Source organism: Aulonocara sp. 'chitande type north' Nkhata Bay, linkage group LG12, assembly GCF_057382095.1.
Source record: "Aulonocara sp. 'chitande type north' Nkhata Bay isolate Kocher_YH1m ecotype deep benthic linkage group LG12, A_spYH_male_GT1.1, whole genome shotgun sequence".
NCBI classification, from domain to species: Eukaryota; Metazoa; Chordata; class Actinopteri; order Cichliformes; family Cichlidae; genus Aulonocara; species Aulonocara sp. 'chitande type north' Nkhata Bay.
Window position 1 is genome coordinate 16,191,308 of NC_141355.1, and position 61,894 is coordinate 16,253,201.

Consider the following 61,894-nt stretch of genomic DNA (forward strand, 5'->3'; position numbering starts at 1 on the left):
GCTCATCTGGTATTTTCATTTAGTTTATGGGTAAAGTATGGTGCAGACTTTAACTATGACTTTAGCCCTTAATCCAGTGGATGAATCTACTCTAATCCCAGCATAAACACACAAACACAGCTTATCAAACAGAAACAATCGTCATTATAGACACAAGCCTGCATAGTCAAATACACATTGTTATGCTGAAATAAAATAGTGCAGACCCATCAAAACCCATTTTCCAAGTGGCTCATGCAAACATGTGTATGAATATGAGTGTCAGTGTCCCATACATGGATGCTGGCCTACATAAATGTCTGTCCATTTGTTGTGTTCACGGTCATGTGCGTAATTTGTCCTGTTAATCAGAATGGGGCAGAGGTAAACACGACTTTTGGGACAAGGAGAACAGCGAGTGAATTGCAGTGAGCTCACACCGGTCATTATCCTTTTGCTCCATCCGTGGAACTCCTGTGTTCCCTCGAAGCACCTGGTCCTGCCTCCACCCTTACCCTCTCTCTTACTGCCCCAGCACAGGTCGATGCAGTAAGGCAGTGCAGCCCGAGGGTTCAAGGGTCCCAGCTGTGTAAATGTTTTCAGTTGCTGTGTGACTGGAGCTGGGTCCTTCTTTTTGATCACACGCCAAGACAAGCCCAGCCTTGGTTGTTCTTGGCAGCTGCTGGGGACGAAAGAATGTCAGCATGACTTTAAAAATATGACGGTTTGTAATTTGGACCACAGACTGAAAACTGAGCCGCTGGTACGGTTTGTGATCGTCTAATTATGCCACCCCCTCCCTCCCCTTCTTTGATTCCCTCCCTTCACAAAATCCTAACCCCCCCATCTCCTTTTATTCTTATCCAGGAATGAAGCCGTAAAGCTGCTTTGTCCCCTGTGAATTATTTTCGGGGTAGGCGTAATGGCTTTGTGCCCTGCTGCATTACTTCTCCGATGTTTCTTCTCATCCCTCCTTCATGGTTGTGTAGTTCTGTGCTTAGTTCAAATGCTAACCTGAGGTGCAAGCAACTGATGAGTTTCAATGGGCTCAGTAACTGCAACATTTGGAAGGGAGAAGGGAGAAGGGGGGGGGGGGGGGGGCCTGGGTGGATAATGTAGTTGTACTAGTACTGTAGGTGGGCATCCTTCTGGCTGAGCGTATGGGGCCAGCCCAGCTTTAAAATTCAGCAACTGGACAGCGGTTTGATCATGCATTTTTGCACGATGCCAATCAAAACCTACAATAAAAAGCACCTATAGTAAACAAAGAGTTGTCACCACAGAGACAGCTCAGAGCACATTATAGGGGAATCTGTGCTCATATGCACATGGATGCATTTATCTGTCCTTCTGTAAATGTGCCAAGTTGTCTGTGCCAGCATCAGAGGGGGGCATTTCTCCCACACAAGTTGATATGAAGTACTCTGCAAATCCCTAAGCTCAAAGCTCAAGCATAGATGTGTCAAATATTTAACAAATGAATGAGTTTTTAATCTGGGGCTCAGGGGAATGGAGCGTCATGATAAGGTTCTTTTTTTGTTTTCCCGTCATTAGCATAATTTCTCTGGAGTACATGTGCAGATTTCGTCGGCTTTGTTTGGGATCCCCACTGAGATCTGAAATGGAAGCACAGAATCATAAGAAAAAACCTCTGAGATGTTACAGAACCGCCAGTGCAACAGTAAAGGCAAGCGTTGCCAGCAACACAGCTCCTATTGTGTCTCTGACTGTTCATCCATTTGCCCCTAATTGGGTTAATTGAAAACTTAAATGCAAGATTTGTTTTTTTTCCCCCCTCCGTTCCCTAATTAAACCGTTGTTTTGCCCCTTATCCAATAACACTGTGCATGGACACGGTGCCAATCAGCTAAGAAGTGCAACTTAAGCCATTAAGGGCTGGATGGAGGATTACAAATGTTGGACCACCTCTAATCGGAGTGCTATTGAAAATCCACCTAAGCAGGGAAAGAAATGATTCATTAGCCTTCCACACACACCTACACACTTACTGACGACTTTTATGATTATTTCCCCTCTAAAGAAAAAAATGAGGATAATTGCTGATAGCCTTGAAGATTCAATATATGGAACACATGAAAAATGTTTTATTGCTACAATGCAAGATAAAGTTCTGCCTGCTAAAATGCTGAAATGTTTACTTGTTCTATTTCTAAAAAGCCAAAAGCAAAGCTATTCTTGACAGAGAATAAAGAGGAGAAGCAAGATCTGGTTGAACCACTGCACTGGACCTGCAGGGCCAAGATGACTTATAGTGTCCACGATGTCTCGAGATGACCTCTTTTCCTTTTTTTCATCACAAGTTCCAACAACAAGCATTACAACTCCAGTCCACGATGCAGACTTTGTCTCAAAACAATTCTATTTAAAAACTCTCGTGTCAAACGCTTCTAATATTTCTGAGGTTAAAAGAAGAAAGGCAGTGGGAGAGTGGGTGGAAGAGCGGTGAGAGAGGCTAAGAGGGTGGCAGAGTGAGTGCCCACAGATACAGTAAACAAATTAAGTCAGACTTTATTTTGAGGGCCCGGGTGCACTGAGCATGACCTGGCGTCTGGTCTTGGTGTCAGCTAGAGGACCTTTATGCGAGTACGCAGTCCATCTCGCGCCTTAATGAGGCAATGGAAACACATCCAGGCCAGCACATCAACAGAGAGAAAAAAACACACACAAAAAACAGCACCCAGAAAATACCAAGTTAATAAGGCAATACAAGCAAATGAATGATTTTTTAGAATCATGTTTAAAACAAGTAGTCCTCCCTGAGCATGCAGAGAGGGAAGGGGTGAGAAAAGATCTGCATGTGTAAGTGTGTAAGCGTGGGTGTGTGTGTGTGCATGTGTGTGTGTGTGTGTGTAAATGAATTCTTCTATAAACCTGGCAGAGCGGAGGCTGCCACAGACATCAGCTCTGCATTTGCATATTCATGGCTCAATTTGCACTTGGCTATGCAAATGTATGCAAACATCGTTTCAGAACATTTCAAAAATAGAAACCAGCATTCCAAACGACGTTGCTCCTCTTAATATGCAGCCACACACACACACACACACACACACACACACACACACACACACACACACACACACACACACACACAAAAATTAGTAGGGAAAATCAAACAGGCCAAGTAATGGTTGACTATCTGATTTAAAACCAAGAGCAGCCTTCACCAAGCTGGTTAAAGGGGGATAAGGACTGTGTTAATTTTAGTGCAGTGTAGTGTAGATGTGTAATAATTGTATGTTATTTTCATATTTCAAATATACTCTCCTCGCTATTTCTGTGTGTTGCTGTTAAGAAGCTCTTTTGGTCCGGTCTATGTTTCCCCTTAGGCTTATTTTGTGTGGTAATTAGAACAGGGTGGGTTTTTCAACAGATGATGGTAAAAGGATCATTTCCAAACTCCACCACTGAGACCACATTACATCAAAGTACATCAAAATAATAATACTAATAATAATAAGTATAATTTGACTCAAATTATTCCGGATCAAATGAACACTGAACCGTCTTTCCGTTATGTGTTTCCAAATCTTGGCAGCCAGGTCAGTTGAACTCTTCCAAAACTCAACTGGCCCCCGTCTTCCTATCTGAAACACGGCATTGTGTTCACCGTGGCTCGCCTTCAGAATGAGGAAAGTTTTTCTAGTCTGAAGATGAATGAGAGGGGAAGAGTTCAGCGAAATCTACTTTTGGTTAAATCCTATTCATCTGCTGGGCACAAGGCAGGGTAAGCTGTTCCCCTGGCACGGGGTCTGTCTGAGGGGACGTGTGGACCCCTCCAGAGCTTTATCTCTCCTCCCTGTACTCCTCGGGATAAACGGCTCCACATGGAGTCCTAATCCTCTTTTCCTTTCCTTTCCTTTCCTTTCCTTTCCTTTCCTTTCCTTTCCTTTCCTTTCCTTTCCTTTCCCTCTTCTGTTCTTTCCCCAACTATTCCCTCCTTTCCTTTTCTCCCTGGCACACAAATGGCAGTTAGTGGCCTGTAGGGACTGTCCTCTCTCTCCTCTGCGTGAGACAAACAGTTCACCCAGGAGAGGCTTGTTAAACCCTCAGCACAGTTTGAGCCTGTTTCTGCTGTTTTGCAAAATGTGTTAATTTTATGACACTAAAGCCAGCAGTAAAAGCAAAACCTCAGCTAATTAGCCAGCGGTGTGAGGTGAGTGGCAAAGAGTGGGCATGCCACCGCTTGAGGTGCCTTAATCATTGTTTACGAGTGAGCTCAGCAGGGTTTTGGCTCTTGCTTTCTTCTCTTCATCTTTTTTTTTGGTTTGTTTTTTTGTTTTGTGCTCCTAAATTAGCCCTGCTACATACCTGCAATTCCCACTTAGCAGTATGATGTTCTTCCCATAGAATAACACAGTATTTAGACACAGTCCTGCGAGCAGAGATTCATTTTCATGAGAAATGTGGAGATTTGCGTTTAAAAAAACAACAACATTTCTTTTGTTTGTATTTCACTACAGGGGCATCAAATGCAGCAGAAAATAGCCTTTAACTAACCAATGCAATATCACAAAGCTCTGTGTTTTTTTTCTCTATGACGTTTATTTAAAGAGTGCCCCTTAATGGTGCTGCTTCTCATAAGTGGCTACAAGCCTCATTTGGCTTTGTTAGGCTGGTACAATGAGGGAGTGGGGGGTTACTATTGAGAAGTAAGTGCATTACCATTCATGGAGAAAGAGAAACGGAGGTTGTGGAGCAGAAAGTGGCTGCTGCCTCTTTAAGATGGGTTTAAGTGATCAAAATTTCATGCAAGGCTGCAATTGGTGGTATAATGTTGCTCTTTAAGAGGGTTGCCTAATGATTGCCATGTGTGGACAGTGGGTTTTGGAAGGGGATTTTGTGGAGGCAGGGGCTGGGGGCCTGAGACTAGGCCAGACTGTGAAGTAGACTGGTGAAGTCTGGGGGGCTGGGGAGCTTGGAAAGCTGAGTGGAGAGGAGCGAGAAGTCTCACAGAGGGGCTCAGAAAAGGCCAGCCATATGAGATTACAGCATACCTAAGAAATGTGCTCGTCGGGAAAGTTTGTGTATTTTGGGAAGTTCTCCAAATTTTCCATAGACAGCTTTTTTATTTTTTGGGTTATCTCACTCTCCCTCCGCTCCTTCCCTTCGTAGTTTGGACTAATTGCGCAGTGTAGTGCCCGCTGAGTCAATATGAGAAACTGCTCCCTGTCCTTTTTTTTTCTTCCTTCCTTCACCTCTCTTTCAAAACGATATGTGTATTTTTGAATGCAATGGATAACATGTCTGTATATTTTTCAAACCTATGAGTTCAGGGTTGTTTTGTAGGTTTAATTTAAAAAGGATGATATTTTGCAGCCTAGAGGACCCAATGTTTCCAGTTTGTGGCTGAAAGGGGAAACAGAAATAACAAGCCTGGGGACCCACTCCACTGGTGTCTAGAGGAAATAAATAAAGGACATTAAGATGTTGGATTAACCTCAAAGAATGGTTCTTCTAATATTACAGAGCCATTGATGCTTGTGCTCATTGTTTTGGTGATCCTGCTGCACACACACACCTCAATCAGTTTAAAACTAAAATATATAAAAATCTTATAAAACTTTTTTTTTATTCACAAGCCAGCGTGATAAATGCACTTTTCCTTTTCACAGTCTTTTTTAAAAACACCTGATCTTACATATCTGGTTTCAGCAGTTTAGACAGCAGCTCAGCTGAATACAGGCCATGCCTCCACCTGCTGTTGAGCTCCCGCTCGATGCAGTCACAGATCAGCAGCCACTGTGGCTGTTGTGTTAAAGTCCAAAGGCCTGCCAACGCTGACCTGCTTCTACAGAGGTGGTCAGAGGGCTTACTGCACCTCTTTGACTCTTGTGCTAACCGCTCAGCTCGACAGAAGCTCAACACCCTCTCTTCCAGGATATACAGTTACACTCGTGCAGTCAGAGTAGGCATAATAAAATCTTTAATGGGCGGAGGTGCTGCCACATGAGAAGAAATCAGACATTCGCACAATCAGAACACAACATAAACTGGCGGTGCTTATTGCACCAAAGCAGGTGAGTGAATTCTGTTATTGTGACATATTTTGCTGTTAATACAACATGTCTTATTAGTCTGTTCTTATAGGAAATAGCATTTTACATTTTTTTAAAAACACAAATAGCACCTCTTCTCTTATTATAACCTATAAAAATGTACATATGTTCTTCAAAAATGACAAAAAAGAGCTCCGTCAGTGCTTGAAGATGGAGTGTAACCTCTGATGAGAATATTACACTCCTGCTCTACTGAGACGCGCAACTGCTATCTGTGAAAGACTCTAGATTTAACAAAAAGTTACCTGTGCAAAAAAAAAAGAATAATTTTGTATGGTGCAGCAACATGAAAAACATCTTGTTTTTGCTCATAAGAAGGGAGTTTTGTTATGGTGGCAGCAGCGTTCTGTCTTAGTGGATGTAAAGAATATTAACAGGATTTACATTTAATGTGCAGCATCGAGTTAGTGCGTGAGGGTTCACAGATACACAGCAGAATTTCCCAGTAGAAAGATATTTAATATAACGGAATTGAATTGTTGATGGGAGACAAAATCCTAATGCATGGATAACGAGTGATATAGACACACCGCACGCTGGGTGGAGGGGAAAGGTATTTATCTGGTTCTGTTGCCGGCTGCCCTGCTCTCTGTCCCCTCTCTCACATAGATACTTATCAGCTTTAAAAGGCGGCGATTCACCCTTATCACCCATCAACAGCACCTTGCGACACACGCTGCCTCACCACTACAAATCCCATTACTTTTATCCTTAGCTAATGCTGGGGTGCTGTTGCCTCCTGTCAGGGCCCACGGCACAAACAATTTGCTTTCTTCCTCCTTCCATTTCACAGACCTGCTCACAGTCAGAGCGATGGGGTAAGGCTGGTTAGGGAGAGCTGCAGGCCCTGCAAGAATTGTCACACAAACTTTGAAATGGCTGCTAGAGTCAAAGTAGCTCGGGGGCCAAGAGTTTTATTTCAGAGACGGTGCTAGTGTTATATGACTCGCCTGTTAAGAGTCTTACCAAAGCAAATGGGAAACTGATAGTCTACTGATTATTCGCTGGGAGATATTTTCCTTGTAAATCCAGCAATGCATTAAGTGGGTATAGAGAGCTATTATTTGCTCTGCATTTTGATCGTACTATCTGAAGCTGTAGTAGATGCACAGACACTCACACACACACTCACACACACACACTCTACCCCATCATCCCTGATGCGTCAGGTCTTGTTGTGTTCCCTCTCGGCTCAGCTCCGCCTGCCTGACCCTTCTGACCCGAGTGCATTCCTTTCTGAGGTGATTGGCAGCCCATGCAAATACTACACAACCATGACTGGCAGTGAGAGCCACTCTGTGCCCTTCCCACAATGCCCCTGGCCCCTCCCCGTCAATAGACGCTGAGCTGGCGTCATTGTCCCGATACAGTGACCTTTTACCTCGCCAAAGTTAGTGCTTCCTGGGAACCACCCCAGAACTTTTCTCCGATCCGTATTGGAATGTTTGACACGTAGACATGATCTCTATGTTTACCTCCCTCTCTCCTCGCTATCACTGCGTTTTTCTTCTTCACTATCTCTGTGTGTATCCTTCTCCCCCCTGGCAGTCCCAGCTGTGAACACAACATAGCGGGGGAATGTTTTTTTAAGCCCACTAAAAAATATTCTATTAGCATAAATTTGGTTCTGTTTCGCTGCCTTTCTGCAGTGTCACAGTCAGATCTCTTTGCTTTAAGGATTGAAAGGTAAACAGCTTTAGGTGTTGTTTGTGGGTTAGCTTTCCTTCTTGGCATGACAAGGCCTTAGGGCACCAAACGCATTACAGCTCTAACTGTGTCAAATCTCAGAGGGCTAGGAGGACCCCAGCCAACCTGTGTTCTCTAATGTCACACACCAGCAGTAAGCCAAGCCAATAAAATGAACACCCAGTGATCAAAGAGGTGACAAGGATGCTCGTGACAGTGGGATGAAATTCTAAGTTTCCTATGACACAACACAACACAGGGATGCAAAGCCTTTGCATACATATTTCCCCCTGCAGCAGTCTATGTGAGTGGTAGTAGAAGGGCTTGGAGGTATTTGGATCATTAATAGATCCCACTACTGAGCTGTTGTGCAGTACTTTACGCTGCCTGGGAATATTCCCTAATGATTTTCACGGACCTAAGCCCACTTCTTCTCTCCTCCCAGCCTAATCTGTTATTCCTTTTGTTCATTTGCCTTTTGTTCTTTTCTCTTTATACTTTTTGCTTCTATCTCTTCTCTATTCTTTAATTACTGTTCCCACCCAGTGAGAGCCATGTCTCTGTGGCCCTCCATGTCCCAGGAGAAGTAGGGAGACGCAACCATGTGGCTTTACTGACAATGACATGAATGGCCACGGTGGCAGGGCCACCTCTCTGAGGACTTGGACACGGAGGAAAGGAGGGGGCGGGGAAGGTGTAAGAGGAGGAGAAAAGATGGCGACAATGAAAAAGGGGTGGGAAAGATGAGCGCAGGGAGCCCTGGTTCAACCTCCATTTCTCTTTCTCTATTCTCTGTGGTTTGGAAGGATTTCTCAGTTCCCTGGGTGGTTTTACACAGAGAGATTGAATAAGGAGTGGGGAGGGGTGGTGGTCTAAATCATAGAGGACAAGAGGCAAACAAGCAGGAGAACTTCAACAGATCCTGAATCTTTATTTGCACTTTTTGCACCGGTGATGTAATTGCTGTGCCCAGGAGGCCAATAAAACTTAATGGCAGGGAATTGTTTAGCCACCAGCTAAACTGCACTGGAGATCTTGAACCAGAAGCTTGGTGGTGAAGAATTTCTTTCTTGAAAAACCTCCCAATTTATTAATAGCACCCACTAACTGGTATTTAAGACAAAGATGACGTTAATGACACTAGATTATGGAGAGGTTAATGACGTGGATAATGTGTACTTCAGTTATTTCAACCTGTTCCCCTCAAAATCATGCAGAACATCCTAAAAATGTGCATCCTACTGTGAGCTACCACAACACATACAGTATAATACTAAACACAGACGCGCACACACGCGCGAGTCTATATTTCCACCAAGCTGACAACTTAATGCTACTTCAGCCAAGGCAACAAGATGGAATCCGATTGGCAGGATATCATAAAAATCCAGACTGAAAGTGTGCTCCCGAAAATCTGTAGAACAGCATAATTCACATCTAAGCTCGAGAAGGAGACACTGTCGTCAGCCCCCCCAAACCCATCATCATCATCCTACCCCCACTCAGCAACCTACTAATGCTATTTACTGCCAGCTAGTCCGTGCTCATTCCACACACCTCCACCAGATAATTTTTGTTTTAATAAAATCGCTTAAACAATTAATTACAGTCGCCTTCCCCCCCTCCGTACACCTCTCCTTTGGCCCCCTCCCTCGCAGCCGCTCCATCTCTAACTCATTCCCCTGTGTCGTAGGAGATACAGGCTGTAATAAAAAGACGTTTATTGGACGATTTTCTGGGGGCCCGTTGGTTATTAACATGTAAATTAAATCATCACAGCTGTTCCATTTTCAATCAGATGGAGTTTGAGGGAGGCGGGGCGCAGATGAGGACCCCGTTGCACTGATTTTATTACACACACCTTCATTAGGAGCCCTGCAGCCGCGATCACCACCACCACAACAATCAACCTCCTGACACACACACACACACACACACACACACACACACACACACACAAACAAGCAGCGAGGCAGGCGCTCACACACGTACTGCACGCAACGATGATGCCAAATGTTCCCACTAGCATGGAAGCTACTCCCACGTAGATGCTGATTTACAATATTATAATGGTGGCAATACTCTAACCCAAGTTTTTGACTGCAATATAAGGAAAATATAAAGTTGGAGATGTGAAAATAATTAAAACGAGAACAATTTTAAGGGCAATTTTCAAGATTTTCATGTGTAATATTTTTGCCCTATGTCATGTGCAACCAGTGGAAATGATTGATTAATGGCAGCAAAATCCTCATAGATCAATAGCCTACTTTTTGTTCCCTGATTGGTTCACTTGGTGGCTATTTCGCCCTCAGAGCTCTTGACCCAAACATGAAAAGCGACACACTCAATGATGCCTCTCTGATGGCTGTGGAAAAAGAAGCCTTGTGTCTTTGACTAGAAAGTTCCCAGACTCCAACGGGCCCCCGGAGAGGAGCAGACAAATGCTGTAACTCAAAGGAATTGTCAGAAAATGTAGCAGATGATGGACTTTTCCAATGATCATTTTTCTAATGCATATATATGTTTTAAAGGCCACTGAGACGGGCCAATCTGTTAAACGAGCAGTATTTAAAAGCGCGGGGCAGCAAGGCTCAGGGCCGTGATGAGATATTGGTAAGCCCATGTAGAAAGGTTAATGTTACCCACAGAACGTGCTAATGGTTGTGGTTTGACAATGGCCTGTGGGGAATGTGGCAAAAACCTCGCAGAAGCTAACTCATTGACACATAAATTCTCTGTTTTCAACAATTTCATTATCATCTACACCATTTTACTGTGACATATATCAATGGGAATGAAGTAGATGGTCTTATTTTTCTTGCTTCCCCTCCTTAACTCACGGGCCTGAGAGGATATTGATCTTTCATCTTTTCAGAGGAAGAATCACGTTATTGCCAATGAAGAATAAAGTGCAGAAACCACATAAAAATTAAAGGACGCGGCATGCAGCTTTAAAGCGAAACATGCCAAAATATCAACGGCATTTATCTTCGTAAAATAAAATACAATATGTATAAATAAGTAAGCTTGTTTGAAACATTATAGCACGTATATAGTTTAAGGATAGGCATAAAACTAAGTGAACAGAAAAGAAGCAACTGCTTTGCAACTGAACTGAATGTTGACTACTTAAAACCTTCCTTAACTAAGTATTACATCTTGTGCTCTCTGTAGCTTGTATAGGTAGTGGTGAGATAATGGATTGACCTCTAGTCTGCCCGCGCAGAGTGGCTGCATTATAGCAAAGCCAGTGTGAATAAAAGAAAAGATGGTTATTTTTAGCGCTCGATTGAAATTCTGAAGAAATCTGCCACTGGGCTCAGAGTGCAGAGTTGTGAGGGAGATAAGATCAGAGTGAAAGAAAGAAAACGAAAAGAGGAAGGTAAAGGAAGTATTAGAGGAGCTGAAGGAGAAAAGAAAACGTGAAGTAAGAGAACTTGTGGATTGGAAATGTTACCATTTTCGATGCAGTCGGTGGTGCTGCTGTCTATATCCACTAAGAGCAATAATGCAAAGCTGGGAGAGGATGCGTAATTTGCATAAATTATGTATTAATCCAGATTAATTAGCATATATATTTGAATTAGGATTTGAAGGCTTTAAGGCCTATTTTGATTATTCCACTATGATTTCAGCCTCTGATCACCCTGAAAAGAGGATGTAAGTTTGTGCATTCAGCATTAATACATTATGCTAATGGTGGCTAATACTGATATGCAGATTTACTTAATTACTAAATGGATTTTACCCTGCTTTGCCATGCTTTACCACAGAGTCAAGTATGTTTGTTTTAGTTTATGTTAAAAGAGGCTTACAGGAACTCACATCCTCCAATTAATGGAGGATAAACTTTGCAGAATTCTGGCCAGTTTCCCATTTCTTTGAAACAGTAAAACCTCATCCTACACTTCCTCTTCATCTTTATGATTATTGCCGTCCCGAGAATCATCTACATCATCGCTCTAATTTGCCTCATTAGTTACAGTAGTTAGGGTAACGATGATCCTCCTTTAATATGTCAACGGCCTTTATGTGTAATCCAGAGGAACTATACATGTCTATGTCAAGGCCTATTAGAAACAGACAAATAATATCTGTATCTGTTAAATAGATCAGCCCAGTAAACAGTGCAGTTTATCAGCATTGGTGGCTGCCTTTATGACTTAATCTCACGTGGCCGGGCAACTCTGCCACAGGTCATATTGGTTTATTGTTGTGGCACAATCTAATCAATGGCATCGATGCTGAAAAGCTAATTGCAGGTCTTTGTATATTGATCTTTGGATGTTATTCAGAAATTTCCCCAGCAATCAGTTTTTTAGTGTTTCAACATGTTTTAGCCACATGGAATAAAAAAAAGGAAAGGAGAACATTTTAGTTTAGTAATATTTTCTATTTGATATTATTTTGTTATTTACTTTCATTTAGTCTATAGCATTTATGCAAATGGCTTTTAGCCATTTTATGGTGTCCTGCACTCATGCATGACATGACACACAGGGATGATGTTGAGTGGCTCTTAAGCAGAAATTCAGGAAAGGTTATTTATCGCAGAGGTGCTGGTATATCTCCAGACCCACCAACTAATGCCTCCCTTAACTTGACAATCAAAGTAGAGAACTCGCCACCACCCTCCTTCCCACCCCACGAAAGGCCCACGCTTCTTGTGTCACATGCAACATTGCTTGTCTGTTACATTACATTGATCAAGGGGTGATAACTTGTAATAATTGGATGTTAAATTAAAGAGCTCTCTCCTAGTTCTTGCCATCTCAATTTTAATTGTCATTGGGTGGCAGTTATGATGATGTATGAGGGATTGTGTTTTGCGCAGTGGAGCATGACCCTGATGAGTAATGCTCCTTTTGGCTGCTTGGCATCCCTCCACTTGTGGGCCTTAGCTTTTTGCTGGTTGTAATATTAGGAAGACTTAGGCAAAGAAGAAAGGAGCAAAGAGAGTTAAGTATGGCTTTGGGGTCTTGAGGGAGAGGATTAAGGAAAGCAACTTGCAAAATATATGTTTTGCTCTCTCCTTCGCTGTGGATGTTTGTGTGCAGTGCAGGATACTGCATGTCTTACTACCCTTGTGGTTTTGTGTCTGCCTCCAAATAGCTGTTTAGAGCCAACGCAGTCTACTTTTTCCTGTGCTGAGACAGCTGTGCTATCACCTGCCCTAGGAGTGACAAAGCAGAGTCCTTACCCCTTATTATGAGAACATGAGGTCAAAGGCACAGTCGCATATGACAGACACCTCTTCACTTACTGACCTCTGTCACTTCTCATCCATATAAACCACCACCATTGGCTCCTTGTTTCAGACAAGGACACTATGCTACTCAACTATATCATCCGCAGAATTCATCCTCCAGGGTGACAGCCTCTACACAAGGTCCTTTGCAAAGAAAAAGCTGTTTAGTAACAGAGGCTAAAAAACTGTTGAATTAATATGCAATGGAGAGTTAACAATTCCCGTAACAGCTAATGCATCCTTTTAAACAGCTCGCCAGCCTTTAACCTGTAATCCTTAGATGATGATTAAAAAAAATATTCTAGCACTGCTATAACTGACAACAGAGAGTTACAATTCATAAAACTGTCACATACTCCAACACAAGCTCAGTAAAATCTTATAGAAAGGAAATGGCTGACACTAGACCAAGAAAAAAATATTTTTTTTTTAAAGAAACTTGTTGGAGCAGGGCCATACTCTCACATTAAAACATGCAGGCATAGCTGGAACCAAAATAAACCAGTTAAAAACTACACAAACAGTCTACAAGACAAATCTAGCGCACACATAGATAAATATACTGTGCTGCAGACATGCAAACATGGCAATGTTAACATCCTGGGACATCCTTGGACACATTCACAAGCACTGCTTCTCATCCCAAATAAGCAAACACAGGCAGAGGTAGATAGCAGATAGTCATGTCGACAGCTCCTGTACCAGAGAAAGACGAGCAGTGCAGCCCAAGCAGCGAGACCCAAAGAGCAACAAGGCCCAGAGTAAATAAATACGCACACGCTCACACTTTCTAAGCTATCCTCCGAAGGCTAATGCAGCAGCAAATTACCATATTCAACAGGCTCATCTCCCTCTGTTCATTAGCAGATAAATGATATGCCTATATTTAAAGAACTATCACACATTAGTGTCATCATGAAATGTGAGTGCATACCACGCACACACATCCGCACCCTCGCAAGATTTTGTGAGTGAGCGTATGTTTCTTAACTCCAGAAGATCATCCTCCATCACGCCTCTTTTTGTGTCCCTGTGCTATGCTTGCTGTCGGGGAGTTTGGCAGCATGTGTGTCTGCGTATGGAGCTCCCTGGTGATGCGGAGCCAGCTCAGTGAGCTGTCAGTGGGGGGGGAGGACAGAGCTAGCGATTAGCATGAGTTTCCATGGGGTGCCGCAATGGCTGCTGGGAGATTCCATCGTCGATGCGGACCTGTCTCTTCATCAGAAAATGACAACCCCCTATGGCATGATGCACTTAGTCGATTCTAAGAACCAGCTGCATCCAAATCTCCAGGGTACATATGCTCTTTCTTACCTTCATCGCCATCATCAACATAATCACAATGTTCCTTATATCTTCTTCTTTATCCTTATTATTGATTGGCACATTTTTGGTTTGCCTCACATTGTCATTTTTAGTGTTTTGTTGACAGTGTTGACAGTGCTGCACAGGATAGCTTCACCATGAGCTTACACTAAGACAATGCTCATTTTTATTAGTACTCGGATTCTAGAAGTTAGCTGCTATAGCTGCTGCATGCTTCTAAACCATGCTTCCTATGGACTTCAACTGCACATTCATTGATCTGCAGATTCACTGTTCAGTGGTAAAACTTGACGACATACGTGTTTGAATGCACTGATTGACAGGTGCAGCTTAATATAAAGCTTGTTCAGATCTGACTGTATGTTTTCAGGTTGGTTGATACGGAGAAATTTACATTTAAATGTTCTGACTACACTCTGTCGGTCTCCAATGCTTCAAATCTTCTCCTCGCTCTCCCTCTTTTCTCTTCCAGTCTGTCAAAGCAACAGGGTGGTCTGACATAAGCCAGATCATTGGGATATTTCTATTTAAACCACAGGTGGCTATTAGCTGTAAAGTGAGTGTGTTGCAGTCTCAAGTTATTTCACCAAATATGGAACGATCACACTTTCTAAACAATCCTATTCATGTGTAATAGTGCTGTCGACATACATAATCATCTCATTGTTCTTTAGTGACAAACAACAACTGACTTCTACTATAAATTAACACTTTTTTTTTTCAGATCATTTTTATTTTAAAATACAGGAAAATCATCTTTTAAAATAAATTTGCATTAAATGACTTATCTTTTCATCAATATAAAGCTACTGTGATTTATGTTGAGGGTAGAATGTAAAGCTGTTTAAAGAGTTATTCAATTATTACTGTAAAACAGGCTTCAGTAGAGGTTTTCCCTTTGTGTTTCATTTTTAAAAAGACTACTGGAATAAGTTTGATGAAAGTGTCGTATAAAATTACTTCCTCTACAATTACAATTCAGCAAAATTCATTATGATAGATAGATAGATACACTGTAAAACCCAACAGTGCATCTTACTAAAAGAAGTAAGTTGTTCTTACTCAGTTCTGAAAAATAGTTAAAGTAACTTTCATGAAGTGTGTTAGGTAGACCCAAAAGTATACATATGTTATAATAACTTTATTGTAATAAGTACACATGATGTTTTTGTAATGTTTTAAGTACTGTTGCTTTAAACTGTTTAAGTAGTGTTAATTCATTTGTATTAGTCATCATCCACGGCCCCGCCCCCAGCGTTTGCCTGGACTTGTCGGCCATGAGACACAAGTCTCGTCAAGAGAAATTTTGCAAGAGTGGAAAGTACAAGATAAACGTTATTTTTATGTTTTTTTTGTTAATGCTTACTTCTAGCGTACATTTATCAGACTGCTTTGTTTTAGTTGTACTTTGTTGTAATTTATCAGACTACTTTGTTGTAGTAGCTCGTAACTTAGCTTGCCAGCACACAATTCCCGCCTAGCGCTGTATGGAGTCTGCCTTCACAATTTAAAAAATTAACGGTTGGTGGCTTGTTTCAATCAAATAGTTGGTAAGTAGTCTAATTTTTGCAAACTGCATGCCACAAAACCTTTGGTAAAATCAGTGTTTAGGCTTTTCTGACTCTGAACTTTATCAAGTTCAAATGTAGCCTACTTTTGACACAGTGAAAATGGTAGAAGATTTATTTAGTGTTCATTTTAAGAGTTTACTGGACAAGTTCACCTTCACAAATTTAAAATATGATGCTTAGTGGCATTTTAGTCGTGAAATAATTTACCTTTTCAAAGCTGCACTGCACCAAACCTAAACGTTTCTGACTCTGTACTTTCCAAGGGTTAGCCTATTGTGTACTTCACTTATGTAAAATTGCTTTATTATTTCATAACATTTAGAGTAGTTGACCAACCTGAATTGAAAATGAACTGTAGTTACTGTTTTCAAAGCTTGTGTTATCCAGGTTGACTGTTTTTAAGTGAAGTAAAAGTCTAAAAGTAAAAACTGTTCTGCTAGCTTTCTGTCCTCATGGCTTTGTGTTATTACAGTCTGACGATTGAAGGAGCAGTAGCATGCCGAGAGATCATCCAGCACTGCACTAAAGACAGCCAGTAAAGGTGATTTTAAAACGATTTGGCATCAAAATGTGGAATTGCAAGTTGTGTAGTTTTTCTACTGCCATAAAAGTCATGTTGTTGAAGCATTATCGGCTCAACCATGGTCAGTACTCCACAATTTCACCCTTACCCTGTCTCTACAACACATGCATGTGTACATTTAGTACATTTAATTCATTAAAGATACACATGTCAAGAATGCACACTCCCACACAAAGAAAAGACGGTTCTTATCTAGATTTGAATAAATATGGATTTTGTTGCCCTGTGTGTAATTTTAAGCAGCCATTTATTGAAAGCCAAATGTTTATCCATCTGAGGGGGCATTTAAAACGAAAAGAAACTGTTCCATGTCCTTTCAAGAACTGCAATTTTAAAACCAATGTATACTCAACCTTCAATGCCCACAAATGCAGAGACCACCAAAATTCAACAAGTTACAATGAAGGCATTGTGCAAAGTGTTATAAATGTAGAACAAAAAGATGACATGCAGCTTGATTCAATAGAGTCATCAGATGACAATCAAGTGGCATCCACCAGTGAAATCAGTGGAATTGAGGGTTTAGAAGAGCAGTTGCAATACAATCTGGCTGGATTTTTCTTGAAAATGCAGACCATTCTCCATGTGTCTCAGAGAGCAACACAGGAGATTATTGAGCATATTGATCAGTTGTTTTTGTTATCAGTACCTCTGGTTAGAAAATCAGTTGTAGATATACTGAAAAAGCACAACTGTACATATACGGACAAACTGGTGGATGAGATTTGTCAGGCAGTTTCTGATAGTAATGTTTTACATAAATGTGTCACATCTGAAGGACCACTATCTACAGCAAAGAGGAGGAAATCATATTACGAAGCAAATTTTCCATATGTCAAACCTGTGGAGTATTTAATTGAATCGTCAAAGCACACTTATATGTATGTGCCTATTCTCACATCTTTGCAATTGTTGTTGAAAAAAAATGATGTGCTTGAAGAAATTAAACAAGCACCCACACAGATTCCTGGACATTTCATGTCATTTTGTGATGGATCCTACTACCAGGAAAATGTTCTACTGTCACAAGAGGGACAGAAATTGTCAATAATACTTTACGTGGATGATTTTGAAATCGCAAACCCACTTGGTACCTCAAAGAAAATACATAAAGTTTTTGCAGTTTATTGGACACTGGCAAACTTTCCAGTTAAATCTCGTTCTGCTCTACACTGCACTCAGCTTGCTCTGCTGTGCAATTCCAATGATGTACGCCAGTTTGAGTATAAGGAAATGTTGTCACCACTCTTAAATGATCTGAAAACTCTTGAAGAAGTAGGTGTCTACATTGAGACTCTTGGTGAATGTCTTAAAGGCACTGTCTACTCTGTTGTGGCAGACAACCTTGCTGCCCATGGACTTGCTGGTTTCAATGAGTTTCAGGTCTACATATTTCTGTAGGTTTTGTCATGCCACCCAAACAGAAATGCAAACTGAAAATGCTGTTACAGGGAATTATGTAATGAGAACAAAAGATGCTCATGATAATCTTGTGCAAGAGTTTCAGAATGATGACATTGAGGAAAACTATGGTGTTAAAAACCCCTGTGTTCTTTCTGACCATCTCTCTTTCTTCCATCCTGTCACAGGCTTCCCACCTGACCTCCTACACGACCTGTTTGAAGGTGTCGTTCCAGTGGAGTTGGCACATTGTTTAAAAGGTTTGATTTCTAAGAGATATTTTACCTTAGAAGACTTAAACAGAGCAATTCTGCGCTTTCCCTACCAACATTCTGACAAAGTTGATCGCCCTCATCCAATACCCTCAAATTTTGCCAGGCGAGGGACCATTGGTGGGAACGGGCATGAAAATCATGCCCTTCTTAGACTGTTGCCTCTTCTCATTGGCTCCAAAGTTCCAGAAAGAGACACTTTTTGGGAAGTGCTAATGGATTTAAAGGACGTAGTTCAGCTTGCCATGTCTCATACTTTTAGTGACGAGACCATTCAGTACATGGCCTGTAAAATATTAGATCACAGACAACTCTTTCAGGAAGTGTTTCCTAATGTTCGATTCAGGCCAAAGCATCATTACATCGAGCATTACCCACACTTAATAAAGTGCTTTGGTCCCTTAGTTCATCTTTGGACAATGAGATTTGAGGGAAAGCATAAGGTTTTCAAAAAAATAGTTCATGACACTCACAACTACAAAAATGTACTAAAAACTTTGGCAGAGAGACATCAAAGCATGATGGCATTTTATTTGTCCTCATCAACATTTTTCAAACCACCTGTGCAAACATCCAAAATGGAGTCTTTGTACATTTCATCATTACCTGCAGATACACAATTATTTATTTCAGGTATTGCTGACAGTGACACAATATATGCAACAAAAAAGGTTACAATTAATGGCACAAACTTTGCAATTGGCATGTTTGTATGCACAGGTGCTTATGCTGCATTGCCAGAGTTCAAAGAGATTCTTAATGTACTGCTCATCAGAAACAACATTTATTTTCTCTTGAAAGACTATGACACTTATTACGTTGAGCACTTGCGTTCATATGAAGTAGCAGAGAATCAACAGAGGGGTCTCCGTCACAGTGTAAAATCTCTGTGCCAACTGTCTGACCACATGCCGCATGTTGCTTACAAGATAGCAAATGAACTCATTCTAACAACAAACCATTTCATTCCAGTGTCTGACTAAAGAAACAGAACTGAGACATCAGCTGATTCCACCAATTTCTGAACCAATGCAAAGGTAATTCATCTATTCAGTTTTTTTGTATTCACATAAATGTTTTTATATTTTTGCACAATTAATATTTTGCAAATAACTGTAAACACAAACATGTATTAAAATGCCACTATAATATGTGAAACCTGTCTGTTACAGAAATAACAAATTCAGATGGAGGCAACAGGAATATTGAAGCTAAGGGTCATCCTTGATAAGGATAACGCTGAAAAACTTATTTTGCCATCTCGTCCAAACAGTGTGCAAGCCCTCATAGATGCGATCAAATCTAGGCTAAATTTTACTTTTGACTTTCGGCTTCAGTTTCATGACCCAGATTTTGATAATGCCTTGTGTAATTTGGTTAAAATAGAAGACCTGCCAGCTATAGCATCTGTTAAAGTTGTCAGGTTAGTTGAGCTTGACCGGATTTCAACGAGCACTGATGACACAATCCTTCAGACTGATAGCACTGATACCATAGATTCACCAGAGCGTATTAGTAGATGGCCAGAAGTTTTTATTGTTCCGCCATTTTCTTATGAAGTGGAACATGTATTAAGAGAGGGTAATGCAGCATTTGATAAAAATGGGAAAGTAATTACGCTGACACGAGATCAAAAACACAACATACTTGAGACAATGGGGGAAGAAATCTACAAACTAAAAGCATACCCTAGTACAACACAAATTGGCAAGGCTGCAGAAGCTTTAGTTAGAAAACATCCCTGTCTGAAAGAGAGGAATTCTGACACTGGGTGGGAAGGGTGGAAGAATAGCCTGAGATATAAAATGGGAAACCAAAGAAAGAAGTTGGCTAAAGCTGGCATCATGGATGTTGCTGTGAATGCTGGAAAGCGCAGCAGAACAAACCCAGATGGAGCTTCACCAAGGGCCAATATTAAAAGACCTAGGAGAGGTGAGGTCAACTTCCTTCCTTCTTATCCTTCTGGAGAAACAAGGGAGTCTCTGGAAACCAGAAGACTTGAGATGGTAGAGGAGTTCAAGAAGACCTCAGCAGAAAGAGACATCCCTCTCATTCATCAGCATATGATGCCCACTTTTGCCCTCCGGCGTGAAGAGATTGTCACCACTTCTCCTCCTGTATCAGAGCTCAAGGACAGATGGCCAGCACTCTTTCATGAGACACAGGTAAGTACAACTACATATATAACATTTGCTGTTCATATAGTATGCTGTGTTTTGCTTATAATATTTTTGGAATTCTCCTCAGCTCTACTTTGAATTTCATCGGATCACCAATCAGAATCTGCCACATGTGTTTTATGCTGCACTGGATGATTATGCTCCTCAGCTGATTGGACTTTACAAAAAGAGGAAAACTGGACGGGTCGGTGAAAGGATGGAGCAGCTTTTGTTGGCATATGGAAAACAGGTATTTAAAAATACTAATTATTATTCTGCTTGCTTGGCAGTTGCCATTGCTATGTTTATATATATATATATATATATATATATATATATATATTTTTTTTTAGGACAAAAACGACATCTATGCATCTAGAACAGCAGCTCTGGCCGGCCTACCAATGTACCTCAAGGAGGATTCTTCAGAGATTTTCAAAACATGCAAGGTACTTGGGTATTACAATAATTTGCACATTTGAATTTAACCCCTGGGGGGTCTTAGAAAAATGCATACACTATTGGTCTTAGAGCCACAAATCGACCACGCCCAAAAAAGCGCTATAAAAAATTTATATATTAATATTTTTTTCCACTTTAAATTAGCCAATCTTTTAGACCTACTTCTCCTTGAAATATTCATGTCAAGTTTTAATTACATTTCGCGGATTTTAACCCTTTATATCCCGGTTTCGTCACATGAGCGCACTGCTTTTTTTGCCCCAAAAAACAAAAAACTTGAATATTTTCCAAAAAAAACATTTGAGGTAATATTCAATTGTTATTATAATTAGGCCTTTGGATGGACTAAAGATTGGCACCAAGAGTCATTTCGATCGCCTTTTATTTTTTTTCCAGGAGCGCATTTCATAAAATGCACACTATCGACCACGCCCAAAAAGTGCAATAAAAATATTAAATATTAATTTTTTTTTTCACTTTAAATTGGTCAGTCTTTTAAAACTACTTCTCCCTGAAATATTCATATAAAGTTTTAATTATATTTTCGTTGTTTTAACCCTTTAAATTACAAAAAAACTAAAAAAAAAAACTAAAAAACTAAATATTTTCCCAAAAAAACATTTGAAGTAATATTTGATTGTTATTATAATTAGGCCTTTAGATGGACTAAAGATTGGCACAAACAGTCATTTCGATCGCCTTTTATTTTTTTTTTCAGGACCAGAAAATGGTCTCCAGGCGGCAAATGCTCCTCCTCTAGCCCGGAATCGGTGCATGCTCCCGGGTTGACTCGCGACGATGACCGGGGCATGTTGCGTCGGACCCCTTTTTCCAACACACACATCCGGTACCACGTCACAACAAATACGTCATTTCCTGTTGATTAAAAAAAAAAAATCCAACCTCAAACGGTCCTGGGGCCGAAAATTGTCCCGGCCGATCAGCGGGCGAAGCCGCTGCAGCACGCCGGAAAAGAGGCGTCATTTCCCGCAGGTCTCTTTAAGCAGCCCGCTGTTTTCCAGCCCCGGGTCAAATGTGGAGCAAGGGCACCACCCGGTGGACAAATAAAAAAATTACAATTCTAAGGCCTCTTCTCCAAAACAAAAACGAAACCTAAGCCATCACCCAGATGTTAACGGTATAAATCCTGCAGTGAAAAATAGCGTTTATAAAGGGTTTCAATGGGGCACAAATCGACCCTAGGATTAATAGCGTAAGTTTATCGCTAGCTTAGCCCCTGAAGCTAATTTCCGGAAGTCATACTGAAATTTTAACAGTAAATGTGACCAAACTTTTTTTTGCAGACTTTCGCTATATTCCATTCAACACTGTGCAAATGGCAGGTAATCAAAATTTGAAAATAGCCAAAAATAGCCACAAATCGACCCAAGGCCCCCCAGGGGTTAAAAAAGGTTGAAAGGAGTTTATAAGTCATCTGGACTTGGGTTGAAAGTTGAAGACGTGAAGTTGAATGACTTATAAACTTCTTTCATCCTTGATTTGACTGGATGAATGAAAAATGAACCTTCACTGTCAATTTAAAACATGTTATGATATATAGAATTTGAAAAACTGAAGAAAGGTGCCTGACCATTTGTATTTATACTTTTAACAGAGGTATTACAGATGAATAATTGTGCACTGTGTATTATAGGAGGAAATTGAGTTCTATGAAGCCACAATTGCTCTGGTTGCTGATGTCGATGAAGAGGAGGTGCCTGGAGGAGTTCCTTTCTCACCACGCCAAGTGTTCATAGTACTTGAAGATCAGGTTGTTATGACTCATCACTCATGGACTGATGCCCTGGTGTGTTTGTTTGGGCTAATCTATGCTCTGCATCTGAGCTATCCTGAGAAGTGTACTGGCTTTTTTGAGTTCATTCAAGTAGTGTTGCTGAAGCTAGACGATGAGAGAAAGCAACTAAAACCAAAATTGCAGACACTAAAAAATGAGCTTGTGTAGATGATGTTTGTTTTTCACTGTCAGTATAGTCGTGCTTTTTCAGTTATCTGTGAATGGCTTCAATAGTTTTATTTGTTCAGGGTAATTAGCTTTCTAAAAAGCAATGTGGAGAAAGCTAAGAATAAGGAGACAATCCATATTTGACGTTTTGTTTGTGATTGAAAAAAATCTTTACATAGTGTGTAATCTTAAGCTTATTTCTAAAAACACCTTTTAGTTACATGGAAATCTTTTGGAAGATAACTGATAATTAGTCAATATGTACAGTATACTTTCAAGCTTTATTTTTTAATTGTGTGATGAGTGCCAGTTCACTTGACTCGAGGTCTGGGCAAAACTGTTGAGAAGGCACAAATACCTTTGAGAATATTTTTTGTTAGTTCAGCTGTTTTCTATAGTTGCATTGCTGTAGTGCATCTGATTTCATTATTATACTAAATGTTACTTAAAATTGTGATTGTTATGGCTCTAATTGCCTCTAGACTATTGTTTTTTATATGATGTACACCTAAATGTGTGTTTTGTATATTTAATTGATTTTCAAAATGCTACAAAAAACATTCAAAATTCCCTAAAAGCGCAAGTTTTAAAATGCCTAATTATTTGTTTGTTTGATAATGGCTTTAGCAGTCATAGGTTATGACTCAAAGTATGGTTGTATTCATTCTGTATTTTCTCTGCAGTTAAAGTTAATAAAAACTGAATGGAAAGAACAATAGCTTGGTTTTGTGTTAATAGTACTTGAACCATTTGGTGCAATCGGTTTCCCCAAATGGATTAAGTTGTTTACATACAACTATTTAAGTTAATTTAACTTAATTTGAATATGAGCATGTAACACTTTAAATAAGTTTGAATAAATACAGCATCTTAGTACAACAAATTTAATGGTTTAAGTTAAAACATACTAAAAACAATGAGTAAATAAACATAATGCATTTGAGTTACATTATCATATTTGCTTTGGGTTCTTGGGACTCTAATAAAGTACTTAAATAATCCAAAACTGTTTGAGTTATAAAAGTTGAATCAATTGGTGCAATCGGTTTCCCCAAATCATTTGAGTTAACTTAACTGGTCAGGTTTTACAGTGTAGATAGATAGATAGATAGATAGATAGATAGATAGATAGATAGATAGATAGATAGATAGATAGATAGATAGATAGATAGATAGATAGATAGATAGATAGATAGATAGATAGATAAAAGGTCTCAGCTTTCCCAGCAGGGTAAGTCTTCTCTGTTGCGTTTTTCCTTGTTTTCTGAAATTGTGTTACATTTTTAACACACTGTATGTGATATTATTCTATACAAACGAACTTAACTTGACTTGGTTTGTTGCGTAGATTATCTGGCTGAGATATTACAATGGAAATCAGAGTCAGCTACAATTGATTCTGTATTATACATTCAGTATAGACGTACATATATATACAAGAATAGCGCAGGTGACATAATCATGTTAAACCCTGTTTTTTTTTAATCTGTTGTGAGATTTTCTTGCTCATTTCCATGGCCTCGTGTGGGTTTCTAGGCTTTGATTATTGCATTGTTTTTCATTACACCATTTCTCACCCTCTTTTTGTTTCTCTAGGTACGCTAGTTTACTGCGATCATGTGTGGAACCAGCAGCATGCGCAAATCAGCTTCAGATGCCTGGAAGAATATCCTGCAAGTTCTCTTTACAAGAAGAAACACAAGAAAGCCTGCGCTCTTTGGCTGATTTACTAGTTTGCTGCGGTCTTTGTGTTTCATACTTTGTACGGCTGGCCAGCCTTTCCTCGCGCAGACTGAAGTGGTGAGACCTCCCACAGTGCTTTGATAATCATTGGCATTATTAACTAATGTCGATACTGTTTTGCCCCACGCTATGAAGGCAGATAAAAAACATCACCAAAGTTCTCACTATTCAATATGTGAATATCTCCAAAAACACAATTTATAGCAATTTTTTATGGCCCGCTGCAGTTGGTCTGCCACATTAAGATAAGTATATTCCATTGTGAAATGGCTATTATTAATTTATTCAATTTAATTGTACATGACACATTTAAGAGTACATTTTAATTAAATAATTGTGCAATTAATATTGCATTGGTTTGCAAATGGCCCCATTGCACTCGGTGACAAGAGCGTTCTGCCTCTAGGGACAATTATTTTAATACAGTTAAATGCAAAGTAAATTATCGCCATTTCACTTATTTGTGAACTAAAATCCGCCTCCTATAAACTTGTCGTGTTTGACTGAAGGGTTGCTTCATGCTACGTGTCTGTCTCATTGATACTGATTCCCACTGGGAGAGATGTGTGTTTCTGAGTCTGTAGAGCGAGCACATTTCATACTCTGAACCTCTCTCCACCCACTCACACACACACATGCAGCATTTTGACAGGCCCTCATTTTTTTTTTCACATCATGAGTAAAAATTTGGGTGTTTAAAACATTTATGACTCATTAGCAGAGAACTTATCCCTTTTAAAGCCTTTCATGTATAAATCATGTGTATTTTGATTTGAAGGGGCCGCTTCTGTGTTATTGATGAGGCGCTCGACTCTAATCAATTAGTAATTGGAGCACAGCTTTTAAATAATGCATATATTAGGCCTTGTGATGTGTTTAATGGCAGCCCCTTGCAGTGCAAATACGTCTGAAGTGCCCTAATGAGTCTTTTATGGGCCAGCCCAGGGAAAATGGCACATCTCACTCTGTGACATTACTGCACATTCGGTCTTGTTTACACTGAACTGGCAAGTCAGAAAAACAATGCACAGAAGTTCTTACAAATCGTTATTGTGGTTATTATGCTCATCTCCTCGTGCCCAGTGGAAAGAGCTGGTATTCGTGTTTTTGCCTTGTCTCATCAACTTGTTTTCCCTGTGCTGACGGGCTTTAACTGATAACTTCTGTACTCCTCGTACTTGCCAGTAAGTTACCAAGTGCAGTAATCAGTATTATTTATCAGTGTAAAGACAAGCAGCGCAAAAACCAACCGTTTTGCAGTAAATTTGACAGTTTAATAGTGATACAGCATATTATTGTTGTGCGTTCCAAGTCTTTAAAAATTCCTAATGCTGTGGAAAATTTTTCCCTGCAAAATAAATACCCTCCACATCACTGGTAAACCACCTGTGGGGAAGTGCACCACCTGCCTGAGGACAAAACCCTGGTGAAGGCCTTAGCTGTTTAGCCAAAGTCTATATCACCAGCCAGGTTATGCTTGTCATCCATCATTGTCAGCCTGACTGTGTTTGTGGTCTGTCAGCGATGTGTGTATGTGTGCACATGCATGGTGCACACGCATATGGGAAATCGGAGTATTGTTGGAGAGCTGTTGCTCTCCTGGCAGGGTGGGTTTTAATTGGAACACCCAGTGAGTGGTATGAGTGCTGGTGTCACACTGAAAACTCCACAGACAGACCCACACTGGTTCACTCATATGGTGAGCTACTGTCTCCTATGGGGCTGCAGATTATAAAGGCATTCACAATTTTAAATACCCGTGGATCACATCCCCTGACTGAGACTGTAAGCGTATTTGTCTGCGCACGCGTGTGTGTGTCACGTATGTCAGTATTTAGGTACCTACGTCTAAATGTCTGTTTTTCTCCCTCAAATGTATTTTCATAGCCTTTCTGAGATGACAAGCATCCTGTTTAAACAGTGGTGCATTGTTATTTTGACTTGAGATTACAATCAGCATGCAGAGGGGTGACACTGGATGCTACGTGTGAGTCTTGTGTCAATAATGCATGCATACAAATATGTTTACCACAAAAAATGACTTGACTGTTGCGCCAGGTTTGTCTTGCGTGTGTGTGTGTGTGTCTGTGCGTGTGTGTGTCCACAGTGTGTGTTTGAGTACTATAAGAGTCCCTAGTGGCTATAAATGTAATTGATCTAATGTAATTCATCCTTATCTTTTTCAATCCCTTTCCCTGTCCAAATTCTTTGAGTGATAGTTTTCTTCTTTCCATCTCTTCTCTTCTAATACTTTGAGCTGTGTACTTCTGAGTCATATTTATCCACCATTATTACAATTCCCTTGCAGTGAGTCTCTTACTTTATTCTGTTTTTCGCCTGGTTTTTCTGTCTCATTTGAATTCAACTCGCACCGCACCCTCCCAACTCGCTTCCACACAATTTATATACACATGCAGCCCTGCATGCATTCGCAAACATACATGTGCACGCACACAGTTATACACAAGCTCAGCCCTCCCCCACACGAACAAGCTAACACACACACACACACTCTCGATGTTTCAGCGGGAGTGGTGCCTGACAGGAACAAGTGACAGCTCCCTAATTACCTCCTCACTGTAGACGCTGACGCTGCCTGAGACGCACTGCTCATTTTCCTCTTTCTCCTTCCTCCATCTTTCCTTCCCTCCCTCCGCTCTATCTCACCCACCCTCCTATTCCCTTTCTTCCTACCCACCTCCTGTGGTGAATTATGCATGTCCAGGATCTCCCAGTCTGCATTCACACCAGCCCTGCAGAGACCAACCACCTATATGTTCCCTTCGCCTGTCCTTCTCTTTCCTCTTCCTACACATTTCCACTCATTTATGTCCAGTGTTAGAGAGTGGAAGTGGAATATTAACACAAAACCCCCCCTTAATCGATAAATACTTTTCAGCAATGCAACTGGCTACTGTATGATGAAGGGGAAAGGCTAAGGGGACACTCTGCTCAGAATTGGCCCTCCTCTTTGCAGCCCACTGGGACAAGTTTTCCCTGAGGTGTCTAAGGGAGGAAGAAGAGGGCCTGTGGAGGCAGGCTGGGATCTCCAGAGAATGATAACATTCACACTGGAGTCCCACCACCACCACACACCTACCCACACACCCTGGGTGTCAACTCAAAGGCCCAGATTGCATTTCCAGTTGACGCCTGCTGGCCCCACAGGCATGTTTTGTTCTAATAGAAAATGGAACCTTAACCCCCCCCCCCCCCCACCCACACACACACACACACCCTCCACCCTGGCAGTGTGATTGTCCAGTGGGAGCCAGTCCACAAACACCAATGCTATCTAATCATAAGACAGGGAATAGGAAGGAAAAGCTAGGATAAGGAGTAAGGTGGGGAGAGGAGGATATGGTAGGAGGAAGAGAAGATTTTTTAAAGAGAACCAGTTGGAATAGATGGGTGGGGGGTGCAGTGGAGGTGGGGGTAAGAGGGTTGACATAGAAAGAAAAAGAGAAGGGGCCAGGAGAGTCAGCGAGGGAGAGAGAGAGCAGAAAAGGACAGAAACAATCCTAAGAGAGAAGAGGCAGCAAGATAGCACATAGGAGTAAGAATAGAGAGAAAGCATACAAAGAGTGGGGAAGCAAAGGGGCTGTTGGTGGCATGTAGGCAGCTGATAGTGTGTCACTGACAGGCATCACTCAGGGGAGAGAGTCGCCAGAGTGCTGGTTAGATGAGCCACTGCAAACAATGCAGCACTTTGCAGTGCTGTACAAAACAAGCCTCAGCCACCATATTGTTTTAAAACAATGATGAACCGAATGTACCAACTCTGTAACCCCGACTGGATGACGTAAAACATCAAAGCCTTTTTTTCCTTATTTGGCTTTACTCATATCATGGTTTCGCTTTGTAAGAAAAAAAGTCTTCAGAAGAAGAAGAATATAGTGACGTGTCCAAGTCAAAGATGATATTACCAGAATGTTCAGCTCTTAGAAAGCAGGTGTAGCGCTTCTGCCCCAGGATTTTATGTGGATGAACTGGATGTGCAGCCTGTTTCCTCTAAAATCAGCAGCATCCTTCAGCTTTTCTCATCACTGTGGGCTTAATATTTACATAAATGCATCAATTACTTCATACTAACACAAAAGGTTTTTAAGGTTTTTGAGATGCTGCACATGCAGCCAATAAATATTCGTTAGACTTTGGCCATTTAAAAAAAAGAAGAAGAAGAAAAATAAGTGTCACACCTGATTTACTGGTGAAGGGAAGTTTGAGAGCAATTTAGTAGTTCTGAACAACTTTTGTCGTGATCAAGAGGGATGACTGTTTTTCCTCTTTAAAAGAGTAGTTATTAACTCTGCCAAGTAGCACAACAGCACACTTAGTCCAACACCAGTGTTTGTGCTGGCTCCGATAAATGCTGTGACTCATAAATGGTGCTTTATAATTCCTACACTTGCCAGTGGAGCCTCACTTTAACCTGTTTTAGTCATAGTCGAACTAATGATTTAACAGCAAGAAGTCTGCTCCAAAAATGAAGCGCAGGGCATTTTCAAAAGCATCACAAGCTGTCCTTACAAAACGGCGCTGCTATAGAAATAAGGGAATAGATTTTTTTTCTTTTCTTTGCTCTACTGCCCTTTAAAGCAAGATGCTGATTTTTTGATTTTTTTTTTCCCGTCTTCAGAACAGATAATCAAAAAGTTTACTGTCACAAAGACCAAATGTATCTGTTTGTGGAATATAATTAATATGAACTGTGTGGATCTGGGGAGGTGGAACAGAAACAAAATCTGCTGCAGACGAACCAAGATCATTTTTTATTGAGTCATATGTCCTAATACGGCCTTCAGTAGCTTGGGTGGACAAGCATATGAAAGTAAGAAGAAATATTTTAGTTTATATGTAGAATTTTTTTTAATTATTCTAACAATCAACCAGTGGAAGAAAGTATTTCCTATTCTTTAAAACACCAAAGTGCAAACGACCTGCACTGAATACTATGAATCAAACAAATTACCTTTCTCTTTTAAATAAGTAATTAACTATCTCCAGTATTGTGAGCACCCATAATGCTGAAAATTAAGAATTCCACATCGTGACCACTGTTTTAAATATATAAATTTGCCAGTTATGTACTCTTGGATATGATCTACAATCGTGCATCCCATTTTAAAAGCTCATATAAAAATCTTATGTTACAAATTAACTGTTAATCTGTTAGATCATTTCAGTGGACTAAAGATGTGGTTATCTAATTATATTTGACTTCAGTATGGACTTGAATAGAATAGAGACGTATCAGGTGGCATGAGACAGATCTATGTTTCCCCTGAGAGATATTAAGACGCTGGAAACACTTTTTATCTGGCAACAGCAGTGTCAACAGAACAAAAAAATAAATACAATACTGTCATTTTAGAAAACACAATCAAATACTAAAGTGATTCAGTGTTAACGGCAGGTGGAAAAAATTAATTCACGCAATCAGAATATTTAAACGAACAAGCAAATTTTGAGCTTATTTAAGTTTCAGTAATCTGAGCATCAGCATCACTGTAATTACTCAATTAAGGTAAATTACAAGTATTTAAAATTTGCATCATGTTAAACAGATGTACTTAGTTACTTTCCTCTTTTTAAAAATGCATACAAAAAAAATATTGCATTTTATTTTTGGCAACTGTCGAAATAATTCAAATTTTTGCTATTTAACATTTGAGTTAAACAAATGAAAAAAGAAAAATCAACTTCTTTTCTGGCACTGTGAATTATTCCAGAGGTACCTGAGTGACCAGCAGAGGGTCCACCACTCCTCGTTCTGCACAACGCCTGCTCCCAGATAGGAGAGCTCATTTCAGAGTGTGTTCTTAAGGGCCATCAAGGTCTTGGAGAAAGACTGCGCCGCTGCAAACGAGGGGAGAAGGACAGAGGAGAAGAAGAGGAGGGGTCAGGAAGAAGCACACCGAGTGGCTGTAATGGCTTTTCAGTGTAAATTAAGAAGCAGGGAGCTGTTTGGGTCTGCCTCTTTGGAGTGGTGACCCTTATTCACACAGGTCGTCAATGCCTCCGCACCATCGTACGCTCGTCACAATAGTTTCTCCTCCCAATCAGCTTCGCGGCACCATTTATCTGACTGCCACTGCCCATGATTTATTGCCCCAGTCCCTGCCACTGGGGTTGAGTGTCATCGGGCCACTGCCATCCTGCAAAGTCACTACAAGGCCCTTGTTTCTCACCTAGACCCGTTGTTGGGCTCCAGCTGTCTGCAGCAGGGTTACCTGATACAACAAGGTAATTCTGGTCAGACAGAAACATAATGACTTGTCAGGATCCTTCATTGTTTCTTTTTTTTCCCCCCAGCTATAACAGACTTATACAGTAAGAGTCTCTGAACACAAATACAACACAACCAGGCCCTAATCTGTCCACTCAGACAAGGTTATGTTTGGTCTTTTTGTACCAAAGCGCCTCACACTCCTTTCCTCCTTGTGCTTTTTTTAGTCTCTTATGGTAGGTCACAGCCTTCTTTGCTCTTTTTTTTCACTCAATGCTATTTAATTTTGCGTGTTATATATAACAAATACAAACTTTTGTTTCATTTCAAGTGATGTGTAGTGAGAACTAATCATAATGTGAAATGTAGACATGTACTCTCAAGTGGATCATCTACGCTGCTTTTCTCTGATTTTAAACGAGGTTAGCTTTGGGCCGTAAATTTCTAATCGCTTACACGCCGCCCTGTTCATTTTTGCAGTTCAAACTTTTATTGTGCTCGAACAAATTCTGCTGCGTTGCCTAAAATTGCAGCATGAGAAAATTACAGAGCGGGGGGGGGGAAATGAGCGAGGACTTAAGCACGGGTGAAGAAGCATTACACTGTTGCTAATTACTGCCTCATTAGCAACAGTGCTTAGCCATGTGGACAATAGCAGCAGAACAGCTGATAAAAACACATGCAGAGGCTACAGTTGAAAGAACAGTGCTCTGTTTTATGTCTTTATTGGCTCACTATACATTTTAGCACGGGGACGTGCAAAGCACTGGGGATGAAGCTGGTAATTAAAGCGGTAACTATGGTGCGATGACGGATAGTCAGGCTTTCGGTGCACTAGATTCTGCAATAGTTGCGGTGGCGACTATGTTTGCGCAAATACCACGACTGAGCAGCAGCCCTATCACACACTTTTCATCCCCACACCTACACCTTATGCCTCTACCCTTTCCTCCCTCCCAACCCCGAGGCCTCCAGATGTTGCTGTCACCCCTGTTCTGCGGAGGCGCTGCAGTGTGGAACTGCCTGAAGTGATGACAATAAACACCTCCGCCATAACCTGGGCCTCCGCATTTGCATATTTGCCTGGTTTAATTTGAGGGGGAAGTATGCAAATATATGCAAAATGAAATCCATCTCCTAATGACATGAGACGATTAAACAATTTTTATGCTTAAATATTCTGTTTAATGAAATCAAACGGGCCCACGCTCCGCGACAAATTTGCCTAGGCATGGGCAAAATTAGAGGATATCACAAAAAAGGAGAACTGGGAAGAAGTGAGTGGAGGGAGGGGAGTGAGGGGGGAAAGGAAATGCCTGGTTGGTGTGCATGACAGCTTTTTAAGTGTCCCTCACATTGAAAACAAAAAAAACAGTAAGCTCCTGAATTCAAATAAGATTTCTATAACAATTATAAAATCTGTCAGTTCCGCCTTTTCATACACCCACTTCCTCAGTTGAAAGAACAGTGGGTGATGAAGGGCAAAATGTACTTCTAAAACATTCTAAAATACTATCTATATCTGAAATGATGTATTTTTTCAACTCTCTCCAAAAAGCTGCACAGTGTTCCAGCAGATATAATGTCGAACTTGGAAGGAGCACACTCTTTACAACGCTCATTCTCATATTTAAGCCTGTTCAGTCCTTAGTTCAGGAAAAGCACTACCTCCGTTAGTCTGCAGTTTAACAAATAGGAAAATAAAATGATTTCCTTGTCCAAGTCAGGGCCTAAAGACACGATCACCCAGGAACAGAATACATAACGAAGGAGACAGCGCTGTGATTAAAGTTGGAAACACAGGGAGCGCAAGAGAGAGTAATATGTGACTGCTTAATTGTGGCTTTGCAGGGAGCTGGTGACTAATGGCCTTTCCGCAGAGCTGTTCAAGCCATGAGCTGCGCATTAATATAAAGGGGGTTATTATTATGTTTTAGCTTCAGACCTGATTAATCACATGGATTTACTTCCAGCTCAACACTTTATACAGAGAGCCATGCTGCTGTTAGGCAGCCATCAAGCTCATGATGTAGGTGCTTACGCCTTCTTTGAAATGCAAATGCTGGACAAGATACACGGTACGTGGTTAAAGCAGGTTAGACTGTCAGATAGAAGCGATTCTCGCAGGTAGCAAACCCAAAGCTATAATCATGACTGTCAAACAGATGATAAAGCTGGCTATAGAGGGTTTGACCTCTTAGCTGTATGTACAGTATTCAGCAATCATTATTAAAGAGGCAGGGGTTGAAAATGAATATTGATGGCGATAGCCATGCGCACAATTGCCAGACTAGCTGACAACGCAGCATGAATGTGGTGTTGGTTGGCTCTTCTAGCTTCCACGCCGCCTAAGAGTAGTGAAGGCCTCAGTTGGACCCCAAGGCTGGGAGGGATTTATTCAGCCTGATGCTTTGTTGCCCCCTAATCCTTTTGGCTTATATATTATCCCTGCCTTCCCTCCGACAGCAGGCTAATAGAGGAAAGGAGCTGGAGCACTCCTCGTAGCACACTCCTCTCTCCAAATAGATAGAAGAGTTGATGTGTGTGTGTGTGTGTGTGTGTGTGTGTGTGTGTGTGTGTGTGTGTAAACTCTTGATTACTACGAGTACAGATGTTAAAGGAGACACAAACTGAGACACAGTTAACTGAAGTGGTGGTTGTGGGGTGGGTCGGGCGGAGAAAAGCTCAACTTGTTGTATCACACTGATCGATTTCAGGCTACTCCAACAAGATCCTCTGCGCTTATAACTCACAGTTCCAGATGATGCACTGCTGGAAGTGGGACAAGGGTTGGGTTAGGGTGGTTAGCAGCTCCTCTGGTTGCACGGTGCCCTGCCAACAGTTATGACAATCCCATGATGTCAGACGTAGAGGGAGATGGCAGGCTTGAGAACAGAGTCTGTCTCTGTGTGGGTTCATGTGTGCATAATCCCGTGCATGTGTGCCAGGTGCGCAGTCAAGAGTAGGGAAACCGGTATAGACCTCACACATGCAACGTAAAGTATTACAGGCGGGGTGGAAGGGGAAGCGAGAATAGGTGGGGAATCGGATTATTAACCCTTAACACGGAGCTTGATGTGGTTTCCTAAAATTATGGCACGGGGGGATTTATGTGATCCCCATAATCCTGTAGGCCTTGATGCTCAAATCCATTGTCATGCTTCACTTTTTATAAGGGGAAATTTCCATGACTTCAGCTCCCCACTTAGATTGCACTGCACATAACCACAATCTCACACACACACACACACGTACACATAGCCGCTGCCCATTCAGCATTGCTGCCTCAATACCCTTAGCGTCGCATTTCACAGGACATGTCTTTGATGATACACTCCTCCTTTTATTCATCGTTTACATCCTTATATGACTGGGCTGATTACGTGTAATTCCTAGTTCACTAAATAGTAGCGAGTCAATGAAAAGAAACATGAAACCCCGGGTAATGAGGCTTTTGTTCCTTTGCATTAGAAACAAGTAAGCAGAGAGATAATTGTGACGTCTGGGTCCGTAAATCGTGCCCATTTTAATCAGCTGACATCAGAGAAGTTGACTTTAAAGCAACCTCGAGGAGCAGCAGGTGACTTGTTTGTGTAAAAACTGAAGCAAATGAATAAAATGAATTAAATAAAAAGTGAACTCGAAACCGAAAGTGACAAAAGGGTGAGCGAGTGAGGAATATTTCCCCACTTGCTTCAGATATTTCAGCACTTAACGGTTTCTCATCACATTTGCATGAACATATGCGTTCTGTCTTTGAAATGAATTTCTGCAAATGTGTCAGGAAGTTAATTAGCTCTGTGTTTTTGCATGCCGTTGAGTGTGCACGTGCATTTGTAATTGCATGTGTATGTGCGTCAGAGTCTTTCCTTTTCTTTTTTTTTTTTTGCATGTTTCACCCCCCACCAGTGAGAGACGACAAAGTCACAATCATATTTGTCACAGCTGGTGGTAAATGTGTCTTGCTAAGTCATTCTTATTGTTTTCGTTTCTTCTAGATGAAGACTTAAAGCATCATTCCGCTCCTCGCCCTCTGCTCTCCTTTTCCCTTTAGCGCATTTAAGCAACAAAACTTTCTCAATCCCCTTTTAAACCTCTTTCTTTCAAACCCTCTTTCCCCTCCACGTTCTCTCTCCCTCCTTTTGCGCTATGGTCATTTAATCCATCTAACCAGCTGGAAAGATAAATATTCCTTAGTGGAGTGTGAGGCCCCTGCCTCTCCACTCACGCAGACCGGAGATGAGGAGAAATTCTGCCTCTCTGCCGAGCTCAGATGCCTTAATAAAGTCTTCCACTCAACCAGACGCTGACATGAAGATGACTGCAAAGATCCTAACACTTCATATGGGCTTTCTCCTCTTATTCTAAAAGAGTTCAATCTTTTCGTTCACTTGACTCAATTTATGCAATAGCTATCACGCGTGAAGTCACATAAGGCATTTTTTTAAGAATAAAAGCAAAGTTGGCTTAGATTTTTTTTTCTTTTTTAAAAAAAAAAAGGTTATTGCCTCCTGTGATGAAATCGGGTCTAAAATCACCTCACTATCCTACATTTCTTCATAATCTTCTGTGAAAAGCCTGTAGGGATAAGACTTGTATATTTTCTTACATTATATGCTATTATATAGTCTAGCACTACCATCACGCCTATAGCATGTACATTTTCCAGGCTGCGTTTGGCTGATTATTCCTGAAGGAGGAATGTGGATGGGTTCCTGAGGCTGACTCATGGTTTCTGTTTGGAGAGGTCCAATTCAGTGCCGGCTGGCCCGACTGGAACCTCTGTTTACACAGCCTCTCGGGCCAGACTGGGAGGCCCTATTTTCACACCCAGGTGCTTTCCAAAGAAAACCTCCTGCAGAGGCCCCTTGTCTAAGGTACAGCACACTGAGAACCATACATACGTACTGCCTTGAGTTCCTGCTGTCGTGCTGCACGCTTCAGCTGCACGCTTATTATAATAATACAGAATGTCACATAAGACATAATGGAAAAAGCACTGCATGGTATTTGTACTCAGCCTAAAAGTAATATTTTTACCCCTCACATGGATAGCGAGGATATAATAGCAAATACATATTCTCTGCATCTTATCTTGGCATTACTCACTGCGGGGGAATTTGGTTGCTCTGTGTGTGTTATTTGGTTGAGGGAGTTTGAAAAATTGGTATTCTAAAGGCTGATAACTCTTCAGACTGCTCCACTGCTGGAATGAGTCGGCATGACCCTCTTTGTCTGTTTAGGAGTGTTAGACCTTAGCCTTCGGATATTCAGAGAGATGTTCTGCACTGGGTTTACCTGGGGAGTGAGGCCACGGATATGCAGAGGCAAAAAGCTTGCACCAAGTGGTCACAGAAATGATGGGACGGGAAAGCACTATGTCACATTTTACGCAACAACAGCAGCATCAAAAAACAACAAAACAAAACCGTTTTAAATCATTTATGCTTAAAAGAAAATCCGTTCGCTCGGATAAAGGCAGGTGCACACTTAGAGTTCCACACATATGAGGCAGTTGTGGCTGAAAATGCCACACCAAAGCTTCTTTTCAGAGTAAAAAAGGCCATGCATATATGTATATCATAATTACATTCCATATATCTTCCAAAATCCCATTTTCATCAGCGGTAATTCTGCTGCACAGGAGTAATGGATATATTATGCAGTTATGACAGGCCTAGCTCCCTCCCTATCCCCTCCCCATCAACAAGAATACCCCCCCCCCTACCCCTTTACCCTTCACTCAGACTGCTGAACAATCAAAGCAAACAGCAAAAACATGCAAAATGAGGGATTTTCACTTTGAGTCTGTGAAACGACTGGGACAAAGACGTGATGGGAGGCGGGTAAAAGAAGCAGCCACCTCTCTAAGAAGAGACAGTCGAACTCAGCGTGGAGTTCTCAGACTGAGAAGAAAGAACGAGCATTGTTCTTCTATTCTTTTATTTTTATTTTTTAGTTGTTTTTTTCCACCAAAAAAATAACACAGAGTGTCTGACTGTGAGGTTACAGGACCTGTTATGAGACACTGATCATATTCCTATAAACCTTGATTTAAGGAACGATGGCCCTTGGTGAGTGCACAGGGAGGAATGAATAAATGTGCACGTAAATGACTAGGCCAGTGATTGAGTGAAGAAATTATTGAGCTGGTAAATGAACAAATGTTTGAGTGAGTGAGCGAGCGAGTGAATGGCTGGGACATTGAGTATGTGTCTGACTGAGTAACCGAACTGGTCTGAAAGCCACACACACTAGAGGCAATCCAAACAAACAGCTCTAAGTGCTGCAGTGTTCGCTGAGGGACCTGGGAAAAGCCCCATCAGCCCAGTGAATGAGAGCATTCTGCCCCCTTGCAGCCTGTTATTAAAATCAATTAATGACGGGGAGGGAGGCCCCTGTAAAAGCTGACTTGTTGGGCTCTAGGGGTCTTTTGTGACACGTTGCCTTTCTGGATCACTTGTGCCATATGGAACCTCCCCTCTTGTGGCACATAACTCACTTTTATGAGAGCCTCATTGGCTAATGATGGAATAGTGCATGAACACTGAGCATAGGGAGTGTTCCTGTACCCATAACTGTCACTCCCTCTGCTGCCGTTGTCTTTGTCACTCTGATCTTTGCTGAGACGCTGCCCAGAGATTTTTTCTTGCTCACAGTGGGCCTTTAGGATGACTATGCATGAGTATAATTAGTCCACGCTCAGTAAAGGTAATTAGTGGATTCACTTATTTGACGGAAATCTATTGTTCTGTTATTTCTTCACATTAGTATATGGATTGTAGTATTTGGCTTGTGGTCCATAAGTGTCTGTAATAATGAGAAAAATCTAACTTTTAAAAAGATAGAATACTAGATCTTCAGGGCTGGAATGTCCCAAATTATAACATTAGACAGCAGTCACATTAGACACAGTCATTATTCCACACGAGTCACGTGTCTAATGTCATATGACTTAAATGAAGATTTGAGATGGTTATCATCTTCTGTTGGTTAAAAAAATGCTCATGTGGTTGGTCAAATATCATTTAAACAATTAGATGTTTTGGCCTGCCTATGAAGGCTGCCAATGTTACACCAGAAGACGCCCTGGATAGGAAGAAGTGGAGGAAGGCATGCAAAATAGCGGACCCTGCATCGCGGGATATAAACTGCTAGGAAGAAGAAGAGATGTTTTGGCCTCACAGAGAATCATAATAATGATGGTTTTAAAGTATGAACTATTAGCTTTTTAAGTTCAACATCTCAGGAGCAAAGAGCTCACATCCTCGGTAAACTGGGGCAATGCTTTGTCTCAGGCTATACTCTGACATTTCAGCACATGCAGTAACTTAAAAAATAATGCACTCCATTTATTTTCATAAACTTAAAAGTAATCAATGTAAAATACAAAAGAGAAGCACTGGTTTGAGGAAGCTGCCATGCTGCCCCCCCCCCCCCATCTTGAATACAGTCATGGCACAAAGTGGACATCACCTTTTCACCTAATTGTGTTTTTGTAGAAACCAGCTACATACGTAGTATTCCTTCTCCTCCCTCATTTCCACCTCATCCACTTTGCCTTATGTGAAGCTGAAATCAGGACTCTAAAACATGAAACCATGCATAAACATGTTTATTCTATTTCATTTTTTATTATTACTATTTCTCATTCCCGATACTGTAGTAATACTTGTTGTCAGCAGATTAGACCTGCTACCCTTGCGTCTCAGGAGAGCAGACTGAGTGTCACTTAAGCAACAAAAACAGCTGGCTAACATCAAGCTAACATTATGGCAGCTAATGTTAGGCTCAAGTGTCCTAAAAATCACATGTTCCCTCTGGTAAACAGTTTGATTATAATCTCACATCAAATGACAGTTTAGTTGCCATGTCCACTTCAAAGATGTTTCACTAATGCCGATTAATAGCAGCTAACACAACCAAAACAGCAGCTCTTCACAACAGAAAAGTTCAGAATATCCTCAACAATTTATCTCACAATTACTGTGAGCAGAAGTGACACATCTGACACATCAACTCGTATCATACTTCTATCCAGAGTAAATACACGTGGACACAGCACAGTAACAGCCTACTTATGATTTGTCCTACAGTGGCCACCATAACTTGATATGGGAGGGGTCAGAAAACAAAATGTAGTTGTGGACTGAGGCACTGTGATTAAATACTACACCTGAAACCTCAGGAAGAGTCCAGCCCTATTCTGGATGTGCAAATGGCAGTACTCGTAAAAGGAGCCTTTAGGTTCAGTAAACAAATATATTTAGCTAGCTTACCTGGTGCTAGCCTAGGTTGACGGCTGAAGTCAAAGATGTTGGATTTAAGTTCATACTCCGCTTTTCCACTCTAATTTGATGAATTTCTCATACACACATTTGGAGAGAATTACATTTTTTTCTCAGTTCTTATAATTTTTCATTTGGCTTAAACCTCCCTGGAGGGGTGCCAAAAATTCCTCCGTGCAAGAAAACCTTGACTACTTGCTGACTTCAAAGACGACGTCACTAGCTGGAGAAAAGTGGTTGTTTTACAGCATTTTTACAGTTTGTTTTGACTGACAGACTGAAAGACAATATTGTGACTTAGTATGACAACACATCTCATACCTGCCTGTCTTTACCGTTTTCTACACATACCAAATGTATTGGCACTGAAGTGTGCTATAGAAACACACTGATACATGCAAACTAACTCAGAGATAAATAGTTTCTGAATCTTGGTCCAGCTTCGGGGAAGACAGGCCCAATTGAAGAGGAGATTGACTGTTATAGTGAGGCATGGTGGCTCTGCTGGGGGATGGAGGCGGTCCATTTACCAGCACTGAAAGAGCTCTGCGCTCATTTTTAGCAGTGTCCCACAGGGTGAAGGAAAGGAAGACAGACTCGGCTGGATCTCTTTTTGCCTGTCTGAGGGAAATTGTTTTGCTGTCTTGTTTGAAGCGCTGAGTGTGTTTTGCAGTTTTACTCTGCAATCAAAGGTGCCCCCCACCTACCACCACCAACACCACCACCTGGTGGTCTCAGCATAGCGCTCAGCTTACTGTTGACAGCCTCACCTTGGTCACACGCGAGCCTCAAACATGCGCACTCGGCAATTTCACAGAGATCACTAACAAGGGGATGCCTTCTCCTTAGACATGAATTTAGCTGACCCATCAATTACATTCCCCCTGGAAGAACATAACATGATGATAATTATGATAATGACATGACATTGTGATAATGACATGATAAGGAAGTGTAAGATGAATCTGCCCACTGTGCAGTAAGCGCTTATCATCTTCGCAGAGGAGGAACGAGACCTGACAAGAGCTGCTTTTAGAGTGTGTGTGTGTGTGTGTGTGTGTGTGTGTGTGTGTGTGTGTGTGTGTGTGTGTGTGTGTGTGTGTGTGTGTGTGTAAAGAAGGGCTTCGGTATGCGTCAGGTGTATGCAGTGCTCATGAAGAGTCACGTTTGCTTCTTTTATGTAAGTCAGTCAGTTTCAGTTTATGTATTTTTATGACCAAATGGTTTGTCTGCCTTTTTCTTCTTTTGGCTCCTCCTTTTAGGGGTCGCCATAGCTGACCACTTGGGTCCATCTCCCCCAATGCTTTGCATCCTCCTGTCACACCAACCCTTTGCATGTCTGTCCTTCATGAATCTTGTGATTTTCCCCTTTTCCACCTGCCTGGCAGCTCCATTTTCAGCATCTATCCCTCCTCTGCACATGTCCAAACTATCTCAACCTTGTAATCTTTGTCTGTGAGGTACTCGATCCAAGCTGTCCCTGCAAAGCTATTTTCGGCTGCTCCCTTGTCACAGTGGGTAGCTGTTCAACTTTTCACCATAAAGTTTAGGGTTCAATTTACAATTCTGTTGGTCGCTTTCAGTGCTCTTCATGGTCAGACCATGCTTGCTTGCTTACAGTATATTAGTGAACTACTTCAACTGTATGTCTAACAGTCTCTGAGGTCAGCTGATCAGTGCTTGCTAGCTTCACCTAGGTCGCCATTAAAGGTCTGATGTTGTGGCTCAAATTTGCTTCCGCTGGATTTAAGATCTATGGATACTGTCGATACTTTAAGAGGAAGCTTAAGACCTACCACCATCTCCAAATCGTACACCTTTACTAACATTTCACTCTCGGTTCTGTCCATCTGTCAAAAACCACCCCTGACCCTCATTTCCACCCTCTCCACCCTGCCTGCGCTCTCTTCTTCACCTCTCTTGTCTCTTCTCTGTTGCTCTGGACGGTTGACCCCAGGTATTTAAACTCATCTATCTTCACTATCTCTACTCCTTGCAGATCCCTGTTACACATATCTCTCTCTCTCTCTCTCTCATTCACACACGTTTTCTATCTTGCTTCTACTGACTTTCATTCCTATTTTCTCCGATACATACCTCCACCTCTCCTGGCTCCCCCCCCCCCCCCCACCTGCTCTCTCAACTCTACACAGATCACAATGCCATCTGCAAAAATCAGAGTCCACGAAGACTCCTGCCAGACCTCATTAGTCAACCTCTCCATCACCGCTGCAAACAAGAAGGGGCTCAGAGCTGATCCTTCATGTCATCCTCACCTCCAAACCATCAGTCCTACGGCACGCTTCACCACAGTCTTGCTGTCTTCATACATGTCCTGCACCAGCCTCACACATTTCTCCGCCACTCCTGACAGTGCCACACTTTTGCCTTTCTTTAGATTTGTTTAATCTATAGGTGAGTTTGTTTGTTTTTTATGTTCAGCGACTTTTTGTCCTCTTCCACTCGTATCCTACATGCAACATCTTTTTACTTTACTGCAGCTATAATTTATCAGGGATGGTTGAATGCTGTTATTATTATCTGTAAAAGCCCGGCTAGAATTTGGAATTTCTACACTTTTGTCCATTGTTTACATATTACCTCCGCCTCTATGTGAGTCTCAACCAGTGTTTGGAGGTCCGAGTGTGTAAGGTCGGTTTATGAACTGATAGTCATGTATCCAAGCTGTAACAGCAGCCAACAGCTCTATCCTTCTTCTCTAATCATGCCAAGATGATCAATATGAGCACAACTTGAAGATTAAGTCTGGGTTTGATCATCCTTTTGGTGAACCTTTTTGCCACTCTTGTAATGTTTGTGTCTGTCTCTTGGGATTTAGTGTATAAGGTAAAGAGAACTAAGTGCTTATTCTGCTCCACAAGTTTGGAAGTAAGGGATTGCTGAGTGTGCTGCACGTCCTTGTCTCAAGAGCGATATGCACAGCCCGCTCATATTGATGGATGTTGTCCAAATGTAAAGAGAACAGGAATCATTCTGCAGGGAGTGCAGGGAGCCTGAAAAGAATCTGAAAACCTTTTAGTGGAACAAATGAACTTAAAAAGTGCAGTGGATTTAGAGCAACCCAGCGGTTTTGTACTGTATATATCGGATTTTTTCTTTGTGTGTTCCTATGCGTGTGTGTTGGGGGGGGGGGGGGGGGGGGGGTGTTCAGACTTATTATAGTAAGAAAAAAGTAAATATTTGGCACCAGGAATTCCTGAAAGAGCTAAACATTAATTTAAAGACTCTGATCAAAGACGGGCACTTTGTCTTCCTCCCTTTGAGTCATAGTCGATGTCGCTCGAAAATGCTGCCGAATACTTCATCATCCATATGCTAAATACACCATTTTTCATTTCTTGTTAATTCCCTTTCCAATACCTCCCTCTATTCCCTCCACTACTCCTAATCTGGCTATAAAGGTCAGTTTAGCATAATGACATCACAGAAACGAGCATGGGCAAACCCAGATTACTAAATCTGAGTCTAATGTGGCTTTTCAGATGAAACAGCATTAAATGACATTAACGCCACTGCATTCACTGGCAGCTTTAATGGAGATTGCTCAGGACTGGCCCTTCTTTACCCTCTTTGTATTTTTAATGAGGTGACAGAGAGAGGAAAGATTGGAATAGGATGGTCTTACAACATGCTGAGCTGGGATCAGATACAGTCCATCTATTTGTGTAATATTCCATCAGCTCTCTTACAGGGCCAGGGTTAACCTCTTCAGCGTGACTGACATTTTTGGAGCACAGGCAGCACCACTGGCAGAACTCAAAGGGACTTTTAGAAAAATATTACAGCCATCATTGCCGCGATGAGATCACTTTTTTAAAGCGAGTTCAGGCACAGATTAGCATTTACTGTAGGCTTTGGAGATGAACAAACTGCTATGTGATTATCACTGTGGTTTTGTAAGTCTGTGAATTAGCAGGCCATTTGCTCAAAATCTTTACTAATTCAACATCTGTCTGGGTATTTATACCCCGAAGCACATGTTGCCGCTTGTACCTCGAAGACAAAGTGGAAAACAAGTAGAATTCTAAGAACATATTTATTATTCTCCAGCTGCTGCAATTTTCAGTAAAAAAAAAAAAAAATTAAAAAAAAATGTGTGGAATAACAAAAAAGATGAAGAGCCTTAAACACGAGAAGACGACTGGCTCTGGCGAACGGTCTTTAACATTCATCTGTTTCTCTGCTGCTTCCAAAGAAAGATGTTTTTCTGCTTCATCTCTGCGGCAACAGCAACTTTCCCGGCACAGAAAAAAAACAAAAAAAAAAAAACCACTGGAGGGAATGTTCCCTGGAAAAGAAGAAGAATGGTGACACAGGGGTCATGAATTATACAAAGGTTGTTAGAGGCTTTGCTACACTTAACATCATTAAGAACTGTATTAATTATATCTGTAGCCCTTTCTCCATTATGGTGCAAAGCAACCCTTTCACGACTGATTCATGGCATGCTGGTTAGGAAAAATACATCAATCTACATCATCTAGAGCAGCATGAACATGGGACACACACACACCCACAAGCACCCTCAAACACATTACTGGCAAAAGTGCAATCCAAACTCATAACGAACTACTTCCACAAATAAACACCTAATATTCAACAGTCTCAAATTATAGTGACTCTTGTGGAATTTATCAATAAATCATAGACTGTGTCTATCCTGGCCTCCCATGAATGCAACTTGTATGGTAAACAAACATATTTGCCAATACAGTATCATATACACTCACTGGCCAATGCTCAGTTTGTACTAAGAGGACTAAAGTGTGCCAAGACAATATGTTCCATACCATGTCACACCAGCCTGAGCTGTTGATACAATCCAGGATGGATCCATGTTTTCATGTTATTTACACCTAATTCTGATCCTGACTGTTGCAGCAGAAACCGAGACTCATCAGCTCAGGCAGTGTTTTCTTAATCTTCTGTTGTTCAACTCTGGGTGAAATAGTTAGTTTCCTATTCTTAGTTGAACACAGTGGGAACCAGTGTTGTCTTCTTTTGCTGTGGTCCATCTGCTTCAGAAACGCTCATGTGCATACTGTCGTTGTAATGAGTGGTTATCTGAGTTACTGTTGTGTTCCTATCAGCTCGAAGAAGTCTGCCCATTTGTCTCTCAGCTTTGACATCAACAAGGTATTTTTACTCAGACAATTGCAGCTCACTGGATACTTTCTCTCTGTTTTTTGGACCATTCCCTGTAAACCCTAAAGATGGTTGTGCTGGAAAATCCCAGGAGATCAGCAGTTTCTGAAATACTCAGACCAGCCCATCTGGCACTAACAACCATGCCACGTTCAAAGTCAGTTAAATCACCTTTATTCCCAATTCCAATGTTCAATTTGAACTTCAGTAAGTAGTCTTGACCATTTCTACTTGCCTAAATGCCTGTGACCGGCTGATTAGATATAATTAGGTGTGCCTAACAAAACGGCTGTTGACTGTAAATGAGTTGCAGACAGACAAAACTTGACTGTCATGTATACTATAGGTGAACGTTGCATTTGTTTTACAACTGTTCGCAAACTGTTCGTGAAAACGAGTGATTACTAAAGCATGAGTTCAAAAGAGACACATGCACTCGAGTATTTCATTTCAGAACGATTACAAAGTTTGCTTAAGTTTGGATGTTCTTCATGGAAGCAACAAAGCTTCTCTATTTTGGAGATAAACAGCATTCCTGAAAACACATGGAGCTGATCAGGGATACAACCAGATAATTGTAATATCAGCACATGGTGAGAGCACACGCCATATCAACACAACGTTACAACCCTGGCTTTTTCTATCTTTACTAGATGTCAGTTAGCCATCAAATAAAAAACAGGTTTATGTTTAAAATTAGGAATAAAAGATTCATCCTTCCACAACTATAGCTGAGGTTGAGGCCCTTTTAAAAATTCAGCTATTTAAATGGAAAAAAAGCAGCATAAACAACCAAAAGCACTTATAATAAACTATTATACTACACAAGCGTCTTCTATTATTTTCATAATCTAAACAGTCAAACCTCTTTTGATGCACAGTGAATTGGAAAAAGAGAGAACATTTTGACCACTGGGAATTTTCTGTGACCATAGCTCTTAGGGACCTGACCAGCAGTGGTCAATGTGGTCTTTAATTGTGGTGGACAAAGGATGCAGTCATGAACAGTGTGTGCCCAGTCTTTATTTAGTCCCAGAGACAAGCATTAGCAAGAAAGCCTTCAGCTGAAATGGTCCATTTATGTAAATGAGTCATACGATACGTGCAAAGAGGTGCAAGACTGCAATGTTAGGAAGAACACTTCAGTGAAGAACTTCCAGTTCTTCTTTTTTTGTAAATCCTCCTCTTTTTTTTTTTAAACCAAAGCTCAGTCACACAACCTGCCAGGGAGGGCCAGATATCATCAACAACAACAACAAAAAAACATTTACTTAAGGGAAACAAGCTGTCATGTGGGTGGTACTGACTTATTTAAAGTGATAAATTAGGTCCATAATTTTTCATAATTAATGCTTTTCTGGTTTTGTCAACAGCTTTAGTGGCAAACGCTCACTGCTTTGGTTTTTGACTCTGAAACCATGCTGCAATGCTTTGATGAGATTGTTGTGTCTATCGATCTATTTTGTATATATCTATCTATTTATCTATCTTTCTGTCTATAGCATAAACTTACATTTGTATGAAATCTGATAAACAGCAATGCTTCAAGTTCAATAAATGCCACAATGGAAATGTCCACAGGACATGGTTGCCATAGTGACTTTTCAAAAAGCCGAGAATCCATCAGAGGAGTTACTAAACATGCAAATCACATGATTCTGATATTATTATATCTGCTGCAGGATGATTTAATTGTGTTTCACCAGTTTTGTAAATTCGTGTTTAAAAAAGGCGTATTTCTTGTCTGCTTGTATTGTATCAAATTTTTTTTGATTGCTTGGGGTTTTTTGTAGGTGGTTGAGGTCTCAGGGCATCTTATACAGCTTATACAGCTTTCACATTTTATCTTTCAGAGTCATCTTTAAATTTATGTAATAATTGTTTTCCTGACCCCATAATATCTCACTTACATTAGCATTCATATCCTTTGTTTTTTTGCCCTTACTGCTATGCCCTGGTGTAGTTTTATCAGTAGCACTGGAGATGCTTTTTGTGGAAACCAGGGACTGAGCATCACCACAATAATATCACCTTTACATTCAAACACAGTAGCATCATTCCCAGCATAGGGATTCTATTCCTGTGACAGGGACTACCAACAAATATAGAGGGGGGCTTCAGTGAAAACCTTTTCAAACATGCCCCAGGTGTCAGGCTGTGGCAAAGGTTTCTGTTTCAATGTGCTGCCAAGAAAACACAGGAGTGGCTTCAGGAAAGCTCTGTGAAGGTCCTGGAGTGGCCCAGCAAGAATGTGGATCCTACTCAATAGAAGCATCTCCGTGGAGACCTACAATAAAAATTGCTGTGCACTGACACTCCCAGTTCAGCTCGGGTGAGTTCGAAGATTCAACTGATGGTATCACAGAAGGTTTTTTTTTTTTTTTGGAAGACTTGAGGCTGGCATTTCTGTCTAAGGTGCTTCAACCATGTACAAAGTGAAGAATACCAACTTTGAAATAGGGTCACTCAGTCTTTTATTTTTAATAAATTTACAATACTTTTGTTAAGTCACTGTGTGCAGATCGATGAACAGAAACAAAAAGGTTTGTTGAAAGCGTCTGACGAATTTGCGAATGCGCTGTTTGCATTATGCAAATGCCTGCAAGTCACTCTGCAGGCAGTATAATCTAAATGAAAGAGAATAAGGCTCGGTCAAATTGATACGGAACAAAGCTGGCATTGATATGAAATATTTGTTTTGTACATGTTTACAAGTTTAAATCCTGCTTAAAGTTACCCTCTTTAAATATTTATCAGTCAAATCTTAGTTCACAATTACGGCAAAATGAGCAAAATGAAATCACAGTTAAAGCCCAGGATAAAGAAGATTTACTCAGGTAATTTAGGGACTTAGATTAAGATAGGACTGAATCAGATGTTTATTTCCAGATCCTCAAGAGTAAATTAATCTAAACGTGTGCCTAAATTATCAACCCAAAGCACTAATTGGTCTTTGTTGTTCAATCTTGATTTGCTGTTTGTATTTACACTATAGCATAAGGATTTCTTATCTTGCTGAAGCCACTGAGGCATCAACAGGACCGCACTACAGCTGTAAAGCTAATTAATGTGATTTATGCTTGTTTGGTTGCTTGCTAGCTTGCACATTTTTGAGGGGAGCAACATCATCTGCAAGTCATTGTCTTTGGTAAATAAGAAAAAATTGGCTTTTCAGTAAGTCTAACACTGGGTTACTCCTTTGCCTGGTGGTCTGGAAGCACGCAAAGCTTCTTTTTTTTTTTTACGCAGCCTCACACACATGTAAGCTCTGCTTAAGCCTCCGCAATAAGCTTGAGGGTTTTGAAGAGTTACACATTTTATTGTAAAACAATAAGCTCCACACTTCTTGAAATCCTAAGATGGCAATGATGGAATTTGTTTCTATATCAGAGTCAGATGGCAGTGATATTAGTGTTTGAAACAAGGACCACCAGTAATAATATGAATTTGTTTGTTATAAAAATAAATGGTATTAAAAAATATCTGCATGACACAGCACCCTCACAGTAAAAGCAGCTGATTTCACTCGCAGGCGTGGTGCAGGCAACTAGAACTAAAATCGTCTTGATGAACTCAAATGCTGTATTTCCACAAAACCTTGACATGGATAACAGCACTCTAAAAAAGTTACTTTGGGAAAGGGTGATGCTGAGTGACTCTTTAAACGAATGATGATTCAAATATGTCAGGGATTCTCAGGTATTTATTGCCTCACAGGGCCCACAAATTTCTTGCTGGTTATTTATGCTAGCAAGCAGGAGAAACCACGAAAATCAGGGAAATGCTTAACACCAAGTCTTTCATTCAGTTTGCACTTCAGCTCTCTTTCGCTGTCTCCCTCTGGACCAGACTGTGCTGTGGCTGAGGCAGGACTATTTAAGGCTATGGCACTGCCATTTGGCTTGGGGGTCCACATGTGCACTGGAGGTCCTCATTTTGATTCTAAATGGCCTTGACACCAAAACAAACAAACTCTCCTCAGCGCACCAAGCAGGCCTGAAAAATTATGGGAACGGGGAGGGATATGCAATTATAGCAGCTAATTTGCGGTCACAAAACTAGCCCCATTTGCGGTGCCCCCAGCCACCCCTTTATTTCGAATATCGGGGAGCACGGGATGTATGTGTGTACGTTTGGATGGTGTCAGAAAAGGGCTTTGGGAAAAATTCCCCATTACAGCTGAAGGAGGGTCATGCAGCACCAGGGCGATGTGCATTGCTCATCACGTACGATTAGGGTTAGCGCTCTGCAAGGAGGCATCTGTTGCTAATTGAAGCAGAATAGATATCAAGGAGGTCCAAGCAGAAAAAAACATGCTCATCTGGAAGTAAATAGATTTTGGCTTGTGTGAAATTAGAACTGTGAACCACCTGCATATTGTACAGACTGATCCTCTCAATCCAAGGCTTTGTGTGTAACTGTTTGGAATTAGTTGGGTATTACATTGGCAATAATTGGTTAGGTAATTTTAAAATGAGTGATGAATTAGTTCCAAAGTGTTGCCACTACAGAAATCCACATCTAGGCATAGTGAAGCAGACAAAGAGGCTGGATTTATTATGGAAAAAAGGGGGATGGAGGGAGACAGTAGACTGAGCGTGAGCACATCAGTGTAGAGCCAAAACTGTCCAGTGATGGCAATCTGATGCGACTGAACCATGTGCCCACTGGCCAGCTGACATCAGCTAGCGCCTCACTGACCAAACCTCCCGGCCCCTTCATGCCAAGGCCAGATGCAAACAAAGAAAAACCAAGGCATGCACACACCAACACACATCCAAATAGATTTTATGTCCATGCCCATCATCCACCCCTTTCTAAAAAAAATAAATAAATAAACAAAATAAACAAAAATCAAAGAACACCGAAACTTCACACAGATTGTACTACAGAGAACAATATCACATAAACTTCTGACATAGTTAAGTGACTTCATATCTATTTAGCCACCATGCTAGCAAACGTCAAGTGCTGTATCAGCAGCTGTGGTTATATAAATCAGGCAATGTGGTTCATTCACAGCATCGATGTTGATTACTCCATCCAGTTTATTCCCTTAGAGAGTCGATGTAAATGTACAGACTAAAGCAGTGATTTATACATTTTAAAAGAAATCTTAATTTTGGCTTTGCAGCTCCATCTGAGTTCATAGCTGATAACAGAAAAAAAGGCAGAAAGGTGGCATTTAGCTCAACTAAATGGTGCTGAAGACCTTTGACAGGGGCATTATTTTTCAAGGCAATCAGCTTGTGAGCACTGGAGGCAGTGACAGTGGAAACTGTGAGCAAGAGCAGCTCAATATTATGTCTGTGTGTTGAGCTATGTGACAATTTTATGTGCCCCTTTTCATGCCCGACACATAAGCACACACATGCTGAGACATCCCGATGGAGCGACAGACCATAGCTGGGTTTATCCTCTTTGACCTTCACTGTTTGAGTCCATTGTAGGGCTCGGCTGGTTGAAGTGGTCTCAGTGTTGCGAGGGGCAGCCAAAAGCCCTACTTATCAGTGTTGTGGCTCAGTGGCTCCTTTTCTGAGTGTAATAAGTGCAGCGCACCACTGCTTCCCAATGCAGACTTTTAGCCTACGCACCCTGTCATGTCAGTCATAAACCCAGAAAATTCACTGATCATGTATGAACTGAAATCACAGAATATCAACACTTATATCGGGTCAAATGGATACATTTCACAATTTTAAGCACATTAACCCATTATGTAGATGAAAAATAACATTATGGTATTAGTAGAAAGCACAGTATTTCTTAGACTGTCTTGCCAATTATCTTGCGGGCACTTTCTCTTTATTTAAAAGTATGTCAAGGGCTCTGAATACTGGGGATTTTTTGCCTACATGAGTAAGGCCTCAGAGTTACAGGCCTAGAGGCCAGTTGGCAGCCTCTGGTCACTAGGGAAAAATCTGAATTCTTCAACTGGTTGGCAAGCAGTTGCTTGTATTTGCTAGGTGAAATCTGTCACACAGAGGGTGCTGCAGGAGTAGTGACAAGTGGCTTCCCGATAGTCGCTGACTGGTCTGTAGATCTGCGGGACTGAAGTTAACTTAAATATACTTAAATGCACTTAAATGAAGTTTATTGATCATGACGAGTAACTGTTAAAACAAAGATATGTGGTTTTTCTGATGGGGACACTACGAAGGTAGATTATGTCATTAGGGTTTGGACGCATCACCAATACTACAGCATGGTGATGCGTCCTGCTTCATTTTGGTCTAGAATTCTGCTATACCCTTTTCCAACTAATACAGTACACTCTAATATGAACAATTTCTGAGTTATTAGCATAAAAAGTGACTGGTGCTGTTCTAGATGTCCTTTCTTGTTACTACTTTTCTCCTAGACCAAACAATCTATGATGACTATTTCTTTACATTGTTAAAATTGTTGAAAGTTGAATAAGACATTTAATTTAATGTATTTCACACAGAACTTTTGGGCTGCAAAATAATTCCCCATAATAGCTGTGATCTCTATGGCAGAAACTAATTTTTATTTAGAAGGCGTTAATCAGTCAGGTCCATCTAAGTCTGCCTGATCTACCTACAGTAACTCTTAAATCCAGCCTTGTAATAACCCTCTGTAATTAGGACGGAGACACACTAACAAGGGAGACAACCATCATCATCACTCAGCTACCTCATCATCATCACCATTCTCATTATCAAGCTGAAGATCAAATTCCAGCCTGGCTCCGGGATAGTGGGACTTCAGTTCACCTGATGTATTGTGCATCATTAGATTGTTGTTATTACTGTGCCATGGGGAGTCAAACAGGATGGAGATTCAGTCTTGTAATATTCTATACAGCCTAGTAGGGAGGACCCACTTGACATTCTCCACCTAATGGCAACAATATATTGAGGCAAAGAGCTGAGACACTAATTTGTTTACTTCCATCTTTCCTCTTTCGGTTTCTTTTCTATTTATTTCACACATATATATACAAAGCAAACTATGCTGCTACAAAAACTTGATCAACAAAAGTTGATCAATGAAATATAAATGCTAAATAGCCCTTATCATTGATGTCTAATAGATTGAATGAACATGCCTCTATTCACCATATTGTTAGCATGCATCTATTTGAAGCACAAAGGAAATGGAAAACATACCAATGGATAGCAACCAGGCTTGTCCATGGAGCCTGTCCACCACCATGCTCCAACAGCGCTGCGAGGCACCCAGTGCTTAAAAGGCAGCTGCCTGATGATCGATGACTTCATCTAGTCTGCCTGATTCCTCCACTTGTGCTGAGTGAACACTTAATGTAACAGGCCCACAGAGAAATGCCTTGATTAGGTTGTGAGAGCAAAGAGCCACAGGGAGCCACTTAAAGGGAGAAGCTTTCCGTACAGCAGTCTTTACCAGACCATACATACACTTAGTGACGTATGTGATGCCACTAACACACAACATCATTCTCACTTCATTGTGCAGCTCAGTAAGCATGCACACACACCACTCAACTCTGTTGCCAGCAGGACCAGACCATCCAGCACAGCTGGTGTATCCCAATGTTGACTCTTCAGTTGGGGAGGACTACTGCAGGGATTTACCATATCACTGTAGGCAGTGCAGAGATTGTTTCGGTATGAGTCCATCAAGCTTTATCTCTCCCCAAGGTACCCACGCAAATCTCTCCTATAAATAACCTGTTCTTAATTCTGATTTCTTAATGTAACTCCCGCAGAGAAGACTAATCAGTTTTATTGAAGCTGCCAGATAACTTGTTCACACATAGTTTGCTCAAAGTATAACTGCTTTAAAGGACTGATTACATTATTTTTTTCCTTTTCAGTGAACTACTCAACACCTTCCAGCTCTGGTATGTACATACGCTCACATATTCACACAGACAATAACACACACACATGCGCGCACACAAGATCATGCAGCAAGACTCATGGCACTTCTTTCCAAGCCCTCCCAACATCTGCTTGTTCTTCCTCTGATTAAAAAAATCCTCTGCGTTTCATTATCACTGATTTGCATAGTAATAGCGTGCATATTAAGCAGCTACTTCAGAGGGTGGGCGGTCTAATGAATGCCGCAGTCTCCTCTGTTTTAACTCAATTTTTCCTCATCCATATTCAGTCGTGTGCCCCCTCCTAGCTCCCTCACGACCCCCCTGCCCTCGGGGACGGCAATTCTGTTTCCACTGAAATGCTTCCTCCAGCCTCTCCCCAAATCCCAGAACCCTCTCCATTAATCCAATTAATTAGAGCCATTGATATGCAGCCCGCTTCGACCAAGCAGCTGTTTGCCTGCCAATTGCCTCGCTATGAGGAAACGGGTGGGGGGTGGCGGGGGTCAGGTTATAGGGTGTCCCATCACCCATTGCACATACAGCAACTCTTAACACTTGGCAACAAGAAAGTCACCACCCACAACGATCTCAGTGGCAGCCTTAAACCCGTGGATAAGCATCTCATGGTTGAACTACCTGCTGATAAGTGAAAATCATAAAGCTTGCTCTATCATATCTCTAAAGGGTAAAGACCAAGTAACCTTTTCACTTTCACACAGCCATTAGGCCATGTAAATATTTGGCAGTTTGCCACTGTTTTGACTTTCTAAGTCTGGATGGAAAACTGGCCGGTATAACCTTACATAAGAAAAGATACAAATTGTGCTGCTTTATGGACTCTGGGCTAGGACAGCAGTAACTAACATTGAAATCCATTTAGTTTAGTTCACAGTTATATTGCTTTATTACCCCTGAGTATAAGTTCCTTCCTGGGGAAACAAAAATGAAGGCAAAATATATGAGTAACAGAAACGTATGCCCTTTTATTCAATCAGTCACTGCAAATTCCTCCGAGGTTCGACAAAGGGCAGCTAAATATACATCAATGGATGATAATTCTCCCAATAAAGTATCCAAAATCGAAAAACTGGAGAGTGATGTCCCTCAGTGCCTATAGTAAGAGGTGTGCCTCAGAATTACCATAAAGAAATGAATAGCAGCGATAGTGTCTAATGTTTTGTGACACAGCACGAATGTGCACACCCCAGCCCAATCCGGGGCTGAAGCTGCTCATCGGATATATTAGATTAAGAAGTGCTGGAGTAGAAGGGTAATTCACTTTTCTGCTTCGCTGCCAAGCAAAAGAACGCTGGTGGTAAACTGTCCCTTTTGTCACCTTCGGCCTCGCTCTTTCTTTCTCCTTCCCATTTTTGTCATTTTCTGCTCATTCCTTACTGTAACCCTGCTGCCCCGTTGTGATTATATACATTTTTAGTATGTAATCCTATTATTTACTGAACCATTTCACGAAATTTATATCCTCTAGGGAATCACATCTATATAGACACAATGTTGGATATTATAAACATGCTGTGGGTTCTTGGACAAATTTTGTGATTAAGAACTAGTTATGTTACAACTTTAGCTGTGTAGAAATCCTAAATATAAAAATAAAAAATACCATCTAGGTCAAGAGATTCATCTCATGAGTCAATTTTTTTGGACTCTGCTATTTTTTATGTACTGGGTTCAGACTGACTTATGTCAGCAATGCATATAATTAATTTGTTTATGTATCAATAAATTTATTTTATATTTATCATTATTCATCCTTTACTTTCTTTGGGCACAGCTTTCTAGATATAGGATGTAGGAACAAATGACTTTCTAAACTCCAAACACAGACATGTATAAGCTTGTCTAAATAAATTTATTGACATTGTGATGACCTACAGATTTGACACATACAGGTTGCAGACAGGCAAAATGTGGAAGACAGACAGGGAAGTTTACAGAAGAGGATTTACTTACTTTACAGGATTTAATGAGAGGAAGCAAGTTGGCCTCTAAGAGCCTGTCATTTCAGAAAACTTCAGGAATGATGAAGTGGTTTCCCTGCTCACTTAGCAAATCCCATTTTTAGTTCTTTTCAGTTTGTAGTTGTAGTTTTTGATTGTCTCCTAATGTTGTGGGAAAAATAATGAGATCACTGGTTGCCAACCCTTAGATGCCAAAAACTATGAACTATTTTTTCTTCATTCGCTGGCTCGGTTCAGAAAAAGATTTCAATTTGGATTGTAAAACACACTCCTTCACCACATTAACATTTGCACATTGAAAAATTATGCTTACCAAATGAATGCAGTGCCAGGGGATTCTTTACAAGTACCCATGTGTGAAAAGAATGGATTGAATCCCCACACATTGCCATAAACCCAGTTGTGACAAAACAGCAGCATCTGACACCCTGGGAATGAGGCTGCTCGACGGCATGTCCTTGACAAAATTGCACGCATTGCCGAGCAGACAGCATCTTGGCCCACCTGGAGCCCAAGATGTGTTGGGATAAACTTGTGCAAAGAGGGCCAGGGCTGCTGCCACTGACCATGGGAGGGCAAAGGGGTCTCTGTCAAAATAAACACCCAAATTGCCCTGTTGTGCATAAATTTACATCAGGGTGAAAACCCGTTTGATCATTTTCAGGAAGGAAATTACTAATCAAACAACCCCCTATGAGCAATCACGCGGCAACAGTAGGAAGGAAAAACTCCCTTTTAACAGGAAGACACCTCCAACACAACCAGGTTTAGGGAGAGGCAGCTTTCTGCTGCTTGGGTTGGAGGTGAGCGGAGGAAGCCAGGACAAAAGACACAAAGAGAATATAAAATAAGGACTCACAAAAACCCAGACACATGACGTCATTCTTGCCCTGCTTGCTCTCTCATTCTGTTTTTGAAGACAAAATCACAATATTATATGATACTGTATGCAACAATAGCTGAAATATCCATCCATCCATTTTCTCTGACTTTTCCAATTCAAGGTCATCTATCTCAGCTGTCACTGAGGCAGGATGTGCCCTGGACAAGTCGCCAATCTATTGCAGACAGCTGAAATATTTGTTTAATTAATGCAGGCGTAGGGTTAGTGACACAAAAGATTGTCATATTCATGAACAGTCTCAAAGCTTTTTAATAAGCCGCAAACTGTTATATTCAAAATGAATGAAACACAAAAACGCTGCCCAGACAGTTCTGATCTGTATCAAAACTGTGGCTCCACACCTGAAATGGTTCCAGAATACGCTGACAGCGTGGCAGAGCTGTGAATGAACCGAGGTCCAATCTGCAAAGTAACACAGCCTGACCCAGCTGAGAGATCGTTCGCTAATTAATGTTGATTTTTCAGAGCGAAGACAGCTTTCCTGTTTTGTGGAACTAGCCTGGAAATGTACAGGATGGCATGTTTCCATCTTTGTCCGACAGCAGAACTGCTAACTTTCTAAATCTGTAAAACTGAGATGATTTTGACATTTCATAAGAAAGGAGGCCCTTTTAGCAAATTAGATAGTGTCACGGTAATTCGTAAAAAGGTCAGGAAAGATGTTAAAAAAGAAATACAACTAAAAGTATTATTACAGCAACTGCTTTCCCTTTGTCTGAACACTCACTGCATAGTACTGTGTGCACAGCTCCACCCATATGCACGCTGGGTTGTATAGCAATCAGCCAGATGTGTGATCAGCCTGTTCTGCCGCAAGATTTTAACTTTTCCTTTTGAGTTCATGTATCGCCCTGTTATTGCGGTCGTGAGGCAGAAGTGAAACCAAATACAAATCAAGACCAGCTTTGAAACAGGACGCACGAGGCAGCGGAGGTGAAATCAGAAGAGAGAAAGGGCGATTTGTTTACCCTTGATGAAGTGTTGATGTTGGAGGTCTTTGTTTCAGGAATATACAAATCAGTCTGTTTAAGAATCTTTGGTACCTCACTTTAGGAACTGAGAAGAAAACGCTGGCTTGAACAAGAACATGTCTGGGAATGTGCTTTGTTTCAGTCGCGCATTTGGGCTCTTATATTTTCCACCCTTTCAGCTGATTTTTCTCAGTGTGCGAACAGGCACAAAGAGAATGTCAGTTTAAGCATTGATTACAGTACAATTAAGGTAATGGTGATACTGAATAATATGATTTGTGATGAATATTCATGGAGGGGAAAAAATGGTGATTAGCATACCCTCAATTTATCGGTATAATGGTATGACCTCCAGCAGGATGGAGACATTTTCTGAAAAGTAAATAATGAACGTGGAACCAGAGGGAACTGGTAGTTTATTCTTCAGCCCTTCGCTTTTGTGGTTCGATATCGTCTTGCTGCTAAAGCTGCAGAAAAAGCCGATCTGACCCAGCCAGTTTAGACTGAGTCGGGTCTACGAAAATTCAGAACCTTTCAAGATTCACTACAAAAAACTGAGAAAGTGAAAGAAAGAGATAGAGCTGGGAGGTGTCTATTTATCTAGATGAGGAAGTGCTTCTCTGCTGCCCCCCCACACTCCCCCCATGTCTTCTGAGGCAGAGAGCTGTGACTGAAACACATCGTTGCACCTCACTCGGGATGAGCTCCAAATAAATGGGGGGGCACAGAGGGAGCGTTGGAAAGAGAGGCAAAGAGGAGGCTGAAGAGGAGCGCTCCTTAAAAAGGGGTTGTCAAAATAATGAAAACAAATGGCGACGGAGTCTCCTGAGATGGAGAGGAGAACTTCATTTGTGAAGCGCCTTCGCGGGGATTCTGCCGCGCCGCAGCGAGTCCTCGGTTTAGAGACCGAGGGGAGCCTTCCGCTAGGCACGGCCGCGGGAAGCTGAGGAGAAGAAAAATGAGAGCACTCAGAGTAATAATTGTTCAGGGTCAATTATTCCCACGTTGGAGCAAATCAAGCTGATATGTGTTAGCACATGGCTGGGAAGAGAGCTGCTGAATGTAGCATTGCCATGGATATGGTCCCCTGCGATGCCTGAGCAAAAAAGCAACAGTGCGAATTGATTTCATTCAGACAGGCTAATTATGAACAGGGGATTCAAATACTACACTTTATCAAAAAATAAATAGAATGCTGTAACGTAATACTTCAAGATTTGTGTTCCCAGGTCTTTATGTGTTCCAGGTTTCTGTCCACTTCGACTGCTGCAGATACAGGTTTTGGGCAACCAAACTGAACATTGCTCTTGTCTCATTACTATAACTGTAGGTTTCAGAAAGTGTGCAGCAACAAGTGAGTCAGCAGAGGAGGGTGACAAAGTTGACATGCTCTTTTTGTTTTTTGTAATATTGCTTTCTTTTTCTACTGCTTTTTGATTATGCTTAGGAAATGTAATGATTTTGATCATAACACTATCCACATGTTAAAGCCCAACATCTCTCACTTGTGTCAAACCTCTGGCAAAAAGTCTCACCTCCTGCTTGGTGACTACTCAGGTGACTGCAATTATGACATTTTAACCCCCTTCAGAAACCGACCAGGTGAGATTTTGGTTTTGGGAATAAAGTCAATAAAGTTTATTTAGCTTTTCAGTGAGATATGACACGCAGCGCTTCCTCTTCGTCCCCTCTATTCTTCTCTTCATTCACTTTTCCTCTCTTTCATCCTCCTTGTCTCTCTGGCAGCTAACATCTTCTTTTGCTTATCACGGCCATTCCTCTTCATCCTCCCCCCCTTCCTCTTCCCCTTCCCGACTTTGACTTCATCTTTCAAGAGCGAGAGCCGCAGAAGCAGCATCTTTCCTCCACATCCCCATCCTCTTCCCAACGCTGTCCGCCATCTGCATTCCTGTCACGTGCCCAGCAAAGGTTATATGGCCCACTTTCTTATCAGCTGCATTGTGGGATATCTCGGCTCTCAGGCCTGTCTTCTGGAGAGCTATCTGTACCCCCTCCTCTCTCTGTTGACTGCTGGGAGGACAACCTTTGTCGACCTTGTTTTTTTTTTTTTTTTGCCTTTTTTTTTTTTGCCTTAACAGAATAAAAATGAAAGAGAGAATGAATGCAATGCAGAGAGTGAAAGGAAAAGAAAACGGGGAGAAGGTTAAAAAAAATTGTCCCCTGAGAGAACGTGTGATGAGATTGGTCCAGAGTTAGCCTTGTAAGAAAAGCGCCGTTGGCCCCCTCTCTGTTCTCTCTGCAAGTACAGTAGACACTGAATCAATATCGCCCACCCACCCCCTCCAGAACCATGCTGCCCCCGCGCGTGCCGTCCACCTGTCTGCCTGTCTGAGAGGTTTGGGTTAGCTGCTGGGTGTGGTAGCGGGAGGTGTATGGATGTCTGACAGAGCCATCATGTACAAATTCATTCTAGACCAAGCCAGACTTTTGCTCTAACAAGCACACACGCACACTCAAGGTCTTTACGGTCATGCTGAAACAGAGGAGCAGAAAGATGCCTTGGTGCAATACTGAAAAGCTTCCAAATGTGAGAAATGTGTGCAAACATTCATACTGTTAAGACAAATTTGTAGTAATTTTGTTGCCCGTGGTAACAATGTGATATCATCATCATTTTTGTGAGAATACAAAAGACGCTTTTCCTTCTTTTTGTCTACGTCAGTTCATATCTTCAGTGACATCAAATGAGATCGGACAGGTAAAAACAACATCACATGCTATAAAACAGGCAGCCGCAGACCACTGTGGTTAAACATTAGGATGAAACATAGGAGGTAAGTACATGGATGAGCTAGGAGTCTGTGGTTAACGTGTCTGTAAGACCAGAAAAAGATGGATGACAGCCGTTTTTAGAAAGCAGAAGTTACAGCCAAGAAATGCGTGCATGTGTTTGTGTGTGCGTGCTGGGGGGAGCTTAGAAAAGTAGCACTGGTAAATTTCACGGATACAGATAAAACCAAGTTATGAACTTTGCTTACACATTTTTTTAATGTTTCTTCGTGTTTTCAGTAGTCTTCTAGGACAGTGTGCAAAATTAACCACAGTGACATTTACTAACCAATGACTGATGGGAAAAAATGCCGAATGCGTGAGTGCGGTGAGTCACAGAAGGTAGTTGAATACTTGAACTTCAATTCAGTGGACAATTTCAAAAAGAAAGGTTTCAGAAAAAAGCAGCAATTTTCTACAGATTTGCCACTTTGTGAAAAAAATATATATGTAAAAAAATTAAATAAAATGGAAGAACATGTTTTTGAGTCCAGAGAAGTTTGATCTTTGGGGTAAATCTATTTGAGTCCTGCTATGAAGTCAATGTCCTGGAAATGTCCTGAGTTTCTAAAAATTCCACAGTTGTGGCGATAAGACCTACAACACCTCTGGAATTACAGCTTTCACATTTTAAGTTTAGAAAACAGTTGAGTTACTGAATTTTTTCTTCAATCATAACTCCAGTTTAGTAATGACAATACTTCAGGTACATAGAGTCCTCTTAATCCTTTTCAAGCATCTTTATTTATTTGGCAGGACTTACAAATTTTGATTTCCAAACTTCAGAAAGCAGAGGGGCAAGTGAGGCAAAGTAGATTTTATTCAAACTGTGGAAGGGCGTTCAAAGCTGTCAGGTGATCAGGTCAGTGGCTGGATTTTGAAGTTTCAGAGGGGCAGACCAGCAGCTGAATCACCGTGAATCCACACTCGGGATGGCGTGGTCTCTTCCGAGGAACACACCTGTGCTTTGACAGGTATTTCACTCCTGTCAAAGCACAGGATATGTTGAAAGCAAATGGTCACCAGGGAACGGGGATCATTATGAAAAATAGAATCCCTGTGCCGTGCAAGTCAAAGATGTCAGATAACACCAAGCTACAAAAAAAGGGGAGAGGTACATCCAAAATGTCTGTCATAAAGCCATCAAAGGTTGGAGCGATGAAGTGTAAGGACAATAAGGCAGCTGTGATGGCCCTCAGTGTCCATGAAAACAGAGGCCCGGGGCATCCACATGAAGTGCCTTGACTCACTGTTGTGACTTTTGGCTGACTACAGAATAAACAGCTGAGTGAGATACAGGTCAGACCACTAAGAGAACAGAGAAAGTGAGCACAGTATTTTGAATTCAAGCTGCTGCCGGTTGAAGAGGTGATCACTCAGACACAGGGTCGCTGAGGTCACAGAGCTGAATAGTAGCCAGTGATGATGACGATGATGTGATGAGCAATAATGTTAAGTATTTTCAAGAAGAACAGGAGGCCTGTTGAAACATGGTGCATTGACAATGTCAGAAAAGCGGTGCTCCATTTGCCAGAGATGGAGGAGGCAATGTATCACAGGAGGGAGAGCAGAGAAGACGGCAAAGACAAAACATTTTTCAAGCATATTGATTGAAATTCGATAAGGAGAGTTCATTTGGAGGGGAAGAGTATATATACTGCAAAAAAGAATGGATTAAAAATGTGTAAAATTTCAGTGTTTTGGAGGGATAGATTTCGAGATGAAGATCATGACTGAAACCTCTAGGGTCGAGATGCAAGTGGTGGTGAAACAGAACGAGCAGATGGCTGGTGGTGACTTCGGGACACCCGAGGTGGTGAGGAGGAGGAGAAATGAGGGATAGAGAGGCTTGAAGCCTGAGTAAGAGATTACAGTAAATATAAAGAAAGAGCACTGGGGGAGACTGGTTTGGAGAACGAGAGCAAATAGATTAGTGGACAGGAGAAGTGATTTTGAATGAGGTCATTTCTAGTAAAAAAAATAAGCAAAGTGATGTTTATAGAAGAAAAGAGAGCCAAGAGGAAAGAAGACCAGATCTTCTTTAGTGATCTGTATGTATGTGAATATTTTTAGGCAACAAAAAATGTTCTTCTTGATGTTGTGTCGTCTGTAGTACTGTGTGTGACAGACGTAACAATCTAGCTTGAGGTAAAGCAGAATGATCATGCTCTCCTTCCCACCTCAACTTACATTAGTACACCATGACGTCTTTTAACATGAAGCATCAACATTGTGAATGGGGCTCTTTAATCCTAACGATTATCTTTTAGTGAAATGAAAACAAAGTTTGGGTCATAAACTCTGGCCTTCTGTATGAACACCAGCTGTTTTTTAAAGGAGAAGCCTCCTTTTTAGCACCCTGTAATGGCCTGTGCACTGATACCTTGATGCACACACAGTGCGTATCTCAAAAGTGTTTGAAGCTTGGGGATTGGTTAGCATAATTAGGCTAAATTCTCTTTAGGTCACGAGCAGTTGTCCAAGCATTTCACTACATATCGTACTGTGTATGACTGTGTACGTGACAAATAAAATTTGAATTTGAATTTGAATTTAAATCAAAAAGCTCCACATTGAGATGATGTTTCTTAAAAATTTTTAGTGCTCACATTTTTTTCCTATCCTATTTTAATCTCTCACAGAACAGATTTTTAACGAGAAAGTCACACAAAAATGAATATTGTGGAATCACTTCATCACTTCATTACATAATCTAAAGAGACCCGATGTCCACAGCGTTAAAATGTTTTAATATTAGAATACATAGAAACACAAGGAAACACCAGCAAACAGAAAAATGCTGCAAAATCACACCGAACACAACAGATTCATTGCTGTTGTGAGGGAGAGAAAAAAGATGCAGGTAATGTGTTTTTTAATCACAATTCATAAGCTACTGTTAGCTTGTCTGTTCTGCAGCTGTTCCACGTAATTGTCTCCCAAAAACACTTCTGTTGTATTTTGTAAGTTTCTTTTCTTTCTGTGCTGTGTTTTGTGCACTTTTTCAGCATTTTTCTGTTTCCTGGTGTTTTCTTAAGTTGCAGTGTTAATTATATTAGAATTATATTGTATTATATTAGAATTTATAGTCAGATGATGTAGGTATGTAGGCATAACTGTTTAACAGCAACGGCCACAAAAATGTCCAAGTAGGAGGTTAATAAAAAAGCCTAATCTGAACAGTCTATTTGTTGTGAGTTTCTTATTGCCAAGCTCTTACAGAGATAACATACTATTTTCACCTACTCTATCATCTGTTTCCA

At 41.1% G+C, this 61,894-nt stretch overlaps 1 protein-coding gene across 1 annotated transcript; it reads left to right on the top strand.

Moving 5' to 3' along the window:
• The first annotated feature begins 15,698 nt into the window (after positions 1 to 15,698).
• LOC147317144 (uncharacterized) lies at positions 15,699 to 60,474 on the top strand. Its single transcript, XM_086313076.1, has 8 exons — positions 15,699 to 15,872; positions 16,366 to 16,434; positions 18,066 to 18,137; positions 19,122 to 19,186; positions 19,322 to 20,314; positions 20,397 to 20,558; positions 22,425 to 22,541; positions 60,328 to 60,474. Exons 5-8 carry the CDS (start codon positions 19,337 to 19,339, stop codon positions 60,472 to 60,474), a joined length of 1,404 nt encoding a protein of 467 aa, XP_086169202.1. The 5' UTR covers positions 15,699 to 15,872; positions 16,366 to 16,434; positions 18,066 to 18,137; positions 19,122 to 19,186; positions 19,322 to 19,336.
• The last annotated feature ends 1,420 nt before the right edge of the window (positions 60,475 to 61,894 follow it).

Coding starts and splice junctions, on each gene's coding strand:
- LOC147317144 (XM_086313076.1), top strand. CDS start 19,337: ATGGAGGCAACAGGAATATTGAAGCTAAGGGTCATCCTTGATAAGGAT. Junction 20,315..20,396: donor CACTCTTTCATGAGACACAG/GTAAGTACAACT, acceptor AATTCTCCTCAG/CTCTACTTTGAATTTCATCG. Junction 20,559..22,424: donor TGTTGGCATATGGAAAACAG/GTATTTAAAAAT, acceptor TGTGTATTATAG/GAGGAAATTGAGTTCTATGA.